Source organism: Gymnodraco acuticeps, unplaced genomic scaffold (assembly GCF_902827175.1).
Source record: "Gymnodraco acuticeps unplaced genomic scaffold, fGymAcu1.1, whole genome shotgun sequence".
In the NCBI taxonomy this organism is placed as follows: domain Eukaryota; kingdom Metazoa; phylum Chordata; class Actinopteri; order Perciformes; family Bathydraconidae; genus Gymnodraco; species Gymnodraco acuticeps.
Genome location: NW_022990735.1, coordinates 373,293 through 445,381, shown reverse-complemented (window position 1 = coordinate 445,381; position 72,089 = coordinate 373,293). Strand labels below are relative to the sequence as shown.

General features: G+C 42.6%; 4 protein-coding genes across 4 annotated transcripts; 3 read left to right on the top strand and 1 right to left on the bottom strand.

Annotated features, from left to right (window-relative positions):
- Positions 1-12,747: 12,747 nt before the first annotated feature.
- Positions 12,748-39,769, top strand: LOC117556531 (mitogen-activated protein kinase kinase kinase kinase 5-like). The gene is given in 32 exon segments (XM_034231869.1): positions 12,748-12,838; positions 14,526-14,567; positions 14,570-14,615; positions 14,708-14,772; positions 15,048-15,103; positions 15,194-15,241; positions 15,536-15,578; positions 16,058-16,130; positions 17,048-17,179; positions 17,549-17,611; positions 17,782-17,863; positions 18,714-18,830; positions 19,090-19,171; positions 20,081-20,133; positions 21,409-21,455; positions 21,533-21,577; positions 22,041-22,058; positions 22,143-22,191; positions 23,042-23,195; positions 23,377-23,477; positions 23,923-23,964; positions 25,231-25,312; positions 25,394-25,470; positions 27,337-27,397; positions 28,138-28,240; positions 29,572-29,630; positions 30,380-30,480; positions 33,773-33,950; positions 34,211-34,279; positions 37,918-38,010; positions 38,410-38,536; positions 39,196-39,769. Coding segments are annotated over 32 exon segments (2,481 nt in total). The 5' UTR covers positions 12,748-12,762; the 3' UTR covers positions 39,293-39,769.
- A 761-nt stretch (positions 39,770-40,530) lies between these two features.
- zmp:0000000529 (WD repeat-containing protein 20) lies at positions 40,531-53,348 on the top strand. The gene is made up of 4 exons (XM_034231856.1): positions 40,531-41,270; positions 50,027-50,209; positions 50,845-52,254; positions 52,808-53,348. The coding sequence occupies exons 1-4, from the start codon at positions 40,884-40,886 to the stop codon at positions 52,853-52,855; spliced, it is 2,028 nt and encodes a 675-aa protein (XP_034087747.1). The 5' UTR covers positions 40,531-40,883; the 3' UTR covers positions 52,856-53,348.
- Positions 53,349-59,245: 5,897 nt separating this feature from the next.
- hif1al (hypoxia inducible factor 1 subunit alpha, like) lies at positions 59,246-69,149 on the top strand. Its single transcript, XM_034231865.1, is given in 14 exon segments — positions 59,246-59,306; positions 60,197-60,266; positions 60,268-60,428; positions 60,865-60,992; positions 61,791-61,834; positions 61,836-61,947; positions 62,059-62,106; positions 62,108-62,198; positions 65,897-66,044; positions 66,418-66,683; positions 67,298-67,449; positions 67,946-68,115; positions 68,581-68,683; positions 69,129-69,149. Coding segments are annotated over 14 exon segments (1,575 nt in total).
- A 900-nt stretch (positions 69,150-70,049) lies between these two features.
- Positions 70,050-71,634, bottom strand: LOC117556526. The gene is given in 2 exon segments (XM_034231863.1): positions 70,050-71,043; positions 71,046-71,634. Coding segments are annotated over 2 exon segments (1,380 nt in total). The 3' UTR covers positions 70,050-70,252.
- Between the last annotated feature and the right edge of the window lie 455 nt (positions 71,635-72,089).

Here is a 72,089-nt window from a genome sequence, read left to right as displayed (position 1 = left end):
ACCACAACGCTCATACCCATGGATGTATAATAAGAACCATATTACCCCTCCTGTACCCGGGCCCGGTGACACGATGGAATCAAGAGAGCTCAGACCCTCACTTATAGAGGTCGGAACATGTCATAACGTATAAATAGATACAAGCATAAATAAATGTAGGAATAAAAACATGAATAAACCAAGGAATACATATCTTGCAGTGTTTTCAGGTAGACTCAGCGTGTGTGCTGTGGCTCAGCTGGAAAGCAGTTAACTCATGACCGCAGGGTCCCTGGTTCAACGACTGAACAATACGTATTTTTTGTTGTTTATAAAAGCCACAGCTAAATTAGATAATGTAGTTAATGAATGTATTCTTTGATATGGTTTAGCCTTTCTCAGGCTACAACATGGTTAAGTTTATGAATATTATTAAGGAATACAAATCCCTCTTTGCAATGTTTACCAGCCTCCTTAGGCTTTTCAATCACACAATCATTAAACTGGAATAAAAACAATATTGTTAACATGAAAATATGATTTAATGTTGGTTGTTTAGAGTTATTCTAAGGCTTTACTCAATGGGAACTCGGTATGAGATAGAGCACACTGTTGAGATGTCCAATCTGCCTGTTTGACACACTTTGACCAACAGGGGGTTTGTGTTCAAATGAAGCCCATGATGAAGCCTCATGAGATGAACCCTTTTGCGAACCAATTGGCTCAAAAGCTTCAAAGCTTCATAAGGCTTCATCTCGCCATCACTATTAATCTTTGCCTGAAGTCGAATAGTCCATTTAGCTTAGGAACCTTCCTAACGGAGTGAAATGACCCGGAAGTCCCTCACTGGCAGCCATGATAAGTGCCGTTCCAATTCTCTAGATGATAGGAAAGGAGGTTTCAAACTTCCTTTATAACCTCCTTTAGCTTAGGAACCACTGGACCTCCCTAACCGAAAGGAGAGGAGAAAATGCTGCCCCACAATGCATTGCAGCCGCAGCATTTGCCATCACACAACAGTCGGCCGTTCACGGAAACAAACAATATGACGGAGAAATGATATCATGAAAGTTACGGTGCTTATTAAGCATTTTAAAACGTATGTGGTAAGTTGCAAAAGTGCTTTGTTTTGAACGTTCATCAGTATTATAATCAAAGAGAGAAATATGAACGTTAGTTTTTACTGAAATGATCAAAATAAAGTCAACATTTTTTCATTCAGATATACACAGGGATATATGTTAAAGACTAACGTTTATAATAAATACATTTGTATTGATTTTAAGATCTTTTCATACAATCATACGTATTGGGATCGTTTGTATTAATGTGGACCGGAGGGAGAGGGTGACGAGCATAAGTTTCACTTTCCTTTTTTATTTCAATTCCAACTTTGGTCATGAAGAATATGTTTCTCTGTTGTCCACGTTCATAAAGCATAAAGCAACAGCATCAGAGCACGGTGCAGAGTCTCTAGATGAGTTTACAGTAGTCCCTCGTTCTTATTATACATCCATGTTGTAGTCCGCTGTATAGAAAACTGTAGTTTCCTATAGTTTCCCCACAGCAGCAGACGCACATTCATGACGTCCGCTGGAGCATCATAAACACGTCGGATAGTGAAAGTGCAGTCGGATTCTCTAAAGTACCACAGTCTCTTCTCCTAAGTCCTTTTGAATTCTCCTATCCACTATCCCTTAACCCCGTGACGTTTCACTCAGAGGTTTAGGAATAGGAGATAGGGTTATAACTTAGGAGCTGATTTTTAAACGATCCGACCGCAACCTTTAGAGGCTTCTCAATACTCAAATGTCCCCTCCTCGACTCATCGACTCCTCGGTCCTCCGGTAGTGACCCGGAAATGAATTTCAGCGCGCCATTTTGAAGGACATCTCATTTCTCTAAATGCACACAGAGGATCGAGCGTCGAGGAGGCTCTCTGGAGGCGCTCTAACCGAGGAGATACTGATGGGTCCTCCACGGCTCCTCCGCGGATGCATTTCCGGGAACGTTGGAGGGGTGACGCACGGCCGGACTTATCTCAGCCAATGACAGCTCTGCATGCATCCCCTGGATATTATTTTAGAAACTGCTTTCATTGCGTAGCGATGTTTCCAGAGAGAACAGCTGTGAGGTCCGTGCAGAAAGCAGAACAGTGTGTATAATATATATCACTCAGTTTAACAAGGCAAGGCAAGTTTATTTATATAGCACTTTTCAACACAAGGCAATTCAAAGTGCTTTACAAAAAATGAAAGACATTAAGAAAATGGCATTTAAAATCAGTCATTAAAAAGAAAAGCTAATAAAATAAACATTAAAAGAAAAAATACATGGATAAAAGTTACAGTGCAGTCTAAGATATGAATAGTTCAATTAAAAGCAGCGACAAAAAGAAAAGTCTTCAGCCTGGATTTAAAAGTAGTCGCAGCGGACCTGCAAACCATTTAGTTTCTAAAACCATTTAGTGCTTCACATAATAAAATACACGTGTGTGTGTGTGTGTGTGTGTGTGTGTGTGTGTGTGTGTGTGTGTGTGTGTGTGTGTGTGTGTGTGTGTGTGTGTGTGTGTGTGTGTGTGTGTGTGTGTGTGTGTGGTACAGTGTGTAGGTGTGTGTGTGTGTGTGGTGTAGGTGTGTGTTGTACAGTGCGTAGATGCGGCGGACAGACGGGTCTCAGTTCGTTTGGTGTCCTTACTTTTAATACTTGTAAATACAACTTTTAGCCCGTAATTTCAATTCCCCATTTCAGCGACCAGAGAGAGGGGGGGGGGGGTATATCCAGTCTCTGATTGTGTTATTGTGTTATTGTTATTATGAGAGTGCTCTCATACTTTAAATTGTATATATTTATATAAATATATTTGTGTGTGTGTCCGCATCTGTAGCCTGTTATTGTCTCATTATACCGCACTCTCAATGAATTCAAAGTAAATATGTGGGGGAACAATGTTCAGCTGATCTAACAGAGATACAGCGCTATGACAAAACACTCGACAGCTGATGCAGCTGTTGCCACGTAATAATGAATGGACGTCGCTTTAATATGACCGCTCAGAGGAGAGGAGTTCTCATTTCTTTAAACGTCTGCTGCTTCCCCTCCTCTCTCCTCGGTCCTCCGCTCGCATCTCCTGTGGGCGGGACTAAGGCCACTTCTCACTTCTCTTATTTTTCATGTCCTCGCTCCTCGGTCTCGGTCTCACCGGAAGTTGATTTGTCTGCGCCATCTTGAGGAGCGTCCCAATGGCCTTATTTCTGCCAGAGGATCGAGGATCGAGGAGCGAGGAGCGAGGAGCGAGGAGCGATAATGGAGGAGCTATAAGCGAGGAACCACCAGACCATCCTTCGATGAAATCCTCAGCCCCCTTACTGTGTATCGCTCACTGATTGGACGAGGCAGCGCATGCACTGATCGATGCTTCTTGACATGAGAGCAGTTTCCCAGCGGAGTGAAGAAAATACATGAATCTCACGAGAGTCACTCCTCAGTTTATACCGTGTTTTGTTACAATTCATGTATCATTTAGTTACAAATATGTGATATATCTGAACAACAAAGTGGTCACAAATCATTTTATTCATTTATTGCCGGGCCGGCTAAACGGATTGGATAGCCGCCCTGTCTGTCAGCCTTCTATCTCCTGCACGCACATGTATCTCGTGCCCTCATTGGGCGTGCCGTCATTGGGCGTGCATTGCGCGTTCATGTGTGTTGGAGGAGGTGCTCTGTAAGGAAGTCTGAAGGAAGGGGCGGATTCTTTTCGGCTGTGTACTTTCAAATTTTAGTGCACTCGAGCCGGTATCTGAAACTTCCCTACCCCACCTTTAAGTTGATGCCATGTTACTTTGAGGTATTTTCTGTTGACCTCTTTTATAGGCCTAGTTATTAGAAATGATTGATTTATGATGTTTGCTGTGGACTTTTGGGTAAATAAAAAACCCTCACTGTTCATTCATCATTCAATTCATTCTATATTTTATTCTGTAGATTGTGTACATTACTTTTCCCTTTAATGCTTTTTGCACTCCTGGTTGGAAGCTAAACTGCATTTCGTTGTCTCAGTACCTGTAATATGTGCAATAACAATAAAGTTGAATCTAATCTTGAGCAGGAACAAATGTATTTACTTAGTACAAATCTGACATTAACGATTAAACACATGTGTGCATTATTTATAAATGCAAACTGGTCAAGACCAGTGATGGAAGTAGTTTTGAAAAGTAGTGGTTCTGACTTTTACATGTAGGATTCAACTCCCCTCAGGGGCGGACTGGCCATCTGTAGAATCTGGAGAGCCGGCCCTTTAAAAAAAATGGTTTAACGTCATCATTTAAGTTGCGCTGACGGCCGACAGAGGGCGACAGCAGCCGCTAATGCAGTTGTGTGGTTCTTATCTTTCAAATAATAACACACGAAGAAGAAAAAAGACCGGCCACACGAAGAGAAGGGATTATTATCATTATTATTATCATTATTATTATTATTATGTTCTTATTATACATGCATGGTTTAGACGCCTGCGGCAGACAGGGAGAATGAAAAAACATGGATACAAATCAAAGAAAAGAAAAAGAAAAAGGTGGGGACGAGAAGGCAAGAGAAAAAAAGGTGAAGTCACTCGCAGGTGAAGAATAGAATAGAATAGAATCGTTTAATGTCGTTATACATGTAGCCAATGAGATAATAAATGCTTCTCCCTTTCAAGGGTGCCATCAAAACAAAAAAACATCACAACATAAGACAACAAATACATGCAGCATACTAGGAATAAGGAATAAAGGAATAAGGAATAAAGTGCAGTAGTTATTTCCAGGAGTATACAAATAAAATATGTAATGTAATAAATAATAATAATAATAGTATGTATTTATAATAATTATAATAATGATATATATGTACAGAGTCACATTTATGATGATTAAGAGGTATGATTTCAGGTGTTAAGAGCAATGATGGCTCTTGGGAAAAAACTGTCTTTGAGTCTGTTTGTTTTGGATTGTATACACCTGTATGGATATTCCTGGATGGATATCCTCGTGGATTCATCTTCCTATTATACACACATGCATTTCCCAACATTTGGACTACCTATGTTGCAAATATATTATCTTTTCAATTTACACACGGCATCTATTGCACGTCTGTCCGTCCTGGGAGAGGGATCCCTCCTCTGTTGTTCTCCCTGAGGTTTCTCCCATTTTCCCTTTAAACTGTGGGTTTTCTCCAGAGGTTTTTCCTTGTACGATGTGAGGGTCTAAGGACAGAGGGTCTAAGGACAGAGGGTCTAAGGACAGAGGGTGTCGTATTGTCATACTGATATTCTGTACACACTGTGAAGTCCACTGAGACAAATGTAACATTTGTGATATTGGGCTATATAAATAAACATTGATTGATTGATTGATTGACTGTAGCGCCTGCCGGAGGGCAGCAGGTTGAACAGGTGAAAGCCGGGGTGTGAGCTGTCCTTGATAATGTTTTTGGCTCTACTGAGGCAGCCGATGATCCTCTGTGCTGCTTTTACGACTCTCTGAAGCCTCATCCTGTCGGCCTCAGTGCAGCTGGCGTACCACACTGTGATGCAGTATGTTAATAGGCTCTCAATGGTAGAGCGGTGGAAGGCATGTAGAAGGTCACCAGCAGTTTAGTGGCCAAGTAATCCCACAGCATATAAATGTCGCAAATTGACAGAACTTTTTAGCAGCAGTTTAGAACAAGTGCAAGATGATGAAGAGAATGATGAGGACACGAGTTCAGATATACAGCCAGCCTCCTGCGTTCATGATGAGGGACAGAGTTGAGCTGGTGGAAGAACCAGTTCAACTGGCACGTAGCCTATACAAGTGCAGAGCAAGAGTAAGAGGTGGGTGAGAATTATCCTTGAACTCAGTGGCGTTTTCTCCTGGAGACCAAGGGAAGCCAGGCTTCCCCTGTTTTTTTGGATTGTAGTTATCATTTTAATAAATAAATAAAAACACTTCGTTTAGTTTAATCCAATCAAATCGCATCAACTTCAGTTCGTACTGTAACTGTCATCACCGCCCTTAAAAAGTAGAAAGCAACTGAAGCAAGTGCAATTATGGAGGGTGGAGATTTGGAGTATTTCATCAAAAATAATTGTACTAAACTTCCGCTACAGCAGCAACTAAAAATGAAATCTGATAACAGGCCAATGCCCAAACTGGAGCTGTGTACAGAGAGGGAAAAAGGAGCGAATCAGACGTAAAACTTTAAATGATAAACAGCGGATTTCTAACATTTGACATTTCATGTGGCCGGACTGGGTCAGTTTCCAGGGCTGAATTGTAGTCCCAGTCCGCCCCTGACCCGGCCTTGTATTGATTTGTTTTCAAATGAACAGACACTTGATATTTAATTAATCTGTTAGAAATAAAGATTGAAATGAAATGACATTTGTAGTGATCTAATAATTGTGGGATTTCGATTGCATCCACTTCATCTGCAACGAAGAACGCCAACGCAATTTCCGCCATTGCAAACCGAGTCAAGCCGACTCCAAGCTGTCCGACTTCAGGCGAGCTTTTTGAGACCTCCCCCAGCTGCTATTCTCGTCTACTTACGAGGCGAGCCGCAGCTCATCTCAAACAAGCCTATTTTTTTCTGTTGACCGTTTTTGTCCCTATAGTTTCGTTCGTTTTTGTTTATTAAATATTGTCAGACTATATTACTTCGGTGTGGACTTTCTCTTTGAAAACGCGTCACAGCCTATAGCCAAGTTTAGCCTCTCGGCGACTCAAACCGGACTGGGAATTGAGCCGCCGCAATTATAATACAAATGATGATTATTACCTTACTTTTGTCTATTTTTATTCCTCTGTGTTGCGTTTTTATGGTGCAATGCCAAGACACATTCTTTGTATAAATCAGCACCACATTTGTAGTTCTTCCGGTTTGCAAAGACATAGGGTCTTACAAATATATATCTAGGCTACTAAGTATATAAAATATCTAGTATAGCCAAACTAGTAATTACACTGCATCAAGAGTATGTATATTAAGAAAAAGATGTTGGTTTATTTAAGATATTTTAGCTATTCTAGAAATGGGGTTTTTCGGTTGGTTCTTCTTTCTTTTTTGGTTACTGTGATCTTCTACAGAACATTGTTGGTTACTGTGATCTTCTACAGTACATTGTTGGTTACTGTGATCTTCTACAGTACATTGTTGGTTACTGTGATCTTCTACAGTACATTGTTGGTTACTGTGATCTTCTACAGAACATTGTTGGTTACTGTGATCTTCTACAGTAACAATTGTTGGTTACTGTGATCTTCTACAGAACATTGTTTGGTTACTGTGATCTTCTACAGAACATTGTTGGTTACTGTGATCTTCTACAGAACATTGTTGGTTACTGTGATCTTCTACAGAACATTGTTGGTTACTGTGATCTTCTACAGAACATTGTTGGTTACTGTGATCTTCTACAGAACATTGTTGGTTACTGTGATCTTCTACAGAACATTGTTGGTTACTGTGATCTTCTACAGTACATTGTTGGTTACTGTGATCTTCTACAGAACATTGTTGGTTACTGTGATCTTCTACAGAACATTGTTGGTTACTGTGATCTTCTACAGAACATTGTTGGTTACTGTGATCTTCTACAGTACATTGTTGGTTACTGTGATCTTCTACAGAACATTGTTGGTTACTGTGATCTTCTACAGAACATTGTTGGTTACTGTGATCTTCTACAGAACATTGTTGGTTACTGTGATCTTCTACAGAACATTGTTGGTTACTGTGATCTTCTACAGTAGGCCTACATTGTTGGTTACTGTGATTTTCTACAGTTGGGACGTTACGACTGATATTTTTTAAGTAACTCCAGAGGTAGCCTACTGTAATTTTTGGTTGGAAACACGGTATTATACTCTAAAATAGTATACAGTAATTTACTGTGCACAAACACTGTAAATAACTGTGTATTTCACAGCCATTTTTTACAGTGCAGTCATGTGAAATTTGTTGACATAATACATTTAATTCAAATCAACCTTTACATGTTTTAGGTAAGCATATAAAGTACTGTTGAACATTGATGCATACAGAACTGAGTTGTGGGTGTTACACTGTTCATCACTTTGAAAGTTGCTCAGTGGCCATAAAGGCTGGGGAAGGCTAATAGTGCATTTACAACTTTAAGGAAATAAATAAATGCTTTGAAGTGTTTGTTCTGTGAAGTTGATTTACTTCAAGAATCCCTTAGACACAGTAGACACTGCCAGTTTTTCAATGTTGTCTGTGTTTTGACCCCCGCCCGACTATTTATTTTACCTTTGACCTTTTTAGTGTTGCTGTTAAAATGCTGATCTGGTCCTGTCTCTGCAATTGCCTTCATCTTTGTAAAATGTGTTTTACCCCACACACGCGCTGCGACAGTACTAGCAATACTTTATACTTAATTATGGAAATCGATTGATTAACTCTCGGAACTGCAAACATATAATTTTCAAAAAGAATTCTTAAGTTATACAACTAAAAGATATGTTACTGGCATAGATAAGGAACTTGTTCATTACATGTTGCTATTAATGTAGTCTGAAATATCATCCTAGCTGGCCATGTGTTTATATGTTTAACTCTAGTGGTAGTATCTCTCTAAAAGATGAGATATCTTCCACTGAAACTCCACAGCCCAACATCTCTTACACAAACAATGCTGTAATTATTCTGGAGGTTTTGCAGACATCATTGTTTTCAGTCGATGTTAACAGTCCACAGTGAAGTCATCCTTCTGACTTGAATATCAGAGGCATTGTTTCATGAAAGACATATTGCTGTCGACTTTTTGAATGACATTTATAAAAGCTATGAGAACAACAAACCAAACTGTGTCCACTTTCATTATATTGGGGCAGCAGGTGGAAATCTCAGGGACAGACATCTTCAAACCAAAACTATCCGCATGCATAAACTCCACGACGGGGCAGTGTTGTAAGTCGTTGACCCTTTAAGGTCTGTTAGTGGAAGTTGAATAATCAAATCTGCTGCTCAAAATAAAGACGTCTCTCATAAATTTGAGCGTCCTCCACCGAAACCACAACCGCCCGACGTTCCACTGTGCCCTTTCAGCGCCAAACTCAAAGGCCACGACACCAAAATGTCTCCAAGTGTCAGCTTCCACTGCAGTTTATCATCTCCTTTTCCGACAGATCGAGCGGTCCTCTGACAGTGGGGGTGGCCACCATCAGTCTTTGGGGAAACTGTGTTGCTCATTTATTTAGTATCTTGACAGAAATGCTAACGTTGCCGTGCTCATTTCAGAAATGTGCGACGATTTTTATTTGTATTTTGTAAGCTGGGCAATGACAGGGAAAATACACGTATTACTGTAAACACAATGTACATTACAAGTCAGTTTGTCTTTTAGTAGTCAGAATACTTTCCGGCTGAAAGTATGTACACTTTGATGATATTTGTTGCGCAAATATACCCATGTGTCATGTTTTCAAAATGGCTCTGAGGCAGTGGAGTTTCCGCTGTTCCTGTCCACTACACCTCTCTGAGTTTCACAAGGTGTTTCCTCTCAGTGAGGCAGGTGGGAGTCTGCACTACAGTCTGTTATAAGTGGAAGAAGTGTTTAGATCTTTTTACTTGAGTAAATGTATACAAAGTCTATAAAGACTCTGTTAACAATTAAAAGTCATGAATTTAACATATATTTAAAAAGTTACAAATGTAATTAAGTATAATGGCCATAATGATTTTTAAAAGTAACTTTTTGTTAGATTTGCTTAAACTGTTACTATATCCTGCCAGTATTTCACGAGACAGATAAATCATATTCCTCTGCCCTCCATCAGTGCGCCTAATGGCATTTGCAATGCCTGAAGGAAAACAACCAATCAGAGCCGAGGACTCTCTAAGACAGTGTCCTGAACTGCTGTGAACTCCCAACAAAGTGTGAAACTAGCAGCTCTGATCAAATATGAATGAAGTTGTTGGCACAGAAATGCCTTTTCAACTGTGGCTGTGAGGGAGTGTCGTCTTTCAACCAGAAGGTTGTCGGTTCGATCCCAGCCCCTGCAGTCCACAGTGTGTGAAGTGTGTGTATGTTAGATTCCTTGAGCAAACATGTGCATTGCTCTGTGGGAATGAGGTGAATGATGACTTGTAGTATACAATGCGCTTTTTTAAGGGGTCTTACAGGCTGGATGAAGTGCTTTATACATGCTGTCCATTTAGCATTTATAACTTACTTTTCCAAACCTTAAATGTATTCAGAAAAGTGCTGAACTGTTAAGCTGTAAAAATGAGAAAATGTGTGACCCAACCTCCATGTTGAAAACAGCTGTTCCAAACCAAGCTCCAAGCAGTGGAGCTGTGTCTAAACAGTTATCTCCTGCCCTCAACTGAATAGAGTTCAGAGGGGCTACCTTTCCTGTGTCAGTCCTGTACTGCCAAGAAACAACAGAACCATTCCTGAAAGCTGCTGTGTCCTGGGTGGGTGTGTCCACCCAGGACACAGCATTGGGTAGGGGGGACATTAGGGACCCTACTAATGTCCAGTGACTACTGAATTGTCCCTGCTGCACTCATATGTCTGCAAATTAGAGAATATACTGGTCATGTTGGAGCTCATTTACTTATTTACTTCAGTCTATAATAATACATCAGAATGTATTAGTTGATTTATAACTAAGGAAACGTAAGTTATTAACTACATGTAGTGGAATATAACGTATCTGAGATGGAATGAAAGTATAAAATAACATTTTAACATAAAATTGAAATACTCCAGTAAAGTACAAGTAAATCAGAATTGTGCTATATAATTATAAATTACCCTACATACTGTATTACCACTTCTCCTCTCAGTCTGGAGCCGTTTACACCAAATGAAAAAAGGAGTTAATTCCTGTTTTATGTTTCTGGTTAAAAGGGTTTTGCTTCTTTCCAACTCTGTAGCTCAGTGCTGTGGTGTTTCCTCATCGAACACCTGTCAATCACACAGTATGGCAAAGTACAATAAATAAACAAAAAGAGGCACTTGAAACAAGAACAATACAAACCATATGAAGACATTGTGAGACAAGAATGAAAAGTGACAGCAGTGTGAATCACAGCAGAGAAAGCAGGTCTACTGTATGTTAGCAGCTGTACATCAGACTAAGATGCTTGTATGTAGTGGTCCTTGTGTTTGTGTGGAAATATAATATAAATATACAAGTATACAACATTAAATCAGTAATATGTAGACATAATATATCATAATCTTTCATCTGTGTTTTATTGTGTCTATAATATTTTAATAGTAACTACTTTTGAATTGTAAAGTTATGCACTCATGGATAAATGTCTACCTACTTTGAAGGAGATCTATAAAAACCTGAGGAAAGTTTGCTGAGTTATTTGTGGTCTTTTAAATAATAGTATATGGCCTCATGTATTATTTGTCTGCAGATTTAGTTTTTGACATGAACTGTAATCCCTAGAAAATGAAGTTACACACGTCTAAACTAGAAAACAGTCACCATGGCTGCCACAGAAACCAGCTTGGAGCCCTTTGACCGTATCTGTGTGGAGAGGAAGTTATCTTCATGTTTCTCTTTATAAATGTTGTGAATATGCAAAGAGAAGTGACACCACTTGTGTATGTGTGTGTGTGTGTGTGTGTGTGTGTGTGTGTGTGTGGTGTGGTGTGTGTTTGGTGTGTGTGTATGGTGTGTGTGTGTGTATGTGTGTTGTGTGTGTGTACGTGTGTGTGTGTGGGTGTGTGTGTGTGTGTGTGTGTGTGTGTGTATGTGTGTGTGGTGTATGTGTGGGTGGTGTGTGTGTGGGTGGTGTGTGTGTGTGTGGTGTATGTGTGTGTGGTGTGGTGTATGTGTGTGTGTATGTGTGTGTGGTGTGTGTGGTGTGGGTGTGTGTATGGTGTGTGTGTATGTGTGTGTGTGGGTGTGTGTGTTGTATGTGGTGTGTGTGTATGTGTGTGGGTGTGTGTGTGTGTGTGTGTGTGGTGTGTGTGTGGTCTGGTGTGTGTGTGTTGTGTGTGGTGTGTGGGTGTGTGTGTGTGTTGTGTGTGTGTGTGTGTATGTGTGTGTGTGTGTATGTGTGTGTGTGTTGGTGTGTGTGGTGTGTGTGTGTGTGTGTGTGTGTGTGTGTGTGTGTGTGTGTGTGTGTGTGTGTGTGTGTGTGTGTGTGTGTGTGTGTGTGTGTGTGTGTGTGTGTGTGTGTGTGTGTGTGTGTGTGTGTGTGTGTGTGTGTGTGTGTGTGTGTGTGTGTGTGATGTGGTAGGATGAGTGTCTACAGATAAAAAGCTAATGAAGCTCTGCTAGTGATCTACACTGTCCTGTCAGCACAGCATGATGCTACGTATTACTTTACTTTGAGTTGTTTAAATGGAGTTTTACCAAAAAGTGCTACTTTATGCTTCCCTACACTACATTTCAAGCAAATATTTTACTTTGTACTCAACTACTGTACATTTGTTCATCAGTTGATTGTCATCAGTTACTTTGCAGAGTCAGATCATTAATACAAACTGTAATCGACCAACAAATGATTATGTAATGTTACAGGTTAAGCTACCCAGCAGGATATAAAGCGATTAAAATGAGCTTCTGCTGTAGATACAACATTGAAATGACGAACACATTAATAATTATAATCTAGTTATACTAAAGTTCAACATGATGCAAGGAGCAGAAGTCTGGTAAAAAATAAACTGTTTTCATTGGAGAAATAGTCTCCCGTCTCCTCCTCAACAGTATTTTTCTATAAATATAAAATGTATTTGTGAAAATAATAACCTGTGCAATGTTTTTGTGTGTTCAGGCACGTAACAAGCAGAATGGAGAGCTGGCAGCTATCAAATTCATCAAGATGGAACCAGGTGAGGATTTACCTGAACACGCTTCATTTTGAAGGGGTTGGCTCCTCACTGACCCACACAGGCCTATAGCTGCCTATTGCCTGTGGACACGGTAATACACATGTTCCCAGTCTATTATAAGTAGCATAATCAGACAAGTACTGTACTAAAGGACACATCTGGGGTCATTTCTTTTGATGCAACTTCAACTACATTTCAGCGACTATTAATGTTGTTTTTACTCCATTACATTTGTTGAGAAGCTTTTTCCATACAAAATATGACATTGCAATATTATAAAACAATATTTTGATTGTTTAATCAATTTCTCATATAAAAACGTATCAGCAGATTTATTCAATAATGAAAAGAATCATTAGTTAATAGTTCAAAATGAGCTCCAACTCAAATGGGGCGAAGCCTGCGAGCTAGTTCAGGCAGTCAACTCGAGCACTTAACTCATACATAACGCCCCTTGCCACTCTACAACCAACCAATCAGAGTCTCCTTAATATGCCGCTCTATTTAACCTGCCAGATATCTCTCTCTATGCTTTGCTTGCTGCTGCTGTTGCTGCAGCTACTTCCACGTCGCTGCTGCTCGCCTTCCCCACCACCACCCCAGCTTCCACCCCAGCTTCCACCTGTAGGCTCTGGGGGTTAGTTATTTAATCATCACTCATGGTGCTATGTATATCTGTGGAGTGATGAGGCCCGAGCCTAGACGCCAAGCTCAACTACTGTATATGCTGCTATAATAAACATGTTAAAGGAACACGTGAGTTGTCTGACTGAAATAACTACTACAGTAAAATAATTGTATTTGAATGCATGAGTAATAATAATACCTGCATATCTTCAATTAAGTCACATGCAGGCTTCTATAGTTTGGTTCCAGCACTTTTTGTTTAGTAAAAGATCTGAACAATTCTTCCACCACATTATCAAGTGCATAGCATCATCTGGTGAAAGTCTCTCAACATGTTGTAACCCAAAGCAATGATTGCCTCTATACTGGTTATGATCACAGGAGTTATAAAGTATTAGAATCAATACAGTCAGCTGTAATTGCTGTTATAGTGTGATTACAGTCTTTGTGAGACCAGACATTATAATTAGTTCAATATCTTGTTTTAAGACGGGACACTTCATTGAAGTCCAGCTATGGAGCATTATGTAGCCTCTTCTCAACAAGCAAACACGATCATAGATTCTTTATGAGTTCATACTTTTGAAAAGTAGAAATCCCAGACTGTGCCAATAAAAGTAGTGCCGTAGTAGTCTTACCAGCACGTTTCATTGAAAATAAATGTTTTTAAATGAATATTACTGCTGCATTAATGTGTATCTTGCATTTGACTGCAGTCGTAGTTTAATGTTGTGCTCATTTGAAGTCCTTTATATGCGGGTTGGTAGTTTAATCTGCAGCAATGCATCATCATCTTTAAGATCATCATATGTGTGTAGAGTCAGTGTCTCTAAAAAGTCAACTGTCATGAGTTTCTCAGGTTAACAGCCCTGTGTGGGTTTAATGAGGATGCATTTGCAGTTAATCCCAGAGGCTTTTACACACCTACATTCATTTCAAAAGGAACTGGAGGTAGATGTCATCAAGTGTGGTCTGCATGTAGCGATGTAACCACACATTCTGTTCAACTGTAATGGAAATCAACATAATAAATATGTATCTCTTCTGTCTGGTTCCACAGATGATGATTTCTCCATCATCCAGCAGGAAATCGTCATAGTAAAAGCTGCAAACATCCCAACATAGTGGCTTATTATGGGAGCTACATAAGGTGGGCTCTCTCTCTCTCTGTTCCCTCTCACTCTGTTATTCATGTATATTATTATATCTCAGATGCAGAAGCTCACCCTCTACTCTCTGCAGAACCAACAAACTGTGGATCTGTATGGAGTTCTGTGGAGGAGGCTCCCTGCAGGATATCTACCATGGTGAGAAAAAGAGTGTGTGTGTGTGTGTGTGTGTGTGTGTGTGTGTGTGTGTGTGTGTGTGTGTGTGTGTGTGTGTGTGTGTGTGTGTGTGTGTGTGTGTGTGTGTGTGTGTGTTATACTTCTACTGTACTGTGCTTTTTACTTTAGAACATTAAACTGGACCTCATGATACATGAGTTATTCATTAAACCATGGACACATCATCTTCAGTCTACACACGGTTTAGGGTGTCAATTATTATGAAAATGTATCATTTGAATAATTGTGTCCCACAGTGACTGGTCCTCTGTCTGAGCCACAGATCGCTTACATCTGCAGGGAGATGCTGCAGGTAAAATCACACTCAGTATTTCATACATTTTGTTTTACTATTATCAATCGGCCATACTGTTGAAAATGATGCACAAAACAATCTCACCAGGGTCTGAACTACTTGCATGCACAGAAAAAAATCCACAGAGACATCAAGGTAAATATGTCTGACTTTGAATACATTCTTGTTTTTATCTTGTCTTTTATCTGTGCTAAAGGCTCATGCTTTTAATTAAGCCAGTACTCCTTCCACCTGTGGTCATGCAGCTGATGATTACTAAAATGTACTGAGCAAATACAATCAGCCTGTCAAGGGAACCTTTATTGTGCTTTAACAGGTTTCTGATCTTCACCCTGGGTTCAGCTAAAGATCACAGAGTGGGTTAAAGTGTTTGTACGATGAGTTGTTCCTCTGTCTGTGTTGATTTGTGTGTTGACCTCTTGCCTGCAGGGTGCCAACATCCTCCTGAACGATCACGGCGAGGTGAAGCTGGGTAGGTGGATGTCTGAGTGTCTGCCTGTGGTTAAGATGAGTCACAGTCTGCAGAGTGATGGCTCAAACACGTCTCTGCTGTCTCGCTGGGTCTTCAGGACTAAACTGGGCCTCTGCAGTCTCTCACTGTTCTAGAATTCATATTCGTCTGTTACCGTGGTTATTATTCAGTTGCAAACTTGTTTCATTCACATGCAAAATCCTTAGAATTTGGGTCATTTGTAATGGTTTTTTCATGAATACACTACAAATCCAGACAGGAAGACAAATGATAGTTGGATATACCTTCTTTTAAGACTCTATTAGACTTGAGACCTGTGTCAGTGGTTTTACAGATGAATTGCATTGTGCAGTACACATTTAATTTCAAAGCCTACAAAATGTTTTGAAAGAGCACCTGAAGATTCTCTTAAATATATCTTGTTAAATGTAATTTCATTTCGTAATTATTATTAATACTTTTTTTTCCCTGTTGTGTAGCTGACTTTGGGATCTCGGCTCAGATCACTGCCACGCTGGCTCGGCGGATGTCTTTCATAGGAACGCCATATTGGTGAGGTCAAAACGGATCACGTCCCTTAAACACATGAATCTGAGTATATAACTGCAAGTGGCTGTGTGTGGGTAGTATCATAATTGTTTCACTTTATAATGAGCTTCATCGTCTTTCACCTCCTGCTGTTTTCACTCGGCTGGAGTTTGATAAAAGAGCAGCTCTGTCTGACAGAAAGATTAAGCATATCATAGATCCATTGATTTTGCCATGCTAACTCAGGATTTTGAGATACCTAGTCATTATTATACTTATTTTTTTATATTGAAAAAAAAGGGAACATGTATAGTTAAAAACTAAAATGTCACAATTTGATGCACTACACGAGATTATAGCCTTCGATAATTGAATATTCCAGTGTTTTCTTTTTGTGGTTTTGACCATTATTTGTACATGTTTCCTCATTTGTATCCAGTATCACATCAATATATCAACAATCAGAGACTATTTCAATCCTCTCAACTGTGATGAAATAAAACCTCAGCTGTTTTTGTATCTATGAATACAACAGTGTCATCTACATACATTTGCAATTCTATATCATGACACTGTTGAAGGAGATAATTGGTATAATGTCTAAATAACAGTGGACCTAACACTGACCCTTGTGGAACACCCATTGTGCACTTCAAGATTCTGAACAGTGCACAACAGACTTCAACACATAACTTTGTTACATTTAGAGTTTTTAAATTAAAACATCATGATAAACGAATATAGAATGCTTTACATAGATCTAAAAATACAGCACCCACTACTAATTTTGAAATACCTAGTCATTATTTTTAAATACAAGTAATACTTTTTCCGATACAAATGTTGTCATTACATTAGCTACCATATAATTGAACTTTCACACCATTAGCTGGTTTCTGTGGTGCTGATATATTTGGTTTCTGTTTCCCTCCTGTGCTCAGGATGGCGCCAGAGGTGGCAGCAGTGGAGATTAAAGGCGGCTACAATGAACTGTGTGACATCTGGTCGGTGGGCATCACAGCCATCGAGCTGGCAGAGCTGCAGCCGCCAATGTTTGATGTCCATCCACTGCGGTGAATACACACTGCAACACACACCTCTCCGAGCATGTGTACACTTCTGCACCTAAAAACACACAAACACTCACATAAATAGTAAATAATCATCTTCATTGGGCTGAGCAGTTGTGGACTCTAACAAATTACATTTGCTCAAAAAGGTTAAATAACAATTTGAGCTACTTGTACTTTAAGTATTTCCACGTTCTGCTCCTTTATACTCGAATACTCGAGTGGCAAATGTACTTTTGTGAAGAAGAAAATACAAAACACTCAGCTGTTATTGGTTCAGCTAACAAAGTTATGCAACATGTCACATTATGCAGATGGTTAAGCTAACACAGATTCCTATTGACTATACCCCCCCCCCCCCCCGCCCCGCAGGGTCCTGTTTCTCATGTCAAAGAGTGGGTACCAGCCTCCTAAACTCAAGGACAAGTCTAAATGGTAAATACAAAACAATAACACATTACATTCAGTGTTCAAATCATAGGAGCCAATGATTATTGTCAATCAAATGTAACTTCCTGGCTTTGGATTTATCTGTATCATTACATTATATCTGTCTTTCATAATTCCACGATACAAAATGCTACTAACTTATCTCCTGTCTGCAGGTCCTCCATGTTTTATAACTTTGTAAAGTCCATGTTGGTGAGGAACCCAAGGAAGAGACCCAGCGCCTCCAAGATGCTCACAGTCAGTACCGCTAACATCTGCTCCTGCTCTGGTTATATAGTGTCAGCTGTGCATCACATTAACTCATTTGTCATTCATGTAGCTGTCAGTTTAAAGGAGTAAACAATAATTGTGGACATTATAACAAAATGTCAAATGAAAATGGGAAAAGAGTTGTTCGTAGTGATGAACATGCATGGAATGATAGTTCCCTGTAATTGCTGTTTCTTTCTGAGACCCCCATTTCTAACTTGTAGGCTCTTGACGCTCTCACAGTGTCCTATTTGAGGAAAAACCTTGAAAAACTCAATACAGCTCTAGTTGCTAAAGACTAGCTGGGGAACAAAGTGGAGCATTTAGCAGATACAGTTCCTAATGTTTCCCTCTGAAGATGGTTGAGTCCAAAAGCAGATCTAAAATAGATCATATTGGACTTACATTCATCAGGTGGACGCAAACACAAAGAATCGTCGCGCACAACAAAGTTGTCTAACCCTCCAAGCCAATGTAGGATTAACGTCTTTGTACTAACTCATGGCAGGATTGTATATTTCTGGAAAGGTCTGTTTGCTGGTTATGACTTGGCCATCCCAGTGTTATGTTATATAGATATTTCTCCAAAAGTGAACTCTGTTTGAACTGTTCGACACAGGGCCACTGCTTTTATTTTTGGCATTCCCTGCTGTCAATACCGCTATCGGAAATAAATATTTCCCACGTTTAAATGAAGATTTCAAATACATGTGTAGCAGTGCACACACAGGGACATGTACATCCTGGTCTGGGTGGTCTTTACAATCATCCAGATCTTCCTCCTAATAACTTACCTTCTCTGTGTTTCCTCCCTCCTTCGCTGCTTCTGTCTCTGCAGCAAAGCTTTCTGACCCAGCAGGGCCTGAACAGGGAGCTGACCCTGGACCTGCTGGAGAAGTATAGAAACCCTGAGAAGCTCAAGTCCTGCCTAGGGACGGAGGACGAAGAGATGGAGGTCTTAACCACATTATTATTAATAACTGATAAATCATGATTCCTCCTTTATTTATTTATTATTGATGAGCAAAAAGAGTGTTTCATGTATTATTCCAGCCACAGCTCTTTTATTTTGTATTTACTTACTAACTTTACACTTAAAAACGTTTCGTTTTAAAATGTGTTTTTTTGTCAGGTTGTCTAACAGACTCCCCTCCCTCTCCTACCTGACATGATAGACCCTGATAGAATGACCCATGTTTTCTTGTTGGTTTAAGATGGCGCTGCCTGGATCTTTGAGGAGAATCCAGTCCATCAACAAACACAACCAGGCAGAGAGGACCAACTCTGACATCAGCTGTAAGAAATCACTCTTTCACTTTAGCTATGGAGCTATCAACCTTAAGAGAACATATTACAGATTTGAAGTTGGACACTGATTTGTAGGACTTTTAGGACCAGCCAGCAACAATTAGTTTTTCTGGTCAACAGATTAGTGATTTACAACAGCAAACATAAAAAGCCCTTCTTGATTTCAGTAAAAGTATATACTCCAGGTGGAAGAAGTACTCAGATCTTTAATAGTTATAATAATATAATTGTCTTAAAGATTTGTATGTTATGTCCTTATCTATGTCTGGTAGGACAATGGTGATTGAGCACCACTCCTGGCAGCCTTTGCATTGCAGTATTATGAACCTGGTGTCTGTCTGGACATGGCCGAAAAAAATACACAAAATATTTGTTGTTTGTATTTCATATTATTAATGTGAATCTGAAGAATACATTACTCTTAATTAATGTAATGGGGTAACATGTACAATATTTCCCTTTCAGATGGAGTTAAGCAGAAGCATAAAGTGGAAATACTAAACTCTCTGAAGCGTACTAATATAAAGTATTTAAATATGTGTACTTAGATACTCCAGCCCTGCGATATACATTACATGCACACAGCGAATACAGTATACTTAATAGGGAAATGTAAATGTTTACAGCAGTACAAAAGGGAGACGGTGATTAACCTGCTTACTTGCCTTAATTAAATATGTTTCTTAGCATCTTAACTCTTCTCATTCACAGTATTACTAAATGCTATTGATTACTGTACGCATTATTTCACTCCCTGTTGCTCTTAATTTATCTGTTCATTTGAATGCTGGCGGTGACAGAATACACATGTATTCTGCTTTATTTCGATTTCTCTGGATAAATGAAATGCAATGCAAATGTTCACAGTTTCATTGTGTTCAATTGTTTTGCTCTCAGTGGAACAGATTTACACTCAAAGGCCTGTGAAGAACCAATCACCAAACACAACAGTAAGTTCATCACACATCCAGAGTTTGAGTAGTAGTTCTAGTTCTAGTCATCTGTCTCTGTCTACTGCCTCTCCTCTCACTCCTGTCTCCTGCAGGCTCACTTTAACACTCTTTCTCCACAGCTGTGTATCGGTATGACCCTGATAGCTGTTTCGGGCGAAAACATTCTTAAAACAATCAGACAGACACACACACACACACACACACACACACACACACACGTACACACACACACACACACACACACACACACACACACGCACACACACACACACACACACACACACACACACACACACACGTACACACACACACACACACGTACACACACACACACACACACACACACACACACACACACACACACACACACGTACACACACACACACACACACGTACACACACACACACACACATACACACACACACACACAGTTAATACATAATAATAATAATAATAATAATAAATGAGTCACAGCAGCAATGTTGTCAAGCATTACACACGTTAAAAATATTCTAAAGATACAATAAGATACAAATAAAAAATGAACATGAGTGGCAAGTTTATAACAAATTACAAATAAACTTGCTAAATGTTGCTGCTGCAAAGCATTGTGGGATGGAATGTTCTTTTCTTTTGGTAATGGATGGTCCAGTGTACCCTATGCTTAAGAAAGGAAGCGCTGTATCACAGCTAGACCAGATTTTTCAACATGTCTAAATAAAATGCAGATTTTGTGACATTTATATATACATTTTGTGTGAAGGCAAACAAAACATTAACTTAACATTAACTAACAGATAGAGAAAGGTTGGGTGCTGTCCTTTCTAGTTTCTCTGTCCTACCTCATGTGTTATATCTCTGTTGTGTCCTTGGGCAAGACACTTCACCCGGATTTGCTCCTGTGGGTATTGTCCAGAGTACATGTATGATATCAATGTGTACTTGTAAAAGCGCCTCGATGACTTCGAGGCGTGAAGATGGACGGTGTGGCGCAGTGCGCTGTGCAATGATCATCAGATCAAGGGGTGAAACCCGCCGCTGCTGCGTCTGTAAAGCCGTTGTGTCCTTGGGCAAGACACTTCACCTGAACTTGCTCCTGTGGGTATTGTCCACAGTGACCATTGCATGTATAAAAAAAATATGTGTAATGTGTATTTGTAAAGCGCTTTGAGCATCTGGAAAAGCGCTATAATAAATGTAAGGAATTATAATTAATTATTATATGTCTGTTTTTACAAATACTGTCTAATCTGTTGTATTTCTTTTCCCAGTTAAGACCTTCACTGGGATCCAGCAGCAGTAACAAGAGTCCAGTGAGGTGAGAGGCTCCTCACAGACAGGGAGTCACATTGAACATTAGATGAAAGAAGCTAACCTCTCTTTCTGTCGTCTCAGGGATCAGGACTCAGACTCAGACGATGACTATGATGATGTGGATATGTAAGAAAACATAAACCCTATCTATCTAAATACCACAGAGCATAATTATTGGTTCCAAAACTGCATACTGAATTCAAACTGATGTGTAATGTTCACATTCAAATATGATATGAAATGTGGAAGAAGTAGGCAGATCTTTAATTGAGTTAAAGTAATAATACAGTTAAGAACTATAGTGTAGTAAGTACAAGTCCTGCATTTAATTCAAGTCTTGCTCAAAAATATTGTAAAAAAGTACCAGCATAAAAACAACTCTTACCTGCAAAGTTAGTACAGTTGTCAAATATTTGCAGAGGAGTAAAAAGTAAAATATTTCCCACTAAAATGTTTATAAGCAGAAGTGTAAAAGCAACATTTGAAAACGCACAATGTAATTATTTAAAAGTACCCTTGTGCATTTACTGTGCAGTCACATTTAAATATATTGCATTGACAAATTCCCTCTGTCTTCTGTCTCCCTCAGCCCTACGATGACACCTGGGTTAGTCTGAATAAACAGCCTCACATGTATTCATATTGTGTATTTGTATAATGAACACCCTGAGCACGCTCTCTCTCTCACCAGCAGTTTCATAATGACAGCTAACGAGACTCCACCTCCACTTCCACCAAAGGTGATTATCAACAGATCCCTGAACATGACAAATGTTTGCTATTACAGTGACGGGATGTGCATTTCAAGCCAAAACACTTTTTTTTAATGAGGTTATTGCCTGTAATAAAATAAAAAAATGTTATGTGAAAGCAGAAACTTGAAATATAAAATATAGATAGTGTTTGCCTTTCTCAATTGTCATTCATTCATTCCAGAAAGTTTAAGATGTTTGCATTACTGTTGTTTTATTAACAACAAATTGTAGAACAAGTATTCAGAACTTGAAGTTAAAGTTGGAAATGTTCAAGTAAAAGTATAGTACTTCATTCAGCTAACTTAAGTAAAAGCAAAATGCTCATTTGAACTGTTATATACTGTCGGGTAGTTTAATTTACAGCAATGCGTCATATTTGATATAACCCTCATGTGTGTGTACCATCACTGTCCTGTGAGAACCACGTATCTCAGCCCTGTTTTCAGCTTTGTGACAAAGCTATATATATATATATATATATATATATATATATATATATATATATATATATATATATATATATATATATTCTAAACATATAAAGGAACATTCCATCTTTTAGTTTATCACAAAGGTTCAAAATCAACACAACTGGAGAAGAAAGGGGACACATTTTCTCACACACAACTCTAACTGAAGCTGTCAGCCATATAGTTCCCTGATCGCTTAGTTGTGGATAGCAGTTTATTCTGTGTGTGTGTGTGTGTGTGTGTGTGTGTGTGTGTGTGTGTGTGTGTGTGTGTGTGTGTGTGTGTGTGTGTGTGTGTGTGTGTGTGTGTGTGTGTGTGTGTGTGTGTGTGTGTGTGTGTGTGTGTGTGTGTGTGTGTGTGTGTAGCCTAAAGCTCGCAGCAGCTCAGAGGAGAGCATGGCGGGGGAGGAGGAGCGGGGGAGGAAGCCCTGCTCTCTGTACCCCCCCACCCCTCTCATCAGGACCACCAGTGTGTCTCAGGTCCGACCCACACCCAGACCCCGGTCCTCCCGACACTCAGGTGGGCCGCCCCCCCTCACTCTAGATTGAGTGTGAAATATGATTCAAACTATATAAATGACCCATCAATAAAAACAAAATTGATGTCTATTTTCTTGTGTGTGTGTGTGTGTGTGTGTGTGTGTGTGTGTGTGTGTGTGTGTGTGTGTGTGTGTGTGTGTGTGTGTGTGTGTGCAATCCAGACCCTACGTCCTTCCCTGTCCAGTTGATGGACCCCCCAGCAGACTCCCCCCCTCCTGAGCTCCCCCCTAAAGGCATACGCAAATGGAGACCCCCCTCAAAGGTACGCCTGTCAATCTGAGGGCTGTAACTACACACATTGACTCATTACTCACCACAGAGTTAGGGTACTTGAGTTTGTCATTGCTCTTTAACTTTGACTGCACTACATTTCAGAGGCAATACTTTTGATTTGACCACAACTTTTGTTTCTTTACAAATTAAGATTTCTGCACACAAAACAATCAAATAGCTTATCAAATATGTTTGTTATAAAAATAGACAACAGTTTATATGAGCTGAAAACAGCTGAAACTATAAGAAGATGAATGAATATACAAATAATTAAAACAATAATGATGTTAATAACTGTAATGTGTAAGTTGAGGTTTGGACAAAGCAAATGTTGGGAAGATGTCACTTTGGGTTCTGCGTAACTGTGTTCTCACTATTTTCACTCTTATTACAAACACAACTATAGAGATGAAATGTAATGCTTGTATCCTCAGGACCCCACTGAGTGCAGCAGCCCTGTCCTGAAGAAACCCCCGGTGAGTGTCTTTCCTTTCCACAAGTTGAAACTCCGCTGCTCCGGAGGGTTTGAGATGCGACTCATATCACATGTGGTAAAAACACAATCCCAGATTCAAATCCAGCAGGCTCCACATGTATTACAAATATGAAATATCTCCAGTTAAGCTTTTGAGCCTGAACAAAGACTGTTGTAAAATAAAAAAATGGTCATATTTTCTAACATTAAACTCCAAATCTTTCAGTATTATATTAATTTGCTTTGAAATGACAATATGTTTTCTTGCTTTGGAACTTCATCTACATTACCTTTTATTATATCTCATATCATAATCTACCATAGTGTGCAATATCATTTCAATATGTACAAACAAACACTTCTTTATCATATCATAAATTAGTCTGTTTTATACTGAAAACATGAACTTCGCTGTTTCGATATTTACTGTATTCTTATTTTGTTTTATATATCTTTTATATGTTTAGCATACTTGTTCTCTCTGTATCTGTTCGGATGACTTTCCTCGCTCCAACCATCCAGAGAAGCCTTTCTTTAGAGCTATGTTTGAGAAATGGAAATGTGTGTATCTATAAAAGAAAATATAATCATGAAGTATTTTTTCAGTATTATTTGTTTAATAATAATAATAAATTATATTTCTATGGCGCTTTTCTTGAACCCAAAGACGCTTTACATTTGGGAGGGAGGGTAGACAAACAAAACAAAGACAAAGACAAAAAGAAACAAAACAAAACAGAAAAGCAGTCAGGAGGAAGTTGGTTGAGAGGGGGGGCTTATGGATACAGAGTTGGAGAGGTGGGTTTTGAGGCGGGACTGAAACAGGGTGAGGGACTCAGACTCACGGAGGTCTTGGGGGAGGGGGTTCCAGAGCTTCGGGGCTGCCACAGAGAAGGCTCTGTCCCCGAAGCTCCGGAGTCTGGCCTTGGGGATGGAAAGTAAACCGGCTGAGGTGGATCTGAGGGACCGGGGTGGTTGGTAGAGGATGAGGAGGTCAGTGAGGTAGGGGGGGCAGATGGTGGAGGGCTTTGAAAGTGAGGACCAGGAGTTTGTAGTGGATGCGGTGTTTAACTGAACTTGTCACTCATTTGTATAGGCCATAAAACTGATCATAACTTCACTGATCTTTACCAAGCACTTCACTTTCTAACTGACAGTGTTTTTAAGAGCAAAAATATACATTCATCCATGTTCTGAGACTTTGTGTAGGGTCGTGAATCTGTTACACTGTGGACTAAATGAACCCTTAATGCTGCTCTCTCTCCAGGTCTACTTTAAAAAGATCTTCCACGGCTGCCCTCTCAAGATAAACTGCTCCACGACGTGGGAGAGCACGGCCACCAAAGGAGGTATCCTCAGTCTGATGAATCAGAGTAAACCCTCTGTTCTCTCTTCTGATCTGACCTGTGTCTCCTCTGTCCCTCCCTCAGACCAGCACCTGATCCTGGGGGCGGAGGAGGGGATCTACACCCTGAACCTGAGCAGCTCCGAGGCCACCATGGAGCTGGTAGGACCTTCAACATTTATAACACAGAGCTATACCACTGCCTAACTAACTGTGGACTCGGGTGTGGTGGACTCAGTGGCGGCGCCAGAGATTTTCTCTAGGGGGTGCTGTGGGGTAGCTTGACGTTTCATAGAGGGTGCTCAAACATTAAGGGTTTCCCATTAATGCACCAGCGCTACAGTTGAATTTTCTACTGCAACACTCCCCACACACACACACAGTGTGCCCGCGACTGTTACAATGAAGGCTCGGTAATCAGCTCACGGCATATAGGTGTGGGTAAAGTGCTATTTTTACAATTTGGGAGTGGACCTCACCTCCTCTAGGAGGGTCCTCACCTCCTCTAGTGGGGTCAATCTTGAAGATTGTTTTTAAATATTGAAGTTAAAAGCATCAATCTGGTGCACTTTGAGAGCCAAAATGAAGAGATCTATGGATATACAGTATCTCTCAACATACATATGAAACAGAACTGTAAACAGATTTTCTATTTCTTTATAAATATTTTACAAATCACTCCCGTTTTAAAACAAACCGTTTGAGACCCACTGAGATAACTAGACTAAAGTTAACTAAACACAGAGAGTCCTTTACTTCACCTGAGCTGAGGTTATCTGAGACTCTCAGTCTGACAGGAGAGAGTTCTCCCTCCACCTTGTTGTTGAAAAAGCTCCTTATATCTGTTAGCTTGGCTAGCTAGCACCAGATGCTAACCACAACGATCTCCGGTAGATACCCACCGGTGCGCTCTCTCTCTCTCTCGCTCGCTTGCGCACGCACACAAAATGGCTCGTGCCACACACACACAGAGCAGAGCTTGAATGAAACAGACCCAGAAGTAAGCTACTTGTACTCACGAGGCCTATTATGTGCAGAATCCCTCTCGCTTTCAAGTGGTTTTGATTGAGTGTCCACACGTGGACGTTTAAGGACTAAAAAACGATCCATTTGTCACTTTGCTGTTAGCAAATCATTTGGGGCTCCAGGCAACTAACAGGAAGTCACTCAAGTGTCACAAAGTAATTTACCCTATAGGTAGGTCAAAAATTGAATGGGTGCTGGCCATTGGCCTAATCATATCACCTGTGTTGGCTTTATGTTTTTGGTCAAACATTTATTTGTTTCACATTTGCATTGATGTAATCAATAATTTTTCTGATTTAATTTAATAAAAATAATAATAATTTTCGGGAAAAAAAAAAAAACACATTTATTGGGGGTGCTTAGGGGGTGCTTTGGCAATCCTGGGGGGTGCTTCAGCACCCCCTAGCTCCCCCCTGGCGCCGCCCCTGGGTGGACTGCATACATTTACTCAAGTACTGTTCCTAAGGTCACATTTAATGTACTGAACTTAGTATTTCAACGTACTACATCTCAGAGGTGAATATTGTACTGACATTAGTTACATTAGTTACATTAGTTACTTTTCAGATGTCCATGTTTTCATTCCCTCCCTGTCCAGTGAAACCCAAGTATCTCCAGATGTGTTCATGGTGAATGTTCCTATTTTGTGTTGAGGAAATTCTCCCACTTCTTAGACATTAAAAAGTCTTTTTAGATCAGCTCTAAAATGCATCTTCTCAAAGCCGAAGTTTCTGAGAAACCCAGGAAAAGTTGACTTTTGAGAGATATGTGGCAGGTAACTGTGAGCACCACCCTAAACATCTACCACAACATACTGCAACAGTAATATACATCCAATTACATTGTATATAAAGTAAAAACACTGACAGGGACCATTTTATGAACCATAATTACATCTCATTACAGTGTCTACATACTTCTCCCATCACTGCTGAAAATCAGTCACACTCTATCAGTGGTAGAAAGCTTGAAATGAGTGGAGGTCTTCTTCTTCTCTTTCAGCTGTATCCAGGGAAGTGTACATGGGTCTACACCATCAATAACGTCCTCATGTCTGTGTCAGGTAAACTGAATAAGAATTCAATCTTAATTTAGCTGTGTGTCTCTGTTCACTCAGAACTTACAGAAAATATAACAGGACAGTTTAGTATTTTTAGTTTTTTATTTTAGTCGGCAGAATAACTTATTTTGTTGAATTGAGTGGTTTGAGACAGAATCAGAAGACAGTGATCAAACTCTGGATACAAATATAGATATTCCCTAATTGATCATGCATGTGTTACTTTGTCCATCATATTATTCAGTCAGAAGCCAAGTGACCTAATAATAATAATACACTTTATTTATATAGCACCTTTCATAACATAGTTATAAAGTGCTTTAACATAGAAATGCACAGACAGCAGGTACATTAAACAACAGCATATAAGCATAAGAACACAAAGTAAAACACATAGAAAATAATGAAACAAACAATAAAAATGGAAAATAAAAAAGGACAACAAATAAAATCACATAAAAGCTATTCTAAAAAGGTGAGATTTTAAAAGTGACTTAAACAAGCAGACAGATACTGCAGCCCTGATCTCCTCGGGAGTTCCAAAGTCTTTAGAAGGTCAGATAAGAACCTCTCAATGCCTTAAAAGTCAGCAATACAATAACAAATCAACTTTTCCTGCACATTTACATGGAATTATGACAAAGTCAGGGGGGTGTCCAGACTGATGTTAGTGATGATGTGTGTGTTTCTCTGTCTACCTGTATCCACCCTGTGATGGAATCGACTGCTCTGATTGGTTCCAGGTAAATCCTCTCAGCTCCACTCACACTCCCTGAAGGAGCTTTACGAACAGGCTCGCAGAGACCAGAGGATGGTTTCCCTGCCGACTCACAGACTGTTACCAAGGTAACACTCTTTACTTATTGTTTAATTCGAATATTTCATAATTTTCTAAATAAGGCAAGGCAAGTTTATTTATATAGCACTTTTCAACACAAGGCAATTCAAGGTGCTTTACAAAAATGAAAGACATTCAGACAAAGGCATTTAAAAACAGTCATTAAAAAGAAAAGATAATAAAAGAAACATTAAAAGAAAAAATACATGAATAAAAAGTACATGAATAAAAATTACATGAATAAAAAGTTACAGTGCAGTTTAAGATATGAATAGTTCACACAGAAGTTACACTTTGCTGATGAACACAACGGCTCAGTTTCAATTAAAAGCAGCGACAAAAGAAAAGTCTTTAGTCTGGATTTAAAAGAAGTCAGAGTTGCAGCGGACCTGCAGGTTTCTGGGAGTTTGTTCCAGATATTTGGAGCATAATAACTGAACGCTGCTTTACCATGTTTAGTTCTGACTCTGGGGACAGAAAGCTGACCAGTCCCTGAAGACCTGAGAGATCTGGATGGTTCATCATTTAGCAGAAGATCAGAAATGTATTTTGGGCCTAAACCATTCAAAGCTTTATAAACCAGCAGCAGTATTTAGAAATCTATTCTTTGACACACAGGAAGCCAGTGTAAAGACTTCAGAACAGGAGTGATGTGATCCACTTTCTTAGTGTTAGTGAGGACTCGAGCAGCGGCGTTCTGAATTAGCTGCAGCTTTCTAATAGTGAGATCTGTAAAGACACCATTACAGTAGTCCAGTCTACTTAAGATAAAAGCATGGACAAGTTTTTCCAAATCCTGCTGTGACATTAGTCTTTTAATCCTAGATATATTCTTTAGGTGATAGTAGGCTGATTTAGTAACTGTTTTAATGTGACTGTTGAAACTCAGGTCAGAGTCCATGACTACACCTAGATTTCTGGCTTTATCTGTTGTTTTGAACATTGCAGACTGAAGCTCAGCGCTAACTTTTATACGTTCTGACTTGGCTCCAAAAACCATTACCTCAGTTTTATCTTTGTTTAATTGGAGAAAGTTCTGACACATCCAGTCATTGATTTGTTCAATGCACTTACTCAGTGTTTGAATTGGAGCATAGTCTCCTGGTGAAATTGTTACGTAAATTTGTGTGTCATCTGCATAGCTATGGTAACTTATTTTGTTGTTCTTCATTATCTGAGCCAGTGGTAGCATGTAGACGTTAAAGAGAAGAGGCCCCAAGATGGAGCCTTGAGGAACCCCACATGTCATATTTGTCAACTCAGATTTGTATTTACCTAAATAACACATTTGCTCATGCCAGTTCAAAGCTAAATTATTTTTGTATTTTTTTGTTTACAGGAAAATTTCAGTGACATGTAAAATACCTGATACTAAAGGCTGCAAGACCTGCGCAGTTGGTGAGAAAAAAAACTGAAGTATTGCAACAAAAAAAATTCTGTGCAGAGAGAATGTGTGATGGACACATGGATACATTCAGGCTGCACGTAATTACCTTCATTTGAATAGTGTGTGTAGTGATGCAGTTGGACAGGATGCTCCCTTTATATGGCTGTCAGCTCTTTTTGAAACCAAATTAGCTCAATGCAAGTTTGAGAATTGAAATTCAGTTTTTCTTGTTAAAGGTTAGTAGTTTTATTGAAAAAACAAATCAAGGGTGGATGAGCTCCTAGTGCCTGTTATAAAGTACATTGAATTGCTTTCATATAATAAATTCAACAATGTAATCAGGTTGTTCCAACAATTTGCTGGTCTCAATCTAAAGTGTTATTATTCCATAGGAATGTGTGTTATTGTCCAAGACAGACTGTATTTTGTAGTAACTGACAAGTACCACAAGATGGGAGTAGCTACATACAAAGTACTGTGTGCAAAATCTGTGAAGGCGTTGAGGGAAATGCTACTGGGGTTTGGATTTGAAATATTAAGATACAGAAAATAGTCTGTCTTAATGCAGTAAGAAAACATTTAAACAGGGCAATGCGGAGCAGATGAGAAAAGAATAAAGCTTTATACTAACACATGACCAAATAAACTTTCAAATAGACATAAGGCCTGTTTCTGATATATGCCTCCAATAAAGGGCTAGCACTTTTAAACAATGCCCCAGTACACTGTGAGAGGACTAACTGCAGTGTGTGTCCTGCAGCAGGCAGCGTGGGGGGGTGTGTGTTCCTGTGCTGCGGACTGGAGTCCAGCGTGGTGCTGCTGCAGTGGTACGAGCCCATGCACAAGTTCATGCTCATCAAGGTATGTTGATGAAAAATAAGGTCAACGTTTAAAATGTCAGGAAGGCAGAAGCAAACCATCTCGTTTAAGTTAATCATTTTCATCAGTTACTTCTGTAGAACCCAAAAGAAGACGAAGGCTTTTATTTGAAAGAGGCCCCATTCTGCCTTTTGTATCTTCCCTTTCCTGTAGTGTGTTCTAGAGGTTTGTATGTATCTAAATGGTCTGCATAGGCTAAAATCCTGCAAAGGCTAAAATCCCTGTGTTCCCTCCAGTAGGGGGTGCTTCTTTTTTTAAATATTGAAGTTAAATGCATCAATCTGGTGCACTTTTAGAGCAAAATTAAGAGATCTCATCTCTCAACACCCATGTGAAACAGAACTGTAAACAGATTTACTCTTTCTTTATGGATATTTTACAAATCACTCCCCTTTTAAACGGTATTCTTGTTTTACTGTCATATGACCAAATAAATAATTCATACCTGTTTTTCATTTATGCTCTTATATTTTTATAACTATAATGATCATATAAACGTGTGCTTCGGAAATAATTGTTTACATGAATCGTAACCAAACCGTTTGAGACACACTGAGATAACTTAGACTAAAGTTAACTATCTAAACACTCAAAGAGTCCTTTACCTCAGAGGACTCTCCCTTTACCTTGTTGTGGAAACAGCTCCTTATATCCATTAAAGTAGCTAGCTAGCATCAGATGCTAACAACGATACTCGGTACCGGTGCAGTCTCTCTCTCGCTCGCTCGCTGGCACACGCACACAAAATGGCTCGTGCCACACACACACAGAGCCGAGCTTGAATGAAACACAGAGACACAGAAGTACCTGTACTGTACTGTAGCATATTGTTTTGGAATCAATCAAAAACAAGACTGGGCTCTGGTTTCAGACAGAGAGTGAAAAGAGGTGCTGCAGCACATTAAAGCATGGAGACATGTCCCAGTAGAGACACTACATACTGATATACACCTGAACATCAGCAGGAGAGGACTCTTTAAAGTAGAGACACTACATACTGATATACACCTGAACATCAGCAGGAGAGGACTCTTTAAAGTAGAGACACTACATACTGATATACACCTGAACATCAGCAGGAGAGGACTCTTTAAAGTAGAGACACTACATACTGATATACACCTGAACATCAGCAGGAGAGGACTCTTTAAAGTAGAGACACTACATACTGATATGCACCTGAACATCAGCAGGAAAGGACTCTTTAAAGTAGAGACACTACATACTGAAATACACCTGAACATCAGCAGGAGAGGACTCTTTAAAGTAGAGACACTACATACTGATATACACCTGAACATCAGCAGGAGAGGACTCTTTAAAGTAGAGACACTACATACTGATATACACCTGAACATCAGCAGGAGAGGACTCTTTAAAGTAGAGACACTACATACTGATATACACCTGAACATCAGCAGGAGAGGACTCTTTAAAGTAGAGACGCTATACATACTGATATACACCTGAACATCAGCAGGAGAGGACTCTTTAAAGTAGAGACACTACATACTGATATACACCTGAACATCCGCAGGAGAGGACTCTTTAAAGTAGAGACACTACATACTGATATGCACCTGAACATCAGCCGGAGAGGACTCTTTAAAGTAGATACACTACATACTGATATACACCTGAACATCAACAGGAGAGGACTCTTTAAAGTAGAGACACTACATACTGATATACACCTGAACATCAGCAGGAGAGGACTCTTTAAAGTAGAGACACTACATACTGATATGCACCTGAACATCAGCCGGAGAGGACTCTTTAAAGTAGAGACACTACATACTGATATGCACCTGAACATCAGCCGGAGAGGACTCTTTAAAGTAGATACACTACATACTGATATACACCTGAACATCAACAGGAGAGGACTCTTTAAAGTAGAGACACTACATACTGATATACACCTGAACATCAGCAGGAGAGGACTCTTTAAAGTAGAGACACTACATACTGATATGCACCTGAACATCAGCCGGAGAGGACTCTTTAAAGTAGATACACTACATACTGATATACACCTGAACATCAGCAGGAGAGGACTCTTTGAAGTAGAGACGCTACATACTGATATACACCTGAACATCAGCAGGAGAGGACTCTTTAAAGTAGAGACACTACATACTGATATACACCTGCACATCAGCAGGAGAGGACTCTTTAAAGTAGAGACACTACATACTGATATACACCTGAACATCAGCAGGAGAGGACTCTTTAAAGTAGAGACACTACATACTGATATACACCTGAACATCAGCAGGAGAGAACTCTTTAAAGTAGAGACACTACATACTGATATACACCTGAACATCAGCAGGAGAGAACTCTTTAAAGTAGAGACACTACATACTGATATGAACCTGAAAAATAGCAGAATACGGCCTCTTTAAGCCAGGTGTATTTTCACTCAGTGGTGGAAAGTAGTACATTTACTCAACCACAATTTGAGATACTGAGTATTAAGGTTTTCTGCCCCCCTATTCTTGCACTACATTACTTATTTTGAACCTTTTTAACACTAGAATCATCTGATAGCTTTAGTGACTTTTAAATGTATGATTTTGTAAACAAAACATGATTAGTATTTGGAATATTATCCATTGTTGCAGATTCAAGTGCAGTCTAAGTCCTCATGAATTCTCCTTTACATCTTGCCTTGAGCTCATGACGTTCTGCAACAAGATAAATGAAAAGTGGTTAGGAAAAAACGTTATGATTTTGCCTTCTGAATTCGACACATTTTAGCTGTATGGAGGACCTTTTAACGTCCCCAGAAGTTGTGTATCCTGTAACAGGGTCAACATACAATGTGTTTTAATAACTGTATCATAATCTCAGCCTTTGTCTTCCTGTAAAGTGCATACAAAAAATATGCTGAGGTATTTTAAAAGAGTCAACAGTAACTGTATAATATACTGTGATAAAGGAACACCTGTGAACTCATTATGAAAATACAATGATACAGTACAGTACGTGCAGGTTTATAGGAGTATTGTGTGCTGCCTTGGCTTATCTTTCAGTCTTTGATATTTCTACTAGGCTGTTAACACAGACAGCAGCTAATAAAACCACTGTAGGCAGGGAAATAAAGCATTTTATGATCACGGTTACATTTGATAGTTTGCTTTACATAAAATGGTTTATGTTTTTGGGAACAGATGCTCAGTCAAACACTGTGCTGCTCAGAGATGCAGAGCCCTCATAGAAAGCACTTCATTTACTAACAGGAAACCCTTGACTTTCCTCTATCCCGCAGAATTTGGACTTCCCCCTGCCCAGCCCCCTGCGTGTGTTTGAGATGGTGACGGTGCCGCAGCAGGAGTACCCGCTGGTGTGTATCGGCATCTCTCGGGGGGCCAGCCCCCACCAGCCAGTCAATGTAGAATACATCAACCTCAACTCTAACACATCCTGGTTCACCCACTCTGGCCTGGGTATGTCATATATTACAGTGAAACAAATGATATAAAGACTTTAGACAAGTGACAAAAAACACACCATGATCTGAATACCAGAGCACGGTCTGTCTGCTTTTAATGAATCCTTTAAATGTCTCTCTTTACCTCAATGTGTTGGCTACCCTTTCATTCTTTCATAATGTTCCAACAGATGGTCCTACTCTGGATGAAAATATAAATCTTCCTTCTATTATCATGTTTGTATCTGCTTGTGCATTCTGTGTGTGTTCTTACAGAGAGACCTTGCCCAGATGTAGTCCAAGTGAACCAGTTGAACAGTAGCTCGCTGCTCGTCCTCGTAGCGAGTAAGTCACATATTTTTCAGATACTAACGACACAAAATATCTCTTATAGTATCGTGGTGGTACTGGGTCAACTTTCTGCAGGAGCAGTTACTTTACCTTGATATACTCATACTTACTGTTTACATCTCTGTGTATATACAGTGGGGCAAAAAAGTATGTAGTCAGCCACCAATTGTGCAAGTTCTCCCACTTAAAAAGATGATTGAGGCCTGTAATTTTCATCCTAGGTACACTTCAACTATGAGAGACAGAATGAGAAAAACAAATCCAGAAAATCACATGTCTGATTTTTAAATAATTTATTTGCAAATTATGGTGGAAAATAAGTATTTGGTCAATAACAAAAGTTCATCTCAATACTTTGTTATATACCCTTTGTTGGCAAAGACAGAGGTCAAACGTTTTCTGTAAGTCTTCACAAGGTTTTCACACACTGTTGCTGGTATTTTGGCCCATTCCTCCATGCAGATCTCTGGGGTTGAGATCTGGAGACTGGCTAGGCCACTCCAGGACCTTGAAATGCTTCTTACGAAGCCACTCCTTCGTTGCCCGGGCGGTGTGTTTGGGATCATTGTCATGCTGAAAGACCCAGCCACGTTTCATCTTCAATGCCCTTGCTGATGGAAGGAGGTTGTCACTCAAAATCTCACGATACATGGCCCCATTCATTCTTTCCTTTACACGGATCAGTCGTCCTGGTCCCTTTGCAGAAAAACAGCCCCAAAGCATGATGTTTCCACCCCCATGTTTCACAGTAGGTATGGTGTTCTTTGGATGCAACTCAGCATTCTTTCTCCTCCAAACACGTCTAGTTGAGTTTTTACCAAAAAGTTATATTTTGGTTTCATCTGACCATATGACATTCTCCCAATCCTCTTCTGGATCATCTAAATGCTCTCTAGCAAACTTCAGACGGGCCTGGACATGTACTGGCTTAAGCAGGGGGACACGTCTGGCACTGCAGGATTTGAGTCCCTGGCAGCGTAGTGTGTTACTGATGGTAGCCTTTGTTACTTTGGTCTCAGCTCTCTGCAGGTCATTGACTAGGTCCCCCTGTGTGGTTCTGGGATTTTTGCTCACCGTTCTTGTGATCATTTTGACCCCACGGGGTGAGATCTTGCCTGGAGCCCCAGATCGAGGGAGATTATCAGTGGTCTTGTATGTCTTCCATTTTCTAATAATTGCTCCCACAGTTGATTTCTTCACACCAAGCTGCTTACCTATTGCAGATTCAGTCTTCCCAGCCTGGTGCAGGTCTACAATTTAGTTTCTGGTGTCCTTTGACAGCTCTTTGGTCTTGGCCATAGTGGAGTTTGGAGTGTGACTGTTTGAGGTTGTGGACAGGTGTCTTTTATACTGATAACGAGTTCAAACAGGTGCCATTAATACAGTTAACAAGTGGAGGACAGAGGAGGCTCTTAAAGGGATAGTGGAAATCCGTGAATTTTGGGTTTAACTTATGTATTTTTATTAAAAATAAGCATAATAAACAATTTTTTTTTATTTCATGCGCCTAGTTTCATTTTATTTTCAATTTTACTGCGCCCTCTCAATGAAACGAAATACTTCGGGAATCGTCGGGAATCTTCGGGTGATGACGAGAGCATAGGAAGACGGGCACAAACAATGGCGGACATTCAATAGCATTTGCATGTGAATAGCCGACCTTTATTATGGTACCGAGTATATTGCCATAAATATGATGATTGATTATCAGTAAAAAATTCTACGTGACACAACGACATTGGATTAACCTTGAGATGCGTTTTTATTCCGTTGAACACAACTTTTGATCACAAATCAAAAAAGGTAAGACGTAATTATTGTAATATTTTTGGAACCGGATGTTGTTTACTTTCTCTTTTCTGGCTGATAGCTCCAGGAATTTGAGGTCTTACAGTGATGACATTACATGTGTGGAATCTGTGGAGTCTCAGCTTTAAATCGTATATCTTGTTTGTGCAGTTAAGATAGTAATAAGGGCATTTCTACCGTGTGTTGTGTGTAAAAAAGCGTTAGCATTAGTTAGCATTGTTTCGCTCAATGCTAATTCAAAGGCTTGGTATTACTCTTGTGTTTTTTCTAGCTAACAATTGTTCTTGTTGTCAGTTAGCGGAGTTTCTTACCTTTAAAAGGGTATGAAACATTAATAGTTTCATAAATGTTAAGAAGCCCTGAGACATGTGAGAGAAAAAAAACTGTGGGAGGGGTCCACTGGGGGGACCTTCGGCCTTAACTGGTTAACAATGATTAATATTTGTAAAGGCTACAGGGGATCTTAAGATGCGTGAGCTATGCTTAGGGACCTACCAGTCAAGATTATTTGTGCGTAGGGGTGCATCATCTGGCGCCTGGTCCTGGTCATCCTCGCCATTGCCCATGCCGTGAACCATCACCTCGGGCTCGGGCTCCAACAAATAAGGACGTAATGGTCCATCGTCTGGCTCAATATTGTCACCATCGTCGCTTACTGAACCGGATTCAGATTCAGTTCCTAAAACGACATTTTCGTAGGAAAGCCGAGAGGATGTTTCTGACTCGCTATCATCACTGGATACCTCGTACAATCCTTCTTCTTTGTCTGGTATATTTGCCCTTCCACGTTCATTCTGCATAGACGCCATGGTTTGTTATCGTATCGTCTTCCTAAGTTTTCGTCACTTCCGGTTTGGCTGAGTCGAACATTTCGTTTCTAAAAAACTTCGGGGAAGCTGCAATAAAGTGCTTCTAACATGCGTAAGGCAATTATTATATTTTTTTAATCAGGTGTGATTGTTTTGGTACGTAATTATGCTTGTATATAAGTTAAAACGAAACTATTTGAGGTTCCATTTCCACTATCCCTTTAAAGAAGAAGTTACAGGTCTGTGAGAGCCAGAAATCTTGTTTGTTTGTAGGTGACCAAATACTTATTTTACTGAGGAATTTACCAATTAATTCATTAAAAATCCTACAATGTGATTTCCTGGATTCTTTCCCCCCATTCTGTCTCTCATAGTTGAAGTGTACCTAGGATGACAATTACAGGCCTCTCTCATCTTTTTAAGTGGGAGAACTTGCACAATTGGTGGCTGACTAAATACTTTTTTGCCCCACTGTATCTATTACTTATCATTACTCATATACAGTTATTACTGTACACCAAAAATATATTTATTTAGTTATATGTAATATTTCACCCCTATATCTCAATTTCTGCACTTCTTTATGTCTTTGATTTAGATTTTTAGATAGTGATAGCTAATAAGTGTTGAGTATATGACAGCAATAACTTGGAACTTGTATAAATAATCAATAAGAATAAACATAAAACATAATAATGAAATATAGACATTATTTATATCTTGATTATATCAAATGCCAAAAATGTAATTTTCTTAGTGTTTTTTACAAAATAGGCCTATGTTGTGAAGACAATAAACAAGGTGACATTTTTTTTTCTTTAACAGGCAGACTTAACACTATTTTAGCTTCTCTTTCCCTCTGGGCTAATATTTAAAAGTACTTCCCCAATAGTTCTACAACTGCAACAACACTCTGTGCTGCCCACATGCGATGAGAGAGTGTAACTGCACATTACATTCAGTCTATATCCCGCTCCTGTCTTTGCTATTCCCTCACCTGTCCCTCTCCTCCAGAGTCGGTGCACATCGTGGGTCTGGAGGGGGAGCTGAAGAGCAGCAGGCCTCTGACACATGAGACCACCTTCACTCATGAAGTCCAGTCTATAGGTGAGACCTCACAGAGCAGTAACTACACTCACTCTAATACTCAAGTTCAAATTTGATTTTCTTGAGTACTTTTTGGCCACTTAATACTCTTACTCCACTACATCTCAGAGGTAAATCCTTTACTTTTTACTCCACTGAGCTGTAAAATGCATCGTCATGAAGCTGAAAACAGAGCTGTGGACATATGGCAAAGTACATGACATATGATGATCTTAAGGAATATGATGCATTGCTGGAGATTGATCTGCCCTAGGGATAGGGGTTGAATGCAGGACTTTTACTTGTAGAGTATTTCAGTTGTACTTTCACTCCAGTAAATGACTTAAATACTTCTTCCACCACTGCTGTCCAGTGATGCCTAACCTTTAAAGCTCTGTCTGTCTGCTGTCTGTCTCTCAGTGTATTTTGAGGACACTCTGCTGGCAGTGTGGCGTCACGGCTGGCAGAGGAGAGGACAGGGTTTTACTGAGGTGCTAGAGGAGACCACGGACCCCAGGAAGACCTACAGACTGGTGCAGTCAGACAGGTACAGCAGAACTTTACTCAGGGGTATGTTTGATTAGATTTGTAGTTCCTGCAGTGTGGGCTCTTTTGTTATTCTGTTGTATGGCTTTTTTTTGCTACGCCTAGGTGCCTACTAATCAGCTGGGCTGCAGTTTATTACAAACAACTGAAAAATGTCACTTCACACAGCAGGTATAATGTGAATCGTGTTCACACTCCTAGATTAGCATGCTAACATTTGCTAACTGCTATTAGAAAAAGTAACAAAAAACATGTAACCTTAGATGTCATTTTGATAGTACTCGTGAGTATTTCCATTACAGTATATGCAACTTAATACGGCAATTCATTGCAGAGGGAAATATTGTGCTTTTTAATCCTCTACATTTATGTATGTATAAGTCACTTTACATACTCATATAGCTGAGTAGAATTCATGCATAAAAAAAAAATATATATATATATTTGTACAAAATGTCATGGGCATTAATTTAACAGATATTTTAGTCTGGACAAAGTGATGGACTGACTGATATCTGAATATTAGGATATAATCTAGATTTGCATCATGCACAGAAACATGTATGTGACTTTATCCTTTCATATATAAAAATAGGATTTTGAAGAGTTTATGCAGGTTTACACTAAATTCCTCTGACCTCCCTGACCTCCTACCTGCAGGATGGTCGTCTTGGAGATGCGTCAGATCGATGACCAGACGGGGATGTCCAACCTGTACGTCCTGGAAATAGCGGAGAACTACGTCATGCTGCCCTGACTCTCCGTCTACCGGCGAACGGCTTCATGGGAGACTCCAGATTATATGTGAATGTCTCCGCAGGACTCTGATCTGTCATCAGTGACTTTGATGGGCATGGATGTCACAGTCTTTTAATTTCTAATGGGAGGAGAGGAGAGAAGTCAGAAATAAATGATAGCATGATGTTGCAAGGGTAAGCCAACCCTTACTTAGGCTGATTTCAATATGTGAGATACAGAATTGAGAAAGCTGAGGAAAATAAATGAACAGTGAAGGAAGGTCCTCCAACACTACAGAGGGAGTTCTACTTTCTTCTTCTGCTGCAGCCGCCTGCAGGGACTGAGATACACAACGGCTTCCAGAGGAACTCACACAGGAATAAAGGACTGGAAAGATTCATGATGTGATTTATATCCTGAGTTTGTGTGTCAGTGTTGGATCCATAAAACACACTTCTTACTGCCGTTACTTTGTAATAAAAATGAATTAACTTAAGATGAGGTGAACTGTACTGATCTCAGAGCAAAACACAGAAAATAAGGTCCCATTAATGGCAGAGTGTGTATTCCCTTTGTAAGCTGAAAACAGAAAACGGTTAGGGGCCGGTGACATCACAAGGAGGAGCGAATAGTCAAATTAACTATTTATATGGTACATAAAAGTGGCATATTTGGTGATTTGTCAACCAAATTGAGTAATGACAGGCATATTACGATTGTAATCAGCTTTGGAGAAACAAAATATATTTAGTTTTTTGGGAGGACAAAATATTAACAAAATAAAGAATTTTGCTGTTAAATATTTAAACAAAATTAGATAACTTGGGAGGAATCACTTTCACTGCTTTGTTGTATCTCGGGAAGGGGTATCTTAAAAAAGGAAGAGCTTTAGGGGGTTTGTCACATCTGTGTTGCTTATGTCAACACACTTAATGTGTGTCCATGTGCTGCTAAGGGACAAACAGGTATATAGTTTAAATGATTCTACTGTTTTGTTCCATAATAAATTAATAATAAATCATTTTCACACATTTTGAAAATGTAGCCTTCCGAAGACACAAAGGCTTTATGGGCTATAGGGCAGTAGTGTGACTCACTACTAAATATATGTCCATGTTATGCCAGCCTTCTCTATAGCCTGAGCTGCTTCTATGCTGCCTTTTTTTAAGTTGGTCCTGTTTGGTGCCACTTTGAGGTTAATTGGCGGATAAATGAAGCAGCTGTGCGGGCCGGTGCCCTCTCTTTATCCCCGACACACCAGGAGGATGCGCAGTGCCGGGCCGGGCCAGCAGCAGCAGCATCGACGCAGCATCACACGTAGCCCACTTCACGCACACTGATGGACGGAGGCAGAGCCCTTGTCGAGGAGGATGCTCTCACCGGCTCAGAAGGGCTTTCTTTCGGGGTTTATTTACCAGGCAGCAGCGGTTTGCTCGCCGGTGCTGGTGTAAAATGCACTGAGGCAGAGCGAGAGTGCTGGTCGGCCTAGCTGATCTCAGCCGCTCGGCAAATGTGTCCCCAATTGTATTCTAGTAGGCTACATCTTGATTAAATCGTTATTATTTCCAGGTCAGAATCTCAGTTTCCTGTGCGGCTTGTTTGTACTGAAAATGGCCGGAGATGGCGGCGCTCTGAAGGATATCAATGAGATTAAATCCCAGTTCCGGACCAGAGAGGGCTTCTACAAGCTGCTCACGCTCTCGGACTCGCAGCAGCGGGGCGGGCTGCCGCGGGGTCCCTCATCCGGAGCCACGCTGGGCCCCGGGGCTGGACCCGGTCCGATACCCGGCGGAGGGGTCGGGCTGCTGCAGGGGCCCGGGGCTGCCGCCGCCTCCTCCTCCAATGCTGCAGCCAACTCCTCTCCAGCGGGTTTCCTGCCTCCGGTCCGGGTCTCCATGGTGAAGCTGCAGCCCGAAGACCCGGGCGAGGAGTCGGAGCGGGTGTGCTTCAACATCGGCAGGGAGCTGTATTTCTACACGTACACCAACATCAAGAAGGTGAGCCTGATCTCCTCCGCTGTGAGCCCGGATGAGAGGCTGGATGCTCAGGCTTAGTTTAGCATGCTAGTCTGCTCTGCTAATATGATGCTCATTACATTATTATTTTTAAACCGACGCTTTTTGGCTGCTCGTGCTGCACAGAGGAGGCATCGTGCACATATGAAGTCTCCTTTAATGTATGCAATGCGACGTGATAGTGTGTGTGTGAACCTTTATATATACAGTCTATGGTGTGAACACAGGGGATGGTGCATGATGCAGACGGTGCAGTGTCAGTGGAGGGCGGCTCCAGTGTTACTACACACAGGAAGCTCTGACTTCACTCCCATTCACATGCAGCCATGTGAATCTCTCCACTGCATTCTGAATGTTGTATTATTGTAGGCCTATACATTCAGTGTACTTTATTCGAGTATTGAGTAAGTATTCATACTTAGACTTCTTAATTATCATCTCAGATACACATTTACAGCCTACTTACTCCACGAATGTGTCTGACAGCTGATTACAGTGGTTCATTCCCTTCCTGTCCAGGGAAAACAAGAAGAATATGTTGCGTTTCTGCAGATTCAACTACCAGCAGTAGGCCTATATATTTACAAAAGTCAAGATTAGCAAAACATCTGCAGCTGTAAAATATAATATACACATTAACACAGCAGTTCTATTTATACAAAAATACAATATATAATAGTATATGCTAACATACGATTTTACTGCTTGAATACTTTTACTTCTCATAGATTAAGTACATTTAGCAAATAGTGCCTTCTTTTACTTCTAGTTGATTATTTTTATGGTGTTGTATTCGTACTTTTATCGAATCAAAGGATATAGGCTACACTTCTTCCATCAATGTCCTAATGTTAAAGAGATATAAGAATATGTAGTTTCCAGCACATGGTTTACACTATTGATGATGTTGCTTTTAAAACTGAAATCGTCTTTATAGCACTCACGCTGCATCACTGAGCTGATAATGTAGTGTTATTCAAAGTTTCTTATCTCCTGCTGCCAGCAAAGCTTCAGAGCAATATCTGGGGGGACTACTCTATACTTCTGAATGCTTGTTCGTGCTTTTAGGGTGCATTCACACCTAATATACCTCATTCACACCAACGCAACTCCGGTTCAAGCTCCGTGCTAGAGCTTTTCAGATTCAGAACCGGTTCTTCGGTTTAGCTCCGGCTCTTTTCACACCGCCCAGAGTCCGACTGGTGCTGCGTCATTGTGTCATCGTTTACGTCATGACGTAACCGTTTGCGTGCCTGCTTCATAAAGCCAAACCGCAAGGAAACCCCTCACAGCTCACACCGACAACAACAACAATGGCCGATTGTGCTCCAGCTTCATCTGTACCTCTTCAGAAGACCAGATTCCCAGTAGGTAGCTGGTCTCTTCAGTGGACCACTGCTGCTTGTTAAGTTTCTCCATCGTTGTGTACAAACTGGATAAAACGCAGCCTTTTTGTTGTTGTTCAGGAGTTGATCCCGCCCCTGCCCCCGCCTCGACGTAAGCGTGACGTATGCGGTGCTTTTGCTCTAGCCGGACAATTTTTTGGTGCTTGAAACGAACCGGATTCCGGAGCTAAGAGGCTGCTCCGCTGCGGTGTGAACAGGAAAACCCGGTGCTTTTCAAGCTCCAGCTCCGAACCGGCCCTGAAACACCGTTAATAGTAATAGTCCGCTTCTCTGGTGTGTGCCAGACCACAGTTTGTTAAATTGTTTCATTTTCCAGAAGGTTCGGTTTGCATTCACACGGGCAAAACTCAAACGGACTATAAACTTTAAACACAAGTCATGTGCACGGAAATGCTCTTCAACCATTGGTCAGACATTAAGGGCGTAAAAACGCAAATCCCGGCAATTTCTACCGGAGCCTCCGCCATGGAGCATCGGTACTTTCGGCAGGTTATTCTCATGCTGCTGTTAATCTGGAGATCAACAGACACTAGCGGCCCGCACATATGATTATATAATCAGACAACGTCCGTTAAAAAACATTATAATGTAGAGCCGATGAACGGGAGTCAGAGGCGGTGCATTCAGAATGGATTTCCACACTTTATTATTCATTAATCCAGAAGACGTGAGTACATGTGCTGCTCTGTGTAACCAGCTAGCATGAATAACCCCAAACCCCGGTACCCTCACTAACCGGTCCGGGTTGCAACACACACTATATCATACAGTGAATTATGTCCCGTAACTGTCACCACAATAACACATATAATGAGAGACGTTCTGCAGTCAGGAGGGGCGTTTCACCGACGACAGGAGTTCTTAATTTTATGTAGGCCTAGTTGACGGAGCATTTTTACTTTACACGACACTGTTCAACACTTAATTCTGCTTCACTCTTTAACTAAACAACCGCAGATGTCTTGAAAGAGTCTTTCGCTAAAGATTTTTGACGACATCCGCGTTCTTGTGACACGTAAATACTACGCTTCCTATGTTTTGGTGCGGACTGCGTTCACACCAGCAATGAACCGCTCCAGAGTTCGCAAGCAAGCACTCCGAGACCACCTATTTTAGGGGACCAGAGTCCGGTTGTTTAGTTCACTTAAGAGGTCTCGCACTGTGTTCACACCGACCCAAATGAACCGCACCAAGCGGCTAAACTTGTAGAAAGTCCTCTTTAAAAATACACGTTATTTGTATAAAGGGTTTGTTTTGTACATCAAAAGCAGAATGCTGAACATCCAGACTGACAGTGTAACGGGCAGAGTAACTAAGAGCCTCTGAGCAACAGTTCAATAAGAACAGAAGAAATCAGCAGTCATTGGCGAGAGAAGCTGTTAGCTTAGCATCAACATGTGTGCTGATTTAAATTAAAAAAGCTTTCTGGTCCAGTGTCAAGTGTACAATAATACCTCTAACAAGCTGGACTGAACTGCTCTAGCAAAGCTGTTCTTTAAACTTCAACAGAAACAGAATGTTAGTGGACGCACTGTGTGAATATCAGCTGGACATGTGACTGACAGATCACAGTTTAAAGCTCTATAGTCTAACACTGAGTGCAGAGTTTTTAAAAACAGATTCAGCTCAATAATATTCTCGATCAATAATTATTTGAGGGTCACCTAACGCTTTTCGGTACTAACCAATTCTAAATCTTAGTAGCACTAGCATCAGCATCCTCTCCTTTCCTGTAAGATTTTGGGGACATCAACATCATCTACGTGGAAGTTTGAATTATTTGGTTATTTTTCATGTAGGTCCACAACTATTTAAAATATAAATAACATATTTAGACAGCAGGTGATTCCAACCTTGCCAGTTTTGTATTATTTTCAATATTTTATTATATTAATTTACAAATATAATTTCTGAGGAAGGCAGTCGTATTTTCATTTGTCCGCCAGTTTCTCCTCACGCAGCTTTTCTTTAGCATTGGGCTGAAATTGCTTGCAGCAAGCTGCACCACTTGCTTCCTAATGAGGAATGCTAATAACCTATTTAGGAGGGACTGCAGGACTAATGTAAAAAGCTTCTCCTCTGTAAACGTGACATGGATCCATGAGGGAACATTTTGTATCAGACTACCTTTTTGAAATATCAGAGCTATCTGTTCACTGCGCAGAATGAGTCACACATTTGTAGATTCATCATATTCTATTTTAATCGGTCATAATGAAATAACTCCACAAGTTAGTATCAATAGGCGCTTTCACACCGGAGTACTTTTCCCAGTATAGTTCCGATAATTCTTGAAATGTTGCGTTCACAGCAAAAAAATTAGTTAATGTGAACCTTTTCACCGATTAATACGAAAACCCTCTTTTCAGTCCCTGTTAGAGAGCAGGTACTTTCATGGGAGAAAAAGGTTCCCATTTCTGATTGGCTGGGCGGATTGCAAACCACGCCCCGTAAAACTCTGAAAAGTTTTGTGAAGCCGCCATTGTATTTGCTGGCATTAGCATTAGCCCAGCGCACCAACAAGGTGCGACTAACTAACAACTAACTTATGGCAACACAAAAAAAAACATGGGAGTGGTGGAGTGATGAGGAGGTGTCGGAGTTCTGGCAATTTACTCGGAAGGCTTAAGTAGAAGCTGCTGGGAGTCCCAATGTGACTTTTCTGCAATTACGCTTGGCAATCATCTGTCAAATACCAATTACCAAATGATAAATGAGCCCAGAAATGTAACATACATGTACACTTGTAGCAGATGTTTATACCTTTTTTGTAACAGAATTATTGCTTTCATGTTAATCCTACGTAGGGCTGCTCAATTAATCGTATTGTAACGATCACAAAGGGAGTCGGAAACAGGCTGCTAGTTATTAGGCTTTAATAACTCTTCTTCTTTACAGATGATCACAGGTTCAGGAACAGCTTGTGGGTTCAATCTCACACGAACACTAACTCCTACACATACCCATATATATAACAGTGTCTACGTCACAACTTTCCGCCCTCCCCCGTCTGCTCCCCCAACCACAGGCCCGCACCTCAACCAGCATCACTGTGCAGCTCTATGATTGGCAGAGAGATGGGGGATGCCTGAGTGACACCCTCAGCATCCTATACAGGGTCGCTACAGTATTTTAATCGCAATTACGATTATGGCTGGCAACGATTACGGAAACAACGTAATCAAAATATAACGATTATTTTTGTATTATTAATTTTCTTTTTTATTAATTTTTTTTTAAATTGGTTTTTCAGTTGAATTATACTTAAAGTTCAGGGTAATCAACTGTTAAAAACATACTTTTCACATTTTTTTTTCTCCAATAAATTGATGTTTTCAAAGTAAATGGATAATCGTCTTTGACAGGGTGCGTGGAAAAGGTAGGACCCAAATGCAGAATTGAACAAAAAGCGAGCTTTATTAAATCATAAAAGCTGTGGCAAAAAGGCAGTATCCAAAATATCCAAAAAACAAACGAGCAGCACAAGGAACACGGACCGTGGAAACATGGAGGGAAAACAATGGACCGACATGGAACACAGGGGAAGACTAGACTAAATACACAGAAGGGTAATCACAGGACAAGACACAGCTGGGCAGGGGAGGGAGAAACACAAGGGCAACAGGTGAACACAATGAGACAATCAGACACACCAGGGAAACTAACGACAGGGAGGAGGACCAGACAAAACACAAGGAGGAAGACAAAACACCGAATGAACAGACTTACAAAACCCATAACCAGACAGACAACACTAAAACCGTGACATAAACCTAGGAGTGTGACAGAACCCCCCCCTCAAGGGACGGATCCCAGACGTCCCAAAAAAAAAGTCCAGCAGGGTGGGTGGAGAGGGACCGGAGGAGGGACACATAACTAGGGCCAAGAAAGGGTGGGTGGAGGGGGTCTGGAGGACGGGTCTCGGGCGGACGGCCCGGGGGCAAGGCAGAGACCAAGGAGGGGGTCTCAGGCGGAAGACCCGGGGCCAAGGCAGAGACCAAGGAGGGGGTCTCGGGCGGACGGCCCGGGGCCAAGGCAGAGACCAAGGAGGGGGTCTCGGGCGGACGGCCCGGGGGCAAGGCAGAGTCCATGGAGGGGCGAAGACCACAGCGGGCAAACTCAGGGGGCCGAGCATGAGGGCGAAGGCAGCGGCAGGAAGAGTCAGGGGGCCGGGCCCGAGGACGAAGACCACGGCACTCAGGGGGCCGGGCTCGAGGGCGAAGACCGCGGCTCTCAGGGGGCCGGGCTCTCAGGGGGCCGGGCTCGAGGGCGAAGACCGCGGCTCGCAGGGGGCCGGGCTCGAGGGCGAAGACCGCGGCTCGCAGGGGGCCGGGCTCGCAGGGGGCCGGGCGAAGACCGCGGCTCGCAGGGGGCCAGGCTCGCAGGAGGCCAGGCTCGAGGGCGAAGACCCCGGCTCTCACGGGGCCGGGCAGGAGCCGCTGTCGACCGGATAGGAACCGGAGCCGGTGGGACAGGTGTCGGCAAGATCCCCCACGGAAGAGGACAAGGAGTTGGCAGGACCCCCGGCGAGACAGGTGATGTCGAGGCCTCCAATGAAACAGGACATGGGGTTGGCAGGGCCCCCGGTAGTAGAGTAGTCGGCGGGGCCTCCAACGGCACAGGACACAGGGTTGGCAGGACCCCCGGCAGAAGAGTAGTCGGCGGGGCCTCCAACGGGACAGGACACAGGGTTGGCAGGACCCCCGGCAGGAGAGTAGTCGGCAGGGCCTCCAACGGGACAGGACACAGGGTTGGCAGGACCCCCGGCAGAAGAGTAGTCGGCGGGGCCTCCAACGGCACAGGACATAGGGTTGGCAGGACCCCCGGCAGAAGAATAGTCGGCGGGACCCCCAACGCGACAGGACATGGAGCTGGCAGGACCCCCAGCGGAACCTCCAACGGCACAGAACATCGGGTAGGGACTTGAGAGGGGACTCGAGAGGGGACTCGAGAGGGGACTCGAGAGGTGACTCGAGAGGTGACTCGAGAGGGATCTCGAGAGGGAACTTGAGCGGAGACTCGAGAGGTGACTGGAGAAGGAACTTGAGAGGGGACTCGAGAGGATACTCGAGAGGGAGCTCGAGAGAAGACTCGAGAGGGAGCTCGAGAGAAGACTCGAGAGGGAGCTCGAGAGGGAACTCGAGAGGTGACTCGAGAGGGAACTCGAGAGGTGACTCGAGAGGTAACTCGAGAGGGGACTCGAGAGGGGACTCGAGAAGGTACTCGAGAGGAGACTTGAGAGGTGACTGGAGAGGGGACTCGAGAGGAGACTCGAGAGGGAGCTTGAGAGGGGACTCGAGAGGGGACTTGAGAGGGAACTCGAGAGGGGACTTGAGAGGGAACTCGAGAGGTGACTTGAGAGGGAACTCGAGAGGGTACCTGAGAAGAGACTTGAGAGGTGACTGGAGAGGGGACTCGAGAGGGAACTCGAGAGTTGACTTGTAAGGAGACTTGAGAGGGAACTCGAGAGGTGACTGGAGAGGTGACTCGAGACGGTCGGTACTCCGACAGGACACAGGGTGCTGGAGTCGGCTGGTACGCCGACAGGACTCGGGGAGCTGGCGTCGGCTGGAGAGCCAACAGGAGACGAGGTGCTGGAGTCGGCCGGTATGCCGACAGGACACGGGGAGCTGGCGTCGGCCGGAGAGCCAGTACTGGAGCCGAAAACATGGCTGTCAGTTCCGGTTCTGGAGCAGGGACCATGGCTGCTGGGCAAGGAACCGGAACACGGAACCATGGCTGTGTGGGATGGTACTGGAGCACGGTACCATGACTGTGTGGGCCGGCACTGGAGCACGGAAACATGGCTGTAAGGTCCGGTTCTGGAGCAGGGACCATGGCTGCTGGGGCCGGCACTGGAGCCGGAACCATGGCTGCTAGGACGGGTAACTGAGTACGAGCTGGCTTCCTGACCTTGCGTCTTTTAGAGGTATTTTGGAGGCTCCGTGGACCTCCAAACGCCAGGCGGGATCCCAAGAAAGGGTCAGAGAATGGAGACTGGCACTCAGGGCTACGAGAAAAAACTCTGAGAAACTCAGGCAATGAGCTTCTCAACCATGGCACGTTGTCCACCTCCATTTGTGCCTTTTTGAGGACAGCCTCTTTGTCCCTCTTAGCCGAGGTTCTACTCCATTCAGCATAATGACACTGAAGAGTGTACTCTAGGGAGAACAAGTCCAAATAAAAATAAAAATCTGCTGGCTCCATTGTTGGTCGGTCCATTCTGACAGGGTGGAAAAGGTAGGACCCAAATGCAGAATTGAACAAAAAGCGAGCTTTATTAAATCATAAAAGCTGTGGCAAAAAGGCAGTATCCAAAATATCCAAAAAACAAACGAGCAGCACAAGGAACACGGACCGTGGAAACATGGAGGGAAAACAATGGACCGACATGGAACACAGGGGAAGACTAGACTAAATACACAGAAGGGTAATCACAGGACAAGACACAGCTGGGCAGGGGAGGGAGAAACACAAGGGCAACAGGTGAACACAATGAGACAATCAGACACACCAGGGAAACTAACGACAGGGAGGAGGACCAGACAAAACACAAGGAGGAAGACAAAACACCGAATAAACAGACTTACAAAACCCATAACCAGACAGACAACACTAAAACCGTGACATAAACCTAGGAGTGTGACAGTCTTTAATAATTGTGATATCAATTATTGACCCAAATAATCGAGATTATGATTTTTGCCATAATCGAGCAGCCCTAGTTTCTAGCAACACATCTTTAAGAGATGACATAAGCAGCCCTACCAGCATTTGCCATGGTGGTCAAAACATTTTTATTTGATCTTAAATTGTAGTTCAACATTTATTTCCTGTTACTTCTGGACCATGATGGTGGGCCAGCCTTTAATGTTTAACTGAGTGGAATATGTTTTACCAAAATGTTGGCTATATGTTAAGGAGTGTTCATGTTTGTTGATCTTGTTTATTGGTATTTATTATTTTTGATATTATTTATTTAAATGTAGATATGAATGTATAATTTATTTTATTTTATTTTGTATTGGTTTTTCAGTTGATTACCTTGAACGTATAATTCAAGAGTTAAACATTTCAAATTATTATTTGTATTTGTTTTAAAATACAATAAATGGATGTTTTCAAAGTCAATGAATAATCGCATTTAATAATCGCAATTACAATTGTTGACCCAAATAATCGAGATTATGATTTTTGCCATAATCGAGCAGCCCTAATCCTACGTATCATAAGAACCTCCTTTACGGTCCTCTGAATGTCCCTGAAACTCAGGTTCCCTCTTCTCGGCTGATGTTTTGCTTGTGTATCACAGTTGTCTTTCCTTATCCGCAGGCTGTAGACCTCAGTAAGCCGATAGACAAGAGGATCTACAAGGGGACCCAGCCAACATGTCATGATTTCAACCAGTACTCTGCCACAGCGGAGAGTGTAGCTCTCATAGTGGGTTTCTCAGCTGGACAGGTCCAGTATCTCGACCCCATCAAGAAGGAAACCAGTAAACTCTTCAATGAGGAGGTATTGTGTGTGTCTGCTCTCCTCTGTGTTGTTCAGTAACATGGGTTCTCTGTGGTTGTGATTGAAGAAGTCAGAAGTAAGTTGACATTTTCGTATCCATTTCTTTGGATGGTTTGGCTTAGCCTAGATGTCTTCAGCTATTTATTTTTCTGTGACTCCTGACTTCTCCTGCTTTCTTCTGATCGGTGATCTTCTTCGAGTCCCCGAATAAAATCATAAAATGTAGGAGATTGGGGTTGTACAAGAACATAACTGCATGCAGGTAGACTTTATGTTTGGGCGCCTCCTGATTCTGATCACCTCAGGGGGATTCACCTTTTAATTCTTTCCTCATCTTCTGCCCCTTGGTTTTTTCTCTGTTGGTTTCGGTCTATGTCTACTGTAGCTTGTTTCTTGATCTCTACAGACCTTTTAGTTCTTCCCATGCTTCCTTTCTACGTGTTCTTCTCTCAATAGTTCATACTTAGTTTTCTTAGATGAGTGTCCATATAAAAGCTGTCATTTTAACATATGTTTTACTCTTCTCTTCCTATTCCTCCCCTCTTTCATCTCCTCTTCCATTTTTCTTTTACATTTTTCAAAAAATCTCCCCTCCCTCACTCCTCCCTCCTCGGTCCACCTCCTTCCATTCACAGAGGTTGATAGACAAATCCAAGGTGACGTGTCTAAAATGGCTTCCCAAGTCGGAGAACCTGTTCCTGGCCTCGCATGCCAGTGGCCACCTCTACCTCTACAACGTGGACCACCCGTGTGGCACCACAGCCCCACAGTACTCTCTCCTGCGGCAGGGAGAAGGCTTCGCCGTCTACGCCTGCAAAACAAAGACGCCTCGCAACCCGTTGTTACGATGGGCTGTGGGTGAGGGAGGCCTCAACGAGTTCGCTTTCTCCCCAGATGGAGTGCATGTGGCGTGCGTGGGCCAGGACGGCTGCCTGCGTGTCTTTCACTTTGACTCAATGGAGCTGCAGGGGGTGATGAAGAGCTACTTCGGAGGGCTGCTGTGCGTGTCATGGAGCCCTGATGGAAAATACCTTGCTACGGGCGGAGAAGATGACCTGGTTACCGTTTGGTCATTTGCAGAAAGCCGTGTGGTTGCAAGAGGTCACGGCCACAAGTCCTGGGTCAATGTGGTGGCTTTTGATCCCTTCACAACTTCCTTGGAAGATGAGGAGCCTATGGAGCTCAGTGGCAGCGAGGAGGACCTCCACCAAGGGCCACCGAACAACTCCATGCACTTTGGCCGTGTCCGAACAAGTAGCACGTTGTCGCGTCTGTCTCGGCACAGCTCTAAAGGAGGCGGTTCGGCGTCCGTCACATACCGGTTTGGCTCGGTGGGGCAGGACACCCAGTTCTGTCTGTGGGACTTGACAGATGACGTGTTGTACCCACGCCTGCCACTGTCCCGCGCCTTTACTAACACTTTTGGGCCTTCACTGTCCAACTCTGGCAGTGGGGTGGTCAACAGTACCTCAGATGGGGGAGGGGGTGGAACAGTTGAAGGGCACCATCATCCACCCAACACTAACACTGGCACCACAAACCCTCCAACGCTCCCCTTACCGCTTCCTCGCTCCCTTTCCCGCTCCAACTCTTTGCCCCACCCCGCCGTGGCAAATGTCGCCAAGGGCCCTGGTGCCTCGGAGGGCGGCGGGGGAACCGGAGGAGGTGGAGGGAGCAGTGGAGGAGGAAACACCACCCCATTTAGCATTGGCCGCTTCGCCACACTTTCTCTCCAGGAGCGCAAGTCAGACAAGTCTGGTTGCAGCAGTGGGGTGGAGAAGGAGCACAAGAGGTACCACAGCTTGGGCAACATCAGCAAAAGCAACGATAAGATCAACGTGGCGCCCAGGAGCAGCCGGCTGGATGCTGCCAAGGTCCTCGGCACAACGCTGTGCCCACGCATGCATGAGGTGCCGCTGCTGGAGCCACTGGTGTGCAAGAAGATTGCACATGAGAGGCTGACCGTCCTGGTGTTCATGGACGACTGCATCATCACCGCCTGCCAGGAGGGGCTCATCTGCACCTGGGCGCGGCCGGGGAAGGCGGTAAGTCTTCAATTAACTATTTCCTTAGAAAACTAAGAGCCCATCTCCACATAGCGCCTTTCTCTAGCTTTTTTATTGTTTCTATGACAACGGTATATCAATAACGTATCGCTGTTGTAACAACATACACAGACTTTGAGGTCTTTGTTATGGTAGTTTTCGTCTGACAGACACGTTAAAAAACAAGTTTCTTTTATCCAATTTCTACAGTGACGTCACTTTTCTGAAGAGTTGAAATATTTCTAACTTGATTGCTATGTGCTGTGCCTTTTCGGGAGACCGCCTCCTTCGACGGCATGCAGTCGTTTCTCATTGGGATTATTTGAAAAAAGACACTGGTGCTCAGATGATGGTGCTATGTGGACACTGGCCCTAATGGTATTATGGTGTTGTATATGTGTATATATATATACATTTTTTCTTTGAACTCATAGTCGGATTTAGTTCCTTTCAATATCTCCAGCCTCCAGTTTTTTTATTATTTAACTCTAAATATTTACTTTTGATTGTCTCTAGTGCCTAACTGTCCTTTGTGTTTTGTCTCTCTGATCAGAACTTGACAGCACAGAACGGGAACTCTCCGAGTGGCACGGTGGTATAGCTGGAGGAGAAGCTTTGCACTCATCCCTACCTCCATCCACCCTCTCCACTGTAATCAAATATATCAAATTAGGGGCCAATAACAAGCGGCCATTCCTTACCATTCCCACCACCACAGTATTATATCATAAACCTCTGTACCTGCCACAGATCCTGTTCCTTACTGATTTCACTCTCACTGCGGACGGTTTGATGGGAAACACTTCCTGAATTATTTAACTAACATTACTTCAAGTGCTTAAATATAGCAAAGCTGCGATATAGCATCTAGTTAGCCTTAGTAAGACTTGTTTCTGGTAATGTGGAAACGCCTTTGATCTGGAGTTTTATTATTTGGTTGTGGCCTCTTTGTTCCAGTAAAGAGAGGTCAAAATACTACGGCAAACAATTACACTGTAGGCGACAGTGTACTTCCAACCCAGTCTCATAAAAAAACGTGTAATAACTACGTTGGTCCACAACGTAGGACGTAGTATTTCTACAAAAACACCTCTGAAATTTTTTTTTCACCATTCATTCCAATGGCTGGCGTCTATGTCACGTGATCTTCAAATTTCTCCCTGCAGAAAAAAAAAACATGGCCGAACTTCGTTTTATTCTCGGTGTAAAATGCCTATTTTAAAGTTAGTTTGGCCATTAAAATGTGTTTTGATGTCATTTGATGCGAGAAATATGAGTTGTTATTTCAGATTAGGTGTGCAGTGGATGTACATGATCTTTAGTTTGCTAGTTATTACGAAGATTACTTCAGGAAATTGTGTCCATACAACGTTTTCATTGTTACCAAGGTGGTTGCTAGGGACGCTGCTATCGATATTATTTCTGTTATGTTGTGTAACTGTTTAATGGTGTTATCTTTATTGCTACCCCCTTCCCCGTCAATGTATAGTGTTGGTCCACAGCGCAAATGTATTAGTTTAACAAAATCCACATCTAAAATTGTGGCATAGATACGTTATTTTCCCCTGTGCAATTCTCCATTTACTCAACAATAACACATAATTATCCTTGTGTTTATTTATTTGTTTGATTAACAAGTTGGAGTCCGTCAGGACAGAGGGTCGGATCAGCTCATTGGCTTTAGGGAATATTAAACTCGGAAGTAAGTATTCTCTCCGCTTCGCTTAACAAACCCCGTGATAGTCCTCAAGCTCTGTGATTGGAGAGTGTGCTCCGAGGGTTACGCCGAGCGTCGAACAGCACTTGAAATGGGATGGAACCACGGCAGACTGTCCAAAACTAGATTTGAACGGGTCCATCGATCATCTTAAGATAAGATATACTTTATTGATCCCAAGTTGGAAACATTTGCGTTACATCAGCATGTGTAACAGTTGTAAATATGCAGTGGTGTTTATTTGTAAATTATTTAGTATAATCACACAAATTATGTGTTTTATATTTAATAATTCTGTGTTCTTTATTTATTGATTGTTCAATACCTGACAAGGCCGGAGATGAAATATCTACATACATCTTATAAGAGTATAATACATATGTATAATATCAGTTAAAATAAGTACTTCAACATAGTTAACATTGCTGGAGGTTTGCACAAATATTGATAGATGTCTTGTAATGCACTATTGAGGAACCTGCGACCCAAGTTTTTCATTCAATGCATAACTACACCATAGTTGTGTAGGCCTATATGATATGTCAATAAACCTTAGAAAATCTTGAAATCTTGAAAGGGATGTGCAAAATAGTCATTATATACAGTCTTTAATTAACTATTAGTAGAGAATAACGAGTAATTAATATACTTTATAGGGATCCTATTAATATCTAATAATAAAAATAATGAAATTCAATAACATGCTTTAACCACTAGGTGTCCCTTTATATCAGCTGTGCACCTTTATGGTGTAAATACAGCCAATCTACCAATTGGATCAAATATAAAAGTCCGCCGAATTAGTGTTGATACTGCAAGGAGACGTATTGTGTGAAAATAAATGTAAGATGTTGTTTAATGGCTGATATATTTATGATCCACGTCACGTTTTCAGTTCTGGCGGCAGTTCCTCATGTTTGTCTAGAAGTCTTCTCATCAGGGCTCTATAAATACAGAACTACGGCAGATATGTAATATTTAATGTAGCCTAACCGTGTATTACAATGCCGTTATGTGATGACCTCCAAAGAGAAAAGCAAGCACACTCGGAATAAAGTTTTTTTTTTATTTTTTTTTTTAAATTCGGTCTGTTTCCGGTATTTGTTTATGACGATGTGCTGTGAGATGTGAGACTGGAATTGCACAGGGGAAAATAACGTATCAATGCCACAATTTTAGATGCGGATTTTGTTAAACTAATACGTTTGCGCTGTGGACCAACACTATACATTGACGGGGAAGGGGGTAGCAATAAAGATAACACCATTAAACAGTTACACAACATAATAGAAATAATATCGATAGCAGCGTCCCTAGCAACCACCTTGGTAACAATGAAAACGTTGTATGGACACAATTTCCTGAAGTAATCTTCGTAATAACTAGCAAACTAAAGATCATGTACATCCACTGCACACATAATCTGAAATAACAACTCATATTTCTCGCATCAAATGACATCAAAACGCATTTTAATGGCCAAACTAACTTTAAAATAGGCATTTTACACCGAGAATAAAACGAAGTTCTGCAGGGAGAAATGTGAAGATCACGTGACATAGACGCCAGCCATTGCAATGAATGGTGAACAAAAACGTAGGGATCCTACAATTTAATAACAATACTACGTCCCAAGTTGTGGACCAACGTAGTTATTACACGTTTTTTTGTGAGACTGGGTTGGTACTTCCAACCTGCTAGAGTGGGGTTTCCTGTTTGCATGACAAAGCTATCTCTCTAGCTCTCTCTCGTTCCCAGTTTGGGGTGAAAATAACTTGATTGACCTACACAGGACCCTGACCTATACCCTATCTAACACCTTTGGAATAAACTAGATCACTGGCTGTGAGCCAGACTTTAGGACTGTATCACCTTGTTAATGCTCTTGCTGCTGAACAGAAGGAGTATCTAAACATAATTAATATATCCAGATTAAACAGTGGAGCCATTCTTTAGCGGAAGTATAAAACTCAAAGGAAATATAGAGTTGTTTTGATCAGTCAGTTTCACTCGTTAATAGTTAGCAAAGTATCACTTGTCGGTGTTCTGACCATCATGTTATGTTTTTTAGCAGCACTAAACAATTGTTGTCAGACATTTTATATATTGCTTCAGGGAGAGTTTCCCACCTTGTGCTACTGTGGATCTTTACGTTTATTCCCCGTGCTTCAGCTCTCTGCCTGCATCTAACACACAGAGATGGTTTCTCCTTCCTGTCAGCAGCATCACAGTAAGCAGCAGAGTGAGTCTTCATTCGTCCTTCATCCATGAGAAGCCACGGCCATTGTATTTAAGTTATTTATTTTATCACAAGACTGTGTAGTTATTTATAATGTAAATATTGGAAACTCTATAAATACAAAAAGGACAAACGTGTATGGAAATAATGACTTGACAGCACAGAAGAAAAACACGGAAAGATGAAGAATATTATAATATATGAAGATCCTTCTATTGTACATAGCAACCACACTTAAAAAATGAATGCCTGCTGTAAGGGAACTTAAAGATGTCAATGTGTTTTTATTTTGTGTGATAAGAGTTTCTCCGGTGTGTCCCTGAAAGCGAGGTGGTGGAAGTAGTGGGTCATGTGACTTCATACAGAGGCTGCTAGCTGTAATAAACTGTCCATATGATATACTAACTGCTGAACATCATGTGTGGAGGAACAGCATCTTAATGAATTATGAACAAACACACGCTTGCACATACAGGAAGTCAAATGTCTCACACACACACACACACACACACACACACACACACACACACACAGAGACATCCCTTATGGTATAGCATCATATGTATCTTGGTTCCTGTTGCAACTAAATTGCCTCTTGCAGGAATTTGCACATACAATAAATCCACAGTCCATGCTGAGCTCCTGATTAGCTATGCAGGGGTTTTATTGTCTCGTCTGATCTGACCTGTGCACAAAAAGCTCCCATATCCCCACTATTCACTGGATATTTTTAGTGCAGACTAAATAGTGTACATCTTCGAGATCAAGATTGGATTTATTTTTCTTTGCTGTTTTTATTCTGCTTAGAGTTGGACGTGCAAAGATAAGATGATGGACATTACAATCTCTATGAGGCAGACCTCCTGCCTGATTATGAGCCTGAATGTCCATCTAACTTCATTATTCAGTCAGACATTTTATTATCAAGTCAACTATTTCCTGATTAAGAAGTGTTATTATTTGCTCCCTCCAAACCTAATACAGTGGTGACTGATGGGAGGCTGGTGAATGCATTTAGCATATTTTTCAATTCAAGAGGTTTTTAGCCATGTTGGTGCAAGGAATGGTCATATGTGTATGTTTGTTATGTTGTTCAGAGATTCATGGTTCTTTCCTCCAAAATCTCCTTCCGGTAGAAATGAGACTTCAATATTTTGGCTTATGACCAAATACCTGTAAAACTCATGACATCAGTCTCAGCATCCTAACATGCTATACGAAGATTATGAACATTGTAAACATTAGCTTTCTAGCATTGTCACTCTAAGCATGTTAGCATGCTAATGTTTGCATTCAGTTCAAAGTAGTGAACTGAGTGCAGTCTCACAGAGCCACTAATGACAGTAGAGATGTTGTCTAGTCTCCATTTGTTGTTCTTGCTCAAAACGGGGAAACAGCATCCAATGAGAGCGACATCAGATCTTCTGTCCCTGAAAAAAGAAAGCAGTGAATAACTAGAAGGAATCTCTGAGAGTGCAGACCCCTGCCAAGTGTAAATAATCTTTAAGCATTAAGTTAACAAGAGGAATACAACATTTGTGTATACGCCAAATGATTTAGATCCGCTCTGAAATGTAATGGGTTTTTATGTGAACAATGCCACAAAGTTTCACCAAGTTTCAGAAATGTGCGCCTGTATTTCTTTTCTTAATCCCACTGACAAACAAACCAAATCCAAAAAACACAACCTCGTTGAAACAGGCTTCCTCCTGCATGAGATCATTTATATTTCACGGACATGTGAAGCACACTGAAACAAGACGAACTGGCACAAGACAAAGGGAGACAAGGACTATTTAAACATGAGGGAAGTGGGAACAGGTGGAAACAATCAGGGGCGGGCAGACGCTGACGATGGCGGGAAAACACACAAAGGGAGGAAGTAACGGCCTGAAAAGAAAGACAAGCGGTAAGTACAAAATAAAACAGGAAATGGGAAAACGAGACATGACATGAAACATGGGGACTTGACTAGAGATGACAGACATAAATAGACAGACAAGACGTGAAGTAACATTAAAACCTGACTCATAGAAATCTGACTAGACTTGGAATGACATAAATACCTGACTAAACATGAAATGACAGACATCAAACAAACACAACTAACACAATTGACGAGACACCGCAATATGTCTGCATTTGGGGCCCACAAACAATTAGTAAATGTATGATCTCTCAATACCGATTCAAAGCAGCATTTTTATCAGCCTTTTGTGTTTTATGGAGAGTTACCTACCTAACACATACTATAAATAGCAGTGTGACCTCCAGCCCTGCAGGAGCCAAGGTCATGCCCTTGTAGCAGCAGACCAACCACCAGGTTTCCTCGTGCTGTGTTGGAGCCAGTGTCAGGGTATTATTACAGCCCATACTCATCTTTGTTGTCATAGCAACAGCATGTCTGCTGCTGAGTGAGTCTCTAATGAGCTCATGTGCTTCGGGTCAATCTCAGTTTTAACGCCAAATAAATGCTTCATCACGATGGAAGTTAAATCCCTTAAGGGAATAATTCCCCCCCAAACATTAACCTTCTCTCAAATATTAAAGTATGTGCAGCTTAATTAAATCAATGTATAGTCATGTGTGAGAACAGCTGTTTGATGTTTAGGCCCTGCTCACACTTTTAAAATACATTCTGATCACAAGTTCACTGGGAAATATCGGTATGTATGATCCCTGATTGAATGCCCCCGGTCACATCCACAGGTGATATGAGACAGCAAACATTTTTAATGTTAACTCCAAAATAAATGGGTGATACCATTCCTTATTGGTACCATTCTAAAGCTGCTCTCACGTGATAGGAAGTTCTCTTCAATGACCATACAGAGGGGAGCAGAGAACAATTAAAACATCAAAAGGGTCCACGTTGCTTCCTGCTTTTCTATTTCTTTAAAATAACTCAATTGTGTGCATCATTGTCAAGGAAACCCTGATTTATCATTATCCTTATTATCTGAGCCCCAGACACTGAAGGTAACAGAGTTTACAGAGCAGTACATGGAAGGTGGTATTAAGCTGAAACATTGGGAATGTCTAAAGAGGACTGTGTGCAGTTCAAATACTCACAGACTAATGAGCTGAACAAAAGCTGTGATCACAGGAGTTAAAACCATCATTCAGTACAAAGGAACAGAAAATCCCTGTGTTACATTTTGTGTGACATTCCAGGCAAGACACTTTATTTGAGTTTTTGTAATTGATTTCTCTATGTGTTTGTGTGTGTGCATGTGTAAAATATACATTCTCTATTATCACCATACAGATATCACACACACACACACACTTTACGGCTGTTCTGGTGGAAGTTATACAGCAGAATGGCTTCACTGTATCCAGTTTGTATATGGAGATCTGTTATTAAAACGTTAAACCTGAAACACTGTGTTGTGTGATACATTGCACCATGGCATTCAATATCATTATTTATTACCCGGTTCTCAGTAAAACCATGAATCTGAAAATGTAAAAGTTGTAGTTCAGGTTTTGGAGATACATTGTTTTTAATGGGCAGGAAGAGCAAGTCAAATCCGTAAACTAACTGAAGCTGTGCAGACTGTCGTCTGGGTATAAGGCCTGCTGCTTGGCTTGCCTTTAACCTTTCATCTAGAACCACTAGCAGGCCAACAAAACATTTTTCCAACATTAGATTTGTTTTTGTTGTGTGCACCGTAGAGGCATGCGAGAAAACAACATTTCTTAATTTAAGAAGAAGCTCTCTGACACTTTGCATGTTCAATATTAGGGGTTTTATTCATTTGTATTAATCTGGCAACAAACATGAAAAATGCATTAGGATTTGGAATTGTGGTTCATACCTGAAATAGGATTCACTGGAGGAGCAAAAATAAATGTTAGCTTAACATTGTTTTTAATGCTTTAGTTACAGAAAAAATAAACAGCAAGGAAGGTGTTAGAACATTGTTGTCCATGGCAATCCAACCAGCTGTGAAAATATGAACCATGGCTGTTCTGTCCTAAAGATACAGCAGGTAGGAGAGAAGAGTCTGAGGAGGAGGAAGAGGAGGAAGATCAGATGGATGCTTTGTATCCCTCTCGGTGGCTTCATCATGGTGATGACGGAGGAGGGAGAGCTGATCTACCTGACGGAGAGCGTCAGCAGACACATCGGCCTCACACAGGTACACCAGCACCTGCAGCAACAACTACAACAAACAAGAGAGAATGACATCACATTCCCTTCAGCTGCTCTGTGTCACTCTACTGATGAGTCAGCATCCACCTTTCTCGCTCATTTACAGCAGCAACAGTCAATGTGAGGAATCATCACTTTAGCAACAAAGAAAGACTCTTTAAAGCCCTCGATCGGCTGCTTTCAGTTAACTCAACTGTATTAAACTTAAGAAGTTGAAGCCCTTGTTATACGAAAAAAACATATTGTTTCCTTAATTGGGGCTGGTGTGACATATCATGAGTAACTGGAGCAAAGAGGAGCCGTCCAGTAAATCTATTCCTGGCTCGGTTTGGGGGTCTTTCTGACAGTTGTTGTTTGCTGTCCTGCTCACTACACATCCAGGTAACATCTAGTGTTAAGCATACTTCTCTTTATCTTTTTCTGCATTAAAACATAGAAGGTTGTTTTGTCTATAAGGCCTCCAAATAGTTCTTGTGATTTTGATTCTAAAATGAGTTGTGTTTTCAGGTTTACGTAAGAAACCGCTGGCAGAACAGCCGAGTGAGAGGAACTTCTTCCTGAGAGTGAAGAGCACGCTGACCAGCAGGGGGCGCACCGTCAACATCAAGGCAGCTGCCTGGAACGTTAGCTGTTACCAACGGCAACAGCTGCCTCAGCTATAGAGACACACCTGTCCAGTTCACGTTCATTTATGCCTGATGATGTTATATTTCTTTAAAAAGTTCATCGAGCATCAGAAACTCCGAGCTGTAGACTGGAGCTTTGTTTTCACACACAAGTGATGAAAAAGAAAACTGCTTTTTTAATTCTGGAAGTTGTTAAGGGCTTCTGCACTGAATGGGAACATTACAAATTATTCTGGGCAACATTTACAAATTAGGGGGCACTTTTAAAAGATAGTAATGTGTGCGTAATGTGGCTGTTTTCATTTAAAATGGCTTAATGTTGGTTTTGGATAAAAGCATTAATTGCTTAATATATATAGCCATATAATTATTTTTATATTTGGAATCTCGGGGGGGCTTTTTTGGCCCTTGAACTCATTCTGACAATATCAATACTACCATACTTTTAATACAATTAAAAATACATTTATGTACCAGGATATCCGACTGCGTCCCGTTGCATTGTGCCTATGTTTTCTGTTTGTCTTACCCACAATCCTTTGCACAGCATATGATAAAGAAGTTCATAGGCTGTAAAGACTTAAATACTTTGATAAAATAATTCCTGAGTATATTTTTTAGATAAACGACGTGTTAATTGACATTTAACATTTCTACTCTGGATTTGTTTGGCTTTAGAAACACATGTTTAGTTTTCACTAAATGACGGATCAATGAAGCGTTTTGTTGGAATTTCCATTAAAGTAAAAATCCTCCGCCCAGCTCCTCCATGTTTAATCTCCCCTCCTCCTGCAGGTTATCCACTGTACGGGTCACCTCCGTCAGCTGGGCGGGGGCTCACATCGTCCCCTGCAGGCATGTGATGACCCTGCTGTGTGAGCCCATCGCTCACCCCTCCAGCGTGGAGTTCCCTCTGGACACCTGCACCTTCCTCACCCGCCACAACCGGCAGGTAGGACTGACTGTACCTGACCTTTGACCTCTCTGTGGTGGGGGCAAGAGAGAAGAGAGGTTCTCCTTTTGGGGGGGAAAAACACCTTTCATAATTGTTATTCTTCTGTAGTTTTTCTTCAATCTTCCTGTTTCCAGGGTGACAGAGTTGGTGGGATTAGGGATACAAACCTGAAGATCTGATTGGCTGCTCAGCCTACGAGTTTTATCATGCACTTGACTCTCATCACGTCAACAAGAGCCTGCAGACACGTGAGTATCAATGTGTGTTTGTGTGTGTGTGCTGTAACAGGAAGATAGACATAGTGTAAAGACAGTTATTTTTCAACTTTAGTTTTATAGGTATACAAATAGCCTACAGTATATAGACCATCCATCCATCCATCCATCTTCTTCCGCTTATCCGTGGTCGGGTCGCGGGGGTAGCAGTTCCAGCAGAGAGCCCCAAACTTTCTTTTCCCTGGCGACATCAACCAGCTCTGACTGGGGGATCCCAAGGCGCTCCCAGGCCAGCGAAGAGATATAATCCCTCCACCTGGTCCTAGGTCTACCCCTTGGTCTCTTCCCAGCTGGACGTGCCTGGAACACCTCCCTAGGGAGGCGCCCAGGTGGCATCCTAACTAGGTGCCCGAACCACCTCAACTGGCTCCTTTCGACGCGAAGGAGGAGCGGCTCAACTCCGAGTCCCTCCCTGATGACCGAACTTCTCACCTTATCCCTAAGGGAGACACCAGCCACCCTGCGGAGAAAACCCATCTCGGCCGCTTGTATCCGCGATCTCGTTCTTTCGGTCATGACCCATCCTTCATGACCATAGGTGAGGGTAGGAACGAAAATGGCCCGGTAGACAGAGAGCTTTGCCTTCTGGCTCAGCTCCCTTTTCGTCACAACGGTGCGGTAAAGCGACTGCAGTACCGCTCCCGCTGCTCCGATTCTCCGGCCCATCTCACGCTCCATTGTTCCCTCACTCGAGAACAAGACCCCGAGATACTTGAACTCCTTCACTTGGGGTAAGGACTCATTCCCTACTTGAAGTGGACAGTCCATCGGTTTCCTGCTGAGAACCATGGCCTCAGATTTGGAGGTGCTGATCCTCATCCCAGCCGCTTCACACTCGGTTGCGAACCGATCCAGTGAGTGCTGAAGGTCGCAGACCGATGAAGCCATTAGAACCACATCATCTGCAAAAAGCAGTGGTGCAATCCTTAGTCCACCGAACTGCAGACCCCCTCCCCCATGACTACGCCTCGAAATCCGATCCATGTATATTACAAACAGGATTGGTGACAAAGCGCAGCCCTGGCGGAGGCCAACCCTCACCGGAAATGGGTCCGACTTACTGCCGAGGACCCGGACACAGCTCTCGCTTTGGGAGTACAGAGATTGGATGGCCCTGAGTAGAGACCCCCTCACCCCATACTCCCGCAGCACCTCCCACAGTAACTCCCTGGGAACTCGGTCATACGCCTTCTCCAAGTCTACAAAACACATGTAGACCGGATAAGCGTATTCCCAGGCCCCCTCCAGGATCCTTGCGAGAGTAAAAAGCTGATCCGTCGTTCCACGACCAGGACGGAATCCGCATTGTTCCTCCTCAATCTGAGGTTCGACAATCGGCCTGACCCTCCTTTCGAGTACCTTAGAGTAAACTTTCCCGGGGAGGCTGAGTAGTGTGATGCCTCTGTAATTGGCACACACCCTCTGAAAAAGGGGGACCACCACCCCGGTCTGCCACTCCTTCGGTACTGTTTCCGACTTCCACGCAACGTTGATGAGACGTGTCAACCATGACAGTCCCTCAACACCCAGAGCCTTCAGCATTTCCGGGCGGATCTCATCCACCCCCGGGGCTTTGCCACTGTGGAGTTGTTTGACGACCTCAGTGATCTCCCCCCGGGAGATTGGTGTTGATCCCCCGTCATACTCCAGCTCTGCCTCTAACATAGAGGGCGGAGTTGTCGGGTTCAGGAGTTCCTCAAAGTGTTCCTTCCAACGCCCTAACACTCCATCAGTTGAGGTCAACAACGTCCCATCCTTACTGTACACAGCTTGGATGGTTCCCTGCTTCCCCCTCCTGAGGTGTCGGACAGTTTTCCAGAACAACTTTGGTGCCGCCCGAAAGTCCTTCTCCATTGTCTTCTCCGAACTTCTCCCACACCCGCTGCTTTGCCTCGGCCACGGATGAGGCTGCTGCCCTTCGGGCCTGTCGGTACCTTGCAACTGCCTCGGGAGTCCCCCGGGATAACAAATCCCTGAAGGCCTCCTTCTTCAGTCGGACGGCTTCCCTGACCACCGGTGTCCACCAGGAGGTTCGAGGGTTACCGCCCCTTGAGGCACCTAGGACCTTGAGACCACAGCTCCCCGCCGCGGCTTCGGCAATAGAGGCTTTGAACACCGACCACTCTGGTTCAATGTCCCCAACCTCCACAGGAATGCCCGAAAAGCTCCGCCGGAGGTGTGAGTTGAAGGCCTCCTGAACTTGGGCCTCCTCCAGACGTTCCCAGTTCACCCGAACTACACGTTTGGGATTACCAGGTCTATCCAGAGGCTTCCCCCGCCACTCGACCCAACTCACCACCAGATGGTGATCAGTTGACAACTCCGCCCCTCTCTTTACCCGAGTGTCCAAAACATACGGCCTCAGGTCCGATGATACGATAACAAAATCGATCATGGACCTTCTGCCTAGGGTGCTCTGGTACCACGTACACTTATGAGCATCCTTATGTTCGAACATGGTGTTTGTTATGGCCAATCCATGACTAGCACAGAAGTCCAGTAACAAACCACCACTCCGGTTCAGATCAGGGGGGCCGTTCCTCCCAATCACGCCCCTCCAAGTGTCTCCATCATTGCCCACATGTGCGTTGAAGTCTCCCAGCAAGATTAAAGAGTCCCCTTCAGGAGCCCCATACAGGACTCTTTCCAGGGTCTCCAAGAAGGCCGTATACTCTGAACTGCTGTTGGGTGCATAAGCACACACAACAGTCAGAGTTTTCCCCCCCATAACCCGCAGGCGTAGGGAGGCGACCCTCTCGTCCACTGGGGTAAACTCCAACAACGAAGCACCTAACCGGGGACTTGTGAGTATCCCCACACCCGCCCGGCGCCTCACACCTTGAGCAACTCCGGAGAAGAATAGAGTCCAACCCCTATCCAGAAGTAAGGTTCCAGAGCCGACGCTGTGCTTAGAGGTGAGCCCAACCAGATCCAACTGGTAACGCTCCACCTCCCGCACAAGCTCCGGCTCCTTCCCCCCCAGAGAGGTGACGTTCCACGTCCCCAAAGCCAGCTTCTGTCGCCCGGGTCTGGTCCGTCGAGACCCTCCGCTTTCACTGCCACCCTTCTGGCAGCGCACCCGACCCCATCGATGTTTCCCGTAGGTGGTGGGCCCGCGGGACGGAGAAGCGGAGGTGTTGCCCACGTTGCCTTTTCGGGCTGGGCCCGGCCGGGCTCCGTGGCAAGCCCGGCCACCAGACGCTCGCCGACGAGTCCTCCTTCGGGGCCTGGCTCCAGAAGGGGACCCCGGGCTTCCTCCGGGCCGGGTATCCTCACTTCTTAGTTTTTCTTTCATGAGGTCTTTTGAACCAATCTTAGTCTGGCCCCTTGCCTGAGACCAATTTGCCATGGGAGACCCTACCAGGAACACAAGGTTCCAGACAACACAGCCCCCAGGTTCATCAGGGCACACAAACCTCTCTACCACGGTAAGGTGCTGGTTCTTCAGAGAGGTATAGACCTACAGTCTATATATAGACCTACTTTTGAAAAACAACATTTATCAATAAGGTTCCCCTTAGCTGCTTTTGTACAATTATGCAGACTGAGAATGAGCCAGCACACACAGAAGCAGCATTGTCTCCGTGCTAATAATGCTAATGCTACAATCTGCTCTGTGTCCATCGTTTTGTCCCTGTCTCTCTTCTTCTGTACGTCCCTCTCTGCTGTAGTGCTGTCCAAAGGCTAGGTGAGCACCAGACATTACCGCTTCCTGGCGAACGGCGGGGGCTTCGTGTGGGCGGAGACCCAGGCCACCGTCCTCTACAGCAGCAGGACGTCGCTGCCCGAGGCCGTGGTCTGCCTCAACTTCATCCTCAGGTCAGATCAGAGCCATCAGGGGGGGGGGGGGGGGTTGTATTTGAGATTCACATTGACTTGTTATTGTTTTTCATTAGTTAGGCCTTTCCCTTGTGTAGTACTACTATTCTCTTTATTGCATTACATTTATTTTGCGTACACTAATTGAGTCTGTCTTCCATTCCTGCTGACTCACTCCTGTTCCCTGAGACGAGTTCTATATGTGCTTGTTGATCTACAATTTATTTTGGAAAAGCCAGTATTTTAGGTTTTTGCACAGAAGATGTGGGAAAAAGATGTAGTGTAAAGTTACATAACTGTGACCTAAGTGTTCAGAAACCAGTATCTCTTTTCCCTTTGTATTCACTCTGTATGTTCCTCTTCCTCTCTGCAGCGGAGTGGAGCAGCCGGACGTGGTTTTCTCCGTGGAGCAGACCCGCTGCGGCCGGCTGCCTGAAGCTGAGCCCCAACCAGCAGAGGATTCTGGGATTTCTGACCTCAGCCAGTCTGACTCCGGCAGTGAGTGTCTCACCATCACCGGTCAGTTTGAGGACGCCGGTTCGATTCCCAGCCCCGTGGCAGAGCTCTTCCTTCAAGTGAAGGAGGAGCTTCTGAAGGAGGCTTCAGAGGCGGAGGACCCCATCACCCCGCTGACAGGAGGTGGGGCTAACACATTTATATTTACTAAGCACCAGTGAGAAACGCTTCTGTAAACAAATATTATTATTATTATATATATTTAACTGCCAGGCCAAAAATGGGAACTAGCGATAGTATCACTATCATGTTGTACCTTCTTCTGCTGTTAAATTAAAAAGGTTTGATCGATTATTTTCAAGTAATATTAAATATATTTCATTTTACATAAGGCTCATCTTGCGACTTTTGTATTATCAAAAAGATATCAGTAAAATGTTTAAGTTTATTTTAGCTCAAATGTTTGTCCACACTTTATCACTTATTTTAAGTGTCAAACCAGCAGACGGTGCTAAACAATATACTTTAAATGATCCCATACAATTTAAACAGCGAGGCCCTTTTAGAAATGTGCAGTTAATTAAATGCATTCATCACCATTTAATTGTGATGCACAGGAACTCCCATAATGCTCTGCTTTATTTGGCGCAAATGTCAATACAAATGAGCTGTTTGATCATAACTCAGTGCTATTCAGTGTTTTCTTTGAACAGACATGGAGCAATACCAGCGGCAGCTCAGACACTCTGCAGCTCCCAGGGAACTCTTCTCTCCTGAACCTTTGTGTTGTGTCTCAGATTTATTGGAGCTGTCATTCTGCAGTCCCCGCGGTCAGTCCTCTGTGCCGGAGCACCCTCAAGAGCTGTGCACCCCCCAGCTGCGTCAGCTACTCTCACCCATCTTCAGCCCCCTCACTCCACCTTCCTCATCCTCCCCTGAGGATCAGCTGGTATATATCATACCAAGTGTTTTTTTTAAACTATGAAAGTGTTAGTGTCTGTCTGATGTCCCTCTGTCCTCTGTCCCTCAGAGCCCCTGTGAGGAGGGGGGGGGGGGGGGGGAGACGGAGACGCTCTCTGTTGGTCCAGGAGAGGGAAAGATACTGGAGTTACGAGCAAAAATAAAAATCACCTTCTTTTAGAAGTCTGTTTTCTAAGCCTTTTCACTTCTAGTTATGTTTTAAACTTTTATTTTTCAGAATTTGAATTTGAAAAAGTTAAAAATCTTGTTTTCTACTAATTTCAGATAAAAATCTGATTATAAAATGTTTAGTTGAGATGTTATACATCTGATATGCTATTCCAACCTGCACCTATGAGATTGATTCAATGCATCTGATGGTTGAGATCTGATAGCTGTAAAAAATAAAAATAAATCACTATGTTTGTTTTTTGCAGACAAAATGAGACAGTGAAGGTTTACTCTCTGTTTGAGTCTGTGCACAGCTTCATGTTTCTGTCTCTGAGCAGGAGGTGATGGATCTGGATATGTTGGCTCCGTATACCTCCATGGACAATGACTTCCAGCAGAGCGTCCTCAGCAGTGTGGACGACAAGCCCTCCTCCTCCTCTAAAGCGTCCGCTGGGAGGCCGGCAGACCCAGCCAGCAGGAAACGGTAGGAACAAGGCGTCAACTAGATAAACAGTACACTAATTGATTCGCCTTGTCTTGTACATTCCATTCTAATGCTGTATGACAAGCTTTTCTGATCATCTTTCTAATTAGATTTGTTGCACAATGAAACAAAGCAGCAGAAACACAAACACAAAAAAGAGAAACAAGTTGATAAAAAACAAAAAACCTGCTTTTATATATTTTTTATATTCTGCTTTTTCAGGGAATTCCCTTCCTATAGTGTGTTCTATACGTTTCTGTGCATGTCAATGGTCTGCAAAGGCTCAAATCCCTGTGTTCCCTCAGAGGCAGTGAAGTGGTTTACCCTCTGTATGGCAGTCCCTTTGTAACAATAACATGGGATGGGTCATCCTCAGAGTGCTCACATTAGCTGCTTGTGCATAGAGTTTTAGAAAAAGACAACAAATGTTCCACATGCTTTACCATGTCCCTGTCTATCTTTCAGGACTCATAACCCAGACGAGGAGTTGCTGATGATTCAGGACAAGAGACAGAAAGCAGATCCTTCCTCCATAGAAGAGGAACTGCTGCTCAGCCACAGACTGCTGGTGAGGCAGAGGAAATGTTTATACAGCAGCTTTTCTCAAAGACGTTAACAAAGTGCTTTTAGAGAATGAAAGGAACCTCGAGGACTGATTCAACATGTATCTGAAACTAGTGAACGTGAAGTTGAGAGGATGGAAGACATGTTCAGAGTCACAGTCTGTGCAGATCAGAGAGGAGGACAGTCAGGATGGAGCATCATTACCTTGCCTTCAATAGTTCCACTTTATAGAAGACAGAAAGCACCTTCCATTCACTGTGAAGCCCTCAACTTCCCTGTAACATTAGACTTCTCTCATAACTCATTCTAAAATGTTTAAACAAAAACATCACTTTTTCTAAAACAGGGCTTATAATTTAAAGAATCGGTTTCCCAAAATGTATGAATTTATTTTAAAGACGTTTGACATTACAATTAATCACACAAAGTGTTTTTAATTCCATCTTCAGGACTGTCTGGAGGTTCACTAGCAGGAACCACGCCACAACAGTGTGATGTTTGTAAATGTATTGAAGTAACATGTGAATGATGTGAGGGGGGGTGAAGGGATGGTCTGGGAGGACGAGCTGTGGTCCGTGCAGTGGGAGACTCAGAGTGGGGGTTCCGTCTCCGGCATGATCTGCGTGGGCTGATTACGGGCCCAAAAGAGTCGGATTAAATGGAACTGAGTGGAGCGTGTGCCCGTCTGAGATCGTTGAGATTGTTATGGATGTAAGTGTGGTAAGCTTGGGATGACCAGCGGCCCAGGACCTGGATGATTTGGTCGGAGATGCCCAGTCTCGCTGCTGTGGACACTGCACCAATGCGGAAGGAATGGCTCGAATAGTGTTCTGAGCGTATCCCCGAAATAAGCAAGACGTTGTGGAAGTGTTTCTGGAATCAGAAACGTGTGGCCATTTTCCCTGTTTCGGTGAGAAAGAGTGGGTGTTGAGGCGTTGCGTGTGCAGCGTACCTTGCGCTGAGGTATTTGGTTAGTGGCTCGTATGGGCTGAGATACGAGTTCAGGCGGAAGATGTGGAGGGAGTCGTTTGTGTGCAGGGATATGTCGGATAGGCTGAGGTGGTGGTGAGGGTTGTAGGCGGATGAAGTGGGTGCGAATTCGGAGCATCGCAGGAAGCCGAAGAATGCTAGCAGGAACATGCATTCTAGGGTAAGGTCGACCATTGGTGATATGTCTCCTGAGCGTAGGGAACGGATGCAGAGGCTGAGAAGGTCGGAAGTGAGTGGCAGTCGTTTGGCTGTGAGGGAGAGTTCCTGCTTACGTAATCCTTTGATGAGCATTGTGACGTGGCTATGGGACGTGGAAGGACATGGTTGGCCGCTGGCTATTTTAATGAAGAAGTTAATTCCGGCCAAGTATGTCTGAATAGTGTCCGGCACTTACGGATGGAATGAGCGTGAGTAATGAAATTGCAGACGGATATAACGTCCAGAGTGGGGAATGGTAGCTGGTATGCGCCGTGATATAGCTTAAAGCGATTCCAGCCGGTGAGATAGGCTGACAAGGTGCTTGGGGCGAGGCTGTTGAGGATGGCTTCCCGTGAAGCGTGTGAGAGTAGTTCCAGTTGTGGGTTTAGTTGAATGTGGTGGCTGAAAACGGTGGGACTGGTATGGGATGGAGATCCGCCTCTGGGGCCAAGTTTCTGAATTTCTGAAATTGGGAACGAGACAGAGAGTCAGCGATGCCGTTCTCATGACCTGGGATGTGTGCTGCTTTGAGGATGAACTGGTGTTGGGCAGAGATTAAGGTGAGTCTGCGGAGGAACTGCATGATGGCTAGGGAGCGAGATCGGCCTTTGTTAAGGATCTCTACGACTGCGCTGTTATCGGTGTGGATGAGTATGGCTTTCCTAGACCATTCGTGCCCCCAGAGAATGGCGGCTATGATGATGGGATATAGTTTGTGAAGTGCGGATGAAGGAGAAAGCGTCTGTGAATTGAGAGCTGTGAACTCCGGGGGCCAGGTGGATGAGAACCATCTCCCTGCGTAGTAGCCGCCGAAGCCTATGGAGGGGGCTGCGTCAGTGAAGAGTTGGATATCCTCGGGTTTGGTAATGAAATCATCATAAAAGAAAGAGATGCCGTTCCACGAGGACAGGAAGTCCTGCCAAAGGTGCATTTCCATTTTGCATGCGTCGTCGAGAACTAGTCGATCGTGGATGGAGGGAACTGACGCCGCTCTGTTCAGCAGGTTGGACAAGAAGGGTTTTGCTTGAGGTATTTTGCGGATGGCGTAATTTAGGTGGCCGAGGAGGGCTAACAGCTGCCATTTCGTGCATCTGTCTGCCTGTAAGTAATGTGACAGGAGGAGAGTGATGCGCTGTACTTTCTTTGAGGGTAGAGAAGCCTGGAAAGACATTGAGTGATGCCTAGAAACTCGATGGAGGTTTTAGGCCCTGAGGTTTTCTCTTCAGACAGAGGGATGCCAAGGTCTGAAAATGTTTGTATGAGTGTGCTCAGCCCGTGGCAGGGGGGTGAGGATGGTGGAGTGACGATGAGAAAGTCGTCAAGGAGATGGAGCACGTAGGGGAGTCTGTGGTTGTTTGTCAAGATCCAGCACAGAGCTTCTGAAAGGGAATCGAAGATTTTGGGACTGCTTCTGCAGCCGAATATGAGGCGTACTGAGAAGTAATAGGCTCCCATCCAGTACACTCCGAAGAAACGCCAGCAATCTGGGTGAATAGGCAAGATCGTGAATGCACTGGTGATGTCTGCCTTAGATAGCCATGCTCCACGGCCTGCTGAGCGGATGAGGGTGATGGCGTGGTCGATGTTTGCGTATTGCATCGAAAAGTCTGGGCTTGGAATGACGCTGTTAATGCTCGGGATGGCTAAGCCGTGTGGAGAAGACAGGTCTATTATGAGCCTCTTTTTCCCGGAGTATTTCCTAGTAGCTATGCCTATTGGACTGATGCGGAACACTGGAAAGGGAGGACTATCGAATGGGCCTATCATGAACCCTTCTTTGACTTCTTTGGCCAGTAAGGTGTCCCCCGGAAGATGTGCAGGCTTTCTGCTGTCCTGATGTCAATGGGGAGCTCATTCCACTATTTGGGAGCCAGGATAGCAAACCCACGTGTTTTTGCTGATGGGAACTTGGGTCCCCCTCGCAGTGAGGGTGCAGCGAGCTGTTTGGCTGATGCAGAGCGGAGTGCACGTGCTGGGGTGTACGGTTTAACCATGTCCTGGATGTAGGAAGGGCCAGATCCATTCACAGCATGGTACGCAAGTACCATTGTCTTGAAGTGGATTCTAGCAGTTACCGGAAGCCAGTGAAGGGAGCGGAGGAGCGGCGTGGTGTGGGAGAATTTAGGAAGGTTGAAGACCAGACGAGCCGCTGCATTCTAGATGAGCTGCAGAGGTCGGATGGCACATGCAGGTAGACCAGCCAGGAGGGAGTTGCAGTAGTC

Excerpts from the sequence above, each read along its gene's own strand:
- zmp:0000000529 (XM_034231856.1), top strand. The coding sequence starts at position 40,884 with ATGGCCGGAGATGGCGGCGCTCTGAAGGATATCAATGAGATTAAATCC. Across the intron at positions 50,210-50,844 it reads GTAAACTCTTCAATGAGGAG|AGGTTGATAGACAAATCCAA; the intron begins GTATTGTGTGTG and ends TTCCATTCACAG. Across the intron at positions 52,255-52,807 it reads GGGCGCGGCCGGGGAAGGCG|AACTTGACAGCACAGAACGG; the intron begins GTAAGTCTTCAA and ends CTCTCTGATCAG.